Source organism: Sesamum indicum, linkage group LG6 (assembly GCF_026168435.1).
Source record: "Sesamum indicum cultivar Baizhima isolate 11 linkage group LG6, ASM2616843v1, whole genome shotgun sequence".
Lineage (NCBI taxonomy): Eukaryota > Viridiplantae > Streptophyta > Magnoliopsida > Lamiales > Pedaliaceae > Sesamum > Sesamum indicum.
Window position 1 is genome coordinate 18,024,411 of NC_142662.1, and position 72,089 is coordinate 18,096,499.

Consider the following 72,089-nt stretch of genomic DNA (forward strand, 5'->3'; position numbering starts at 1 on the left):
GATGGGGATCTGAATTGTCAACTTTGTCCTTATTATATTATTTTATTTTTTTAATAAAAATTTAAAAAAATTATAAAAAGTTGGAAACTTGAATGAAAAATTTTAAAAATTGTAAAAATTATCCGCTTTGTCCATCATTTTTTTTTTAAAAATAGTTGAATTATAATTTATAGTCCACAATGATATATGGGTTAGTTCACCACAAAAAATTGATGGAGACATAAAGAAAACTAACAATATGGGCTAAATATTAGGCGACTATTAAAATGAAAAAACTATTAATAATTTTTTAAATAACGAGTGTAATTATGTCGAATCATAAAAGAGTTCGTTGTAATTTATCTATTAAAAAGGATTCCTAGCAAACATGATATATAAGCTCAATAATTTATTTGAATTTTGTCGTAATAATGCATGAAAACGTACTATTATAATCTACTTCTCATCTAAAAGAGTATATATATGTTAAGATAAAAAATTAAATGTAGATCAAAGAGAGAATACAATTGTAATATGAATTTTCAATTCAATGACATCATGAAAAACTAACTCACTTCTGAGTTCCCAATAGATATTGGCTTAGTGCAAGAAAAAGCGTGTTTTTGATTGGTGAAAAATATTAGTAAAAGTGGTTACCCAAAACTGGAAAATTGCCTCATGGAGAAAATGAATGTGTTAAATAAATGAATATTATACATACCAAAAATAATTAATTTAAAGACTGACCACATACATATAATACAAGATAGATTATATTGAGACTTTCTAAAATTAAATTTAATTACATAAATTTCTTCTATCAATTATAAAATTACGAGTACACTTCTTGAAATTGTAGTTGTAATTACAAAATATATATATTCAGTGATGAAATTTTATACAAATGCTCCAAGAGATACATTATGTTAACATCCACTGGGGTGTGTGTACCTGTAATTTTACAAAATTTTATGGTAAATTACACAAATACTCTCTCGGGGTCGTACCTATAATTTTAAAAAGATATAGGGTGTTTGTGTAATTAAATTGATCTTATTGAGTGTCAATATAATTTACCCTATAATATATAAATATTTTGGACACTATACATGATTCAGTGCTTAATTTTAGAAAAAGTCGATAAATGCTTAATATGTAGATGTTACGATTTTAAAATAACAGTTATAAGTAAGAAAAAGTGATGTGGAAATGTTTAGTAAAAAAATTGGTGCATTACTAACTTATTGTAACGCTACCCAATTACCTTAGTAGGTGGGTAGATTTTAGCTATTATTAGGATGTGATACTTTCAAATTACACAAAAATCAGTTAGTTTAAAAAGCTATAAAAAATTCAACTTAATTATGAAAATAGGGTAAATTACAACGATTTTGCCTAAGATTCGACATAATTATGAATACACCCTCGTCGTTTGAAAAATTACAAATACCCCTTGATGTTTGATGAAATTATATAATCCTTGGATGGAGGTATAAAATTATTAATTTTGCCATTACTATATTTTTTATTTTTTAAAAAAATTAGAATTTTGGAAAAAAAAATCTGATGTGGTGCATGGAAAAATTTTAAAAATTATCCACTTAGTCCATAAAAAATTTAAAATTTTAAAAAGAATAATAAAATTATAATTCTTAATTCTTATGAATTCACCACAAAAAATGAACGAAAACTTAATAAATTGGGCTAATTTTTATACGGTCATTACAATTAGGGGGTATTGATAGTTTTTCAAATAACGAGAAAAATATTCATAATTATGTCAAACATTAGAAAAGGTTGTTGTAATTTACCTATAAAAATACCGTAAGTTTTAATAAATACATTCTCATAATTTTACAACTTTTAGCTTATTTCAACTTAATTTAAGAAAATCCTAAGCAAATATTGTATTTTCAAACACCTTAATTTAGCTCAATTTAAATTATTTTTCAAATATTTCTTTATATATTGCTATTTCATTAATAATTGTGTAGCATCAAGCCGTCTTAGCTCAGCCGGTAGAGCGCATGGCTTTTAACCATGTGGTCGTGGGTTCGATTCCCACAGACGGCGTTAATTTGTTTTTCCTTTAAATCAGATATGTGAATTTAATTTAGGGGTCAAAGTTGTTTTGGGCTTCAATTCTGTGTTTTTCTTTCAATATCAGTTTTCTAGTGGGCTTTTTCAAGAATTTTGTTCAATTCATTTTATTTTTTTAAAATAAAAATGATGAATTATTATTTTTTAAATAAATTAATTATAATTATCAATATTAAATATTTATATATATCAATTATCAATAATTTAGTATCATCAGATAATTATATTTAATCAACATATATGATCTTTAAGTTATAGGGCCTAAACTTCGCATGTATTAATAAAAAATATTTATATTAGTTACACAATAAAAGCATTTACAAAATTATATATATATATATATAATTTCGTGGTGCATTTGGATTGATAAATAAAATATAATTTATTATATGGCTCAATCCAAAAAATAAATAAATAAAATTTATCAATGATCAACAAAATATAATTCAAAATTAGAATTGAAGGATTTAAATTTTTTTAAATAAATTCAAAAAATTTATTATTCCAAATGCAACCTCCGGAAATTTATATGTCGTTACTTTTAATAATCCTCCGTCATAAAAACTAAAATACATTTTAATATATCGGATTATTTTATTTTGGTATCTTATATAAAATTAAATATCTTTAAAAAAAGGGTTTATATTCGTGAACTTCCATTTTATTAATTTCTTAAAAAGCCTAAAAATGTCAAACATTATTTTTCTTTATTGTTTAGTTATTAAAGTACTAATATCTGCAGTTGTCTTAAAGAACATTAATAACTTGTCAAATACTTTCATTCATTATAGGGATAATTACACTCTCCTCCCCTTATGTTTAATTTAATTATGTGAAAATTTTTTATAGTTCAAAAACTTACATCTAACACCTTTGAAGTCTGTTTTTGCCTAACAAATAAGTCCCTTCATTAGTTAAATTTCAGCGAATTTGCTGATATTAATAAACATATCGAAAAAAAAATTATATTTACCCCTAATTAACTTATTACTGATTTATTGCAGAAGAGGAGTGTAATTATCCCTTCATCATATGAGTCTCTTAACTCCACACTGATTGAAATTATTTTTTTAAATTGTAATCATAGAATTACATTATTATCTTAATAAATAGAATCATATATCAATATCCGATTAATTCATTACTACAAATAAAATTAATTAAATAAATTACAAAAAATTCATACAAAATATAAAAATATTTACATATTTAATGGAACTCAAATCCATAAACTCTGAGTGTTTGAAGTGAATATTTTGGTTGACTATTTACCTCCTCCTAAACAATTCTCAATTGGAACCTGATTGTTCATATAGTCCTAATAGTGGCTGAAGCATGTTACTAAATCCTAATTGATGGTTATTTAATTCATAAAGAAATAAATTCTATAATTTACAATAACAATTTTAATAATAATACTTAGTCTACACATGTAATTATTAATTAGCACAACTTATTTTGATAGGATTGGTAATTTACAGATGTAGAGGGTGTTTGGAAAATTTTATTTTTAAAAAAAATAGATATAAACACATATATTTATGCAACGTTTCATTTTAGAACATGAAAAAAGATATAAAATTTTATTTTAAAAATAAAATTTTAAAATATTTGGTTAAATTAAGTTATACGATAGAACTTATAAATGTTAGTAACGAGAGTTTTGTAATAATTAATTTAAGTGAATTGGTGAAAATATTAGAAGTAAGAGTGTGTTTGGCTAAATACGATAGATGTTTTTAGAACTTAAAATAAAAATAGAAAAAGTCATAATTTTAATTCTGTAATTTGGTGGGTGGTATTTTTGGTCCAATATCAATTGATTTTCGCAATTTAGTCCCATAACATTAAAATTTTGGCAATTATAGTCTTTTTCGGCCAGAAAATTGCAAATGATTTCATACGGCTCCATTAAATTGCAATTTTGGTCCTGCAAATCAATTCATGTAAGATAAAAAATGCCAATCATCCTTAAGTTACAAGACTAAAATTGTAATTTAATTAGGTCATATGCAAATGACGTGCAATTTTTTGATCACATTAATCGAAAAAGGATTAAAATTGCCAAAAATTAAAGTTACAAGACTAATTAATTGTGAAAATAGATTTGTGTAATTAGATAGAAAATGCTACGTCCCTAAATTACTCGACTAAAATTGAATTCTTTTTATAATAATATTAAATTTTATTTTAAAAATAAGCTCTAACAGAGTATTAATTGATATAAAAAATATGCTCGGCTAATTAATTAGTTTATTACAATATCTTATAAGCTCATGATATGTACATCTTATATAAGATGTTATATATTATTTTTGAAAGAAATCATCGAAGTGTTTAAAAAGCTTATAAACTCTCCTAAACATTCTCTAGCAGGATTCTTTACTTTTTTGATGTCATTTTTTAAACTTACCATCTCTTTTTTTTTTTTTTCCCCTTCTCAAATTAGAGAATAGTTTGTAATTAACATGTTATAAATTTTTAAACATCTTATAAAATGTTTTTAAAAAATTATTATTGTGGTAAACTAAGGAAACAAATTAAAAGACAAAAAATACCCCATAGAATCAAAATTTCTATAACATGACAAAGATCCACATACTTTTCTATGACTCAATTTGACCTGAATCACTAACTCAGTATAATAACCATCAATAGCAAGACACCTAGAAATAAATATTTTAAAATGTGGGTCTGTACAATTACAAATCCTTGGCCATTTTGATCAAACAACTTAGGGTCACTACAAGAAAACAGGGTATCAGAGACCAACATTTAGAGACGGAACAAAATCCGTCTTTTTCAGAGACGGATTTAGAGACGGAACTCTTATTTATGATAAACTATTAATAACTTTTATTTTACAGACGGATTTATAATTTTGCGAAATTCCGTTCTATTTCCGTCTCTGATATTGTTAAATTATTGCTTAAAAATCGAGATGGCTGAGAATTGGTTATTTTCGTCTCTGTTTCCGTAGCTAATTTTTTCTTTAATTTAGCCACGGAAATTTCCGTCTCTGATGGTCTAAATAGGAATGTTTTTATTAATTTCAACTATATCTATGTAAAAATTTTATGATTCGATCTCATGATTTAAAATAATAATAATAATTATAACTATTATTATTATTATTATTATTATCATTTTATGCATTTCGCTAAATTGATTTTATTTCTGAGTTTTTCTTGGAACGCTTGAAAGAGGTAAGGTTTTTTGAGAAAAGCGGAAAGAGAGAAAAGTTTTGAATTGTATTAATTTATTTGTTGTGTGGGATTTGTGTAATTGTTGTTCTTTTATTGTTCTTGTGTAATTGTTGTTCTTTTGCTCAGTAGGTAAATGCCTGCATGTCCCTTATACTTTGCAAGTAATTATTCATAAATATGAAAGGCTACAGAGTTCTACATATTGGTGAGAGAAATATTTTTCTAGTTGCTTATCAATTGCTGCTGTGTCATTGCAGTACTTGGTTGCCTGCTATGTGTTACTTCATTTGTTAATTAACATAAAATGTTGGTATTAAATTTGTGAATTTTGATTGGAAGTTCAGTGTACATCTTGCTAATGCTCCGAGAGAGCAAACTTTATCTAGAATATATGGAATATTGTTAGCAAACTTGTCTTCCTCTATGGTATGAGGTCTCTAGTTGAAAATTAGTGAGAACTAGATCACTTGTTTTAATATAACACAGTATATCTAATTTGTACTGAAAAAGCTCTCTGTATATTGTTAACTGTTGTCAAATGATGTACTTGGGCTAAAGTTATTTTTTTTTTTTTTTGTAATTGTTGTTCTTTTTTTGTTTTTTGAGGAATATGATTGAAATTGTGATCAGCGAATATACGGACGTTGTTTATCGAATTCTATTGATTGGATCTGTTAATTAGTGAGATAAGGCATTTTGTGGATCTTTTTCGCCCTCAATTTGTTCTCCGAGTTTGTTAAATTTGATTGTTGATTCCACAAGCTCGTTGAATTTTGTGGAAATGGAAAATCTATTTTAAAGAGAGTAATTTTTGCATGATTAGACTACCGGTAAATTTGACGTCCCATTAGCTGAAGGACAAGATGAGAATATTGAGCAAAGCGTCGATATTGCTTTTCAAGAGGATGAGACATCTGATCCACACAAAATTTTGATTGAAACTGATCGAGATGAGATTAATATTGTTTCGGACGGTGTGGTAGAAGAAGTAGATGCAAATGAATTTGAGGGACTTCAACATGGTGTAGATTTCAATGAAGTCATAATAGAGGATGAAGATCATTGGGAAGGAGAAGAATTCGAACCAGAAAATGATAAGCATGTTAGGAAATGGATCGGGTTAAGATGGATAACAGGTGGAATATGAAGGCGATAAAAGACACACGAATTTGTTAACCCAGTTTGGATATAAATCCTACGTCTGGGGGCGATACCAAGCCAGGAGAAAACACTCAAAGAGGAGAAAAATTGAGGAGTACAACACACACACACTTGTATGCAAGTCTTCACCACACGTGAAAGACAACACTCACCCTCGTCTCAACTCTTTCTTTTCTCTCTACTCTATTCTACTCTACTCTACAAAATAATGCTAATAAGAGTAGTATATATATAGCCATGACTTATCCTTTTTCCAACTCAACTTGGGATTTCTACGTTGAATCGGGTTATCCTTCTCCAACTCAACTTTGAATCGGGTTATCCTTCTCCAACTCAACTTGGGATTTCTAAGTTGAATCAGGTTATCCTTTTCTTCTTCAGATTAATCTTCACAACTTAACAATCTCCCACTTAAAGATTGATTAGCTTTTCTCCACTTCTTTCTTGGTACCGCCGGGTTTGTCCACTCTAGTCATCAAGGCCAGTCGAAGTCGTACACAGCTTCAACTTCTCTATCGCAACCGCCTTGGTCAGCATGTCCGCAGGATTCTTTTCTCCAGCTGCAGTGCCTTCTTCTCCAGAAGTTGTCGGATGAAATGGTACTTGATCTCGATGTGCTTTGTCCGCGAGTGGAACGCGGGATTCTTTGCCAGATGGATCGCACTCTGGCTATCGCTATGAAGAATCACATCTGCCTGAGGTTTCCCTAATTCACCCAAGAAGTGTTGCAGCCAAATGAGCTCCTTAGCCGCCTCAATAACTGCCACGTACTCAGCTTCCGTCGTGGACAGTGTGACAACCTTCTGCAGCTTTGAGACCCAGGATACGGCTGTACCACCATATGTGAACACGTACCCCGTAGTGCTCCTCCTTTTGTCATAGTCACTCCCTGCAAAATTAGCGTCAACAAACCCAAACAAGGTAAGCTTGCCCTTACCAAACACCAATGCTCGGTCCTTAGTACCCCTTAGGTACCTAAGAATCCATTTCACAGCTTCCCAGTGCATCACTCCTGAATTGCTTATAAAACGGCTAACTACTCCCACTGCATGTGCTATATCTGGTCGAGTACAGATCATAGCATACATCAGGCTCCCAATTGCTGAGGCATACGGTGTGACTCTAATCTTTGCACGTTCGGAGTCAGTCTGGGGCGAATCACTGTTCGATAGTTTGAACTGATCTCCCAATGGCGTTCCAACCGGTTTTGCATTTTCCATCTTGAATCTGCATAATACTTTCTCAATATAATCAGATTGAGATAACCATAATTTACCAATACCTTTGTCCCTTGTGATTTTCATGCCCAATATCTGCCTTGCTTCGCCAAGATCTTTCATGTCAAACTTCCTCGATAACTGATCCTTGAGCCTATTGATCTCTTTGACATTTGATCCTGCTATCAACATGTCATCAACATACAGGAGTAGAATGATAAAAAATTCATCGAACCTCTTCACATAGCAGCAATGATCAGCATTGCATCTAGAGAAACCTATCTCTAGCATGAAGTTGTCAAACTTCCTGTACCACTGCCGCGGAGCCTGTTTCAATCCATACAGGCTTTTCTTCAGGCGACACACCTGCTGATCATCTCCATTATACCCCTCTGGTTGTACCATGTATATCTCCTCCTCAAGATCCCCGTGTAGGAAGGCTGTCTTTACATCCATCTGTTGTAACTCCAAGTTCTCTGCCGCTACCATGCTCAACACAAGACGAATAGTAGTTAACTTGACAACAGGTGTAAAAACATCAGTAAAGTCAATACCGTATCTTTGTTGGAATCCCTTTACTACGAGTCTTGCCTTGTACCGCTTCTTCCCGTCTGATTCTTCCTTAACCCGATAAACCCGTCTGTTCTGTAGGGCCTTCTTTCCTTTTGGGAGCTGACACAATTCCCATGTGTTGTTTTTCTTCAACGAGTTCATCTCGTCATTCATCGCAAGCTCCCACTTGCTCTTGTGGACATCATTGACTGCCTCTGCGTAACATTCGGGTTCTCCACAATCAGACAAAAGCAAGTAATAAAGAGAGGGGGAGTACCTATCTGGGGCCCTTCTCAGCCTCGGTTCTCGACCCAGAGCCAAGGGTGTGCTGCTTTCAGTAATCGGTTCCTCCGATACTGGTTCTGGCTCTATCTCCGTCTGTTTGGTTTCGTCCGTCTGAACTCCCACTGAATCCGTATCTGCTGGTCTCATGATCCCGAAATTTGAAATGTCGAGATCAACAAATTCCCTTTCCTTCTTGTCATCGTCCGGGCTTACCTTCCTGTCGTTGTACATTACATCCTCATTGAATATAACATTCCTGCTACGAATTATTTTCCGATTTTGATCATCCCAGAATCTATACCCAAATTCGTCAGTCCCATACCCAATGAATGTACATTTAATCGACTTAGCATCCAGTTTAGTCCGACATCGTTCAAAATATAGGCTGAACAACCAAACGTACGTAAGAAAGAAAGATCCACTTTCTTACCACTCCATACCTCTTCTGGTATCCTGTTGTTCAACGGGACAGAAGGCCCTCGATTGATCAAGAAAGTAGCCGTGTTGACTGCATCTGCCCAAAACATCTTTGGTAGTCCGCTCTTCAATCGCATGCATCTCGCACGCTCATTTAGTGTTCTGTTCATCCTCTCAGCAACGCCATTTTGCTGAGGTGTCCCCGGGATTGTTTTCTGCATTCGGATTCCATGGTCGGCGCAGTAATTCTTGATACCTTCACTACTGTACTCGCCACCGTTATCCGATCTGAGACATTTCACTTGTAGACCTGTCTCATTTTCCACTAGTGCCCTCCATCTCCTGAATGTATCAAAGGCATCAGATTTTCTTTTTAAGAAATACACCCATACCTTTCTAGTGGAGTCATCGACGAATGTCATGTAGTACGTTGATCCACCAAGAGATGACACTGGTGCTGGTCCCCATAAATCGGTGTGAACAAGCTCCAACTTTTCTTTCCTCGGAGTTCTTCCTGTGGTCAAGAAGCTCACTCGCTTCTGCTTTCCGAACACGCAGTGTTCACAATGACCCACCTCCACCGATTTTAACTCAGGCAACCGTCCTTTCGACTTCAGCACGTTCATTCCTTTCTCGCTCATGTGGCCCAAGCGATTGTGCCACAGGTTAGCCTGCGATACAGTTCCTGCAAAGGGGATGTTTGAACTGGATCCTCCCGCCATGTAGAGCGTTCCCGACTTTAGTCTTTGTGCCAAAGTCATTGCTCCTCGACTGATCTTCCACTTCGCGTCTCCAAACGTCGTGTGGAATCCATCACTATCCAGCTGTTCGACTGAGATCAAGTTCCTTTTCAGTCCTGGTATGTGTCTCACATCATGTAGGGTCCAGCATGACCCATTCGTTGATTTGATCCGCACATCTCCCTTTCCTACAATCTTGAGGGGTTTGTTATCTGCAAGATAAACTAAGCCAAAATCACCTGAGGTGTATGGCTCCATGATGTCTTTGTTGCTGCATGAGTGGAATGAGGCCCCTGAATCCACAACCCAATCATCGGAAGAACTGCTCACACTCAACAAGAATGCATCCGTGATCTCTTCCGTCGCGGCATTCGCTGTCCGGCCCTCCTTTTCCTTCTTTGGCGCCGGACATTCGCTTTTCATGTGTCCGGGCTTCTCGCAGTTCCAGCACACCATCTCCTTCTTGCCCTTGTTCTTCCCCCTGGACCTTGACCTTCCACGGTATTTACCCCGTATGTCAGGTCTCCCTCTGGACTCTGTATGTAGTGCAGAGCCAGATGATCCACCCGTTTGCTTTCTACGGGTTTCCTCGTTCAACATCATGTCCCTGATGTTGTCGAACTTCATCTTCTCCTTCCCAGACGAAGTGCTCACCGAAGTAACAACCACATCCCAACTGTCAGGTAAAGATGAAAGCAAAATTAACGCTTTTACCTCATCGTCAAACACGATATCCACAGACGTCAGCTGTGTCGTGAGTTGGTTGAAGTCATTGAGGTGATCGGCCACCGACTTCCTCTCCTCCATCTGCAACCTGAATAGTTTTTTCATCAGCATAACCTTGTTCATTGCTGAGGCTTTCTCGTACATATCGGCAAGAGTCTGTAGGACTTCCTTCGTGCTCTTTGCTCCCTTCACATGATAGGCGACATTCCGAGAGAGCGACAGGATTATTGCGTTCATCGCCTCCAGCACCTTCCATTCTTCATCACTCGTCTTCTCGGACTTCTCTGCAAGTGGTTCGTACAGGTCCTTCCCGTACAGGTAGGCCTCCATCTGCATACGCCAAAACCCAAAGTCGGAACCATTGAACCGTTCGACTGGAAACTTTCCCTCCATCTTAACTCCTTGAACCAGGCTCTTGATACCAATTGTTAGGAAATGGATCGGGTTAAGATGGATAACAGGTGGAATATGAAGGCGATAAAAGACACACGAATTTGTTAACCCAGTTTGGATATAAATCCTACGTCTGGGGGCAATACCAAGCCAGGAGAAAACACTCAAAGAGGAGGAAAATTGAGAAGTACAACACACACACACTTGTATGCAAGTCTTCACCACACGTGAAAGACAACACTCACCCTCGTCTCAACTCTTTCTTTTCTCTCTACTCTATTCTACTCTACTCTACAAAATAATGCTAATAAGAGTAGTATATATATAGCCATGACTTATCCTTTTTCCAACTCAACTTGGAATTTCTAAGTTGAATCGGGTTATCCTTCTCCAACTCAACTTTGAATCGGGTTATCCTTCTCCAACTCAATTTGGGATTTCTAAGTTGAATCAGGTTATCCTTTTCTTCTTCAAATCAATCTTCACAACTTAACAGAGCAAGAAGAAGAATATGATTCAAATGAAAGTGATGAGGATATGAACACTGTTCGTGTAATTTTATTTATTTAATTATTTTATTTTATCGCTTTATATGCATTTTATATCAGCATTGTTCATCATAGTAATCTTAATCTTAGAACTTAATAGTTTTTTGTTTCTCTTTGACACAGGATGGTGACTAGAGGACGAGCCAACGGACGTGGGCGAGGGTGGGGCCGGGACCGAGTAGAAGTTTGCAACTTCGAGATGAGAATGAGGAGTTAGTGGGAGATCACTTATCGCAACCTGAAGATAATCCTAGTGAAGAGGAGCGTGGACAAAGTATCTCATCTCGTATTCTTCCAAGAAGTTCGAACAGTGAAACGCAAGTAAAACAATTTTTCACTTTTGTTTTTTTTTATATTATTTATTATGCATTAGATAATTTCTGTTATTATTATTATGTTTTTTTTTGGTTATAGGTTGGTGAAATAATACTTTCAAGACCTGAAAATGAACAAAATACAGGACAAAGTGAAGGTACTGTGTCACATGGACGTCGACGGGGACCCAATAGTGGAGTTCAGATCCCAGATCATCCAAGTAAAAGGACAAAAGTGACAGTGGTGAACAATCGGTAATTTCAAATCTTCTAAAATTGAGCTTAATATATTCATAAATAATGTTAGCTCTATTTTTTAATTTTATATATTTTTTAAAATTATTCTGTCAAAATAGATTTATTGAAAGTGGTGTTACACGAGACCTCACAAATGATATTAAAGGCATTTTCGCTGAGGCATGACCAAAATCGCACACTGTGCCAAAAGCATCTAAAGATTTATTGTGGGAGAAATTCAAGGTAATAAATACTATTTATATTTAATCCAATTTATTCATTGCTAAATTATATAGACATATTTTTGTAATTATTTAATGTGAGTTACTGTTTTGAAATGTGATAGTTGATGTATTGATGGGATAATCTAATCGACGAGGAAATGAGGAAGGTGTGGAATGAAAATGCGAGTGATCGATTTAAAGAGATGATGTACAAAGCTAAGCAAAAGGCACTGAATGATACTCACAAACAGTTAGATAGAGAACCAGAGATGAGTGATATGATTGATAGAGGTCCTTATTGGTTGAATAATCAATTATGGAATGATCTAGTTCAGAATTATTGGGCCTCAGAAGATTATTTAAGAAAATGTCGAACTGCCCAAAAAAATCGTTTGACTGAAAAATATGGTTCGATAATAAAACACACTGGTGGTTCTATTCTTGTAGGGGCACATAGGCAAAACTTGGTAAGTTTTAAGTATATATAAGTTTTTAGATATCTTTTATGCAATTTATTGACATGTGAATTAATATTGTTTTGTAAACTATAGGAAAAAGAACTTGGTAGAGAAGTGACTGATCTTGAGCTATTTCAAAGATGCCATAGAAAGAACAAAGGAATTGGGGAGTTCATTGACAACAAATCCAAAAGAATTAGTGTAAGTATAATTTGTCATTAGATTAAATATTGGTTAGTATATATATTTATTGAGAAATTTTATTAGACTTTTATTACATAAATGTTCCTTTGTATCTAATGTACTTGTACAGGAAGAATACATTGTAAAAACGGGTTGTACTGATGTTTCTTCATAGTCTTCTTTCGATATCTCAACTTGGTATGATATCACTGGAGGTCCTTCTAAAGGACGCTTATATGGATTTGGATGTAGCTCCTCATCTACAAGTTCAAGTTCAGTTAGTTCTACTGTTAAAGCATCTGACCAAAAGATTAATAAGTTAACAAAAGCTGTGGAGGAATTTTCAAGACGAGAAGAAGAAAATAGAAAGTTTTTTAAAAGTGCTCTTGAAGAAGCTCGAAAGAGGGAGGAAGAGGCTTGGAAGAGGGAGGCAGACCTACAAGAATTAGTTCGAAAACTAATTCAAGATGTGGGATACACAAACCATCAATTTGCTGATGGGTCTGGACAGCAGGAGCAACAACATTCCAGGAAAGATAATTAGTTTATTTTTTTCTCTTCGTTGTTTATGACTTAGTGTATGTTGCTTTTGGTTGTACTTTGACTTATGTTTGTTGACTTGTGAGTGCAGACATTGATATTATTTTATAGTATTTGGATGATGACATTAATTATATTAGTGTTGTTGTATTATAAGTATCTTTTTTGTTAATATTTGTTGTTCTTGTTTGGAAAATTCAAAATTTTGGTATTGATGGAATGTATTTGATGATATAATGACCAGGATATTAATTTGGGTACAGAAACTAAAAAATATATCCAAAAAAAATTAGAGACGGAAAATTTGAAAAATTAGAGGCCGAAATAGAGACGAAAATTTGTCATGTTTTAGAGACGGATTAGAGACGGAACATTTTCTCCGTTTTAGAGATGGAATTAGAGACGGAAAATAGCAAACAAATACTTTACCTTTAGAGACGGATTAAAGACGGAAAGTTCTTAATTTATCGACGGAATCAGAGACAGATTGCCTACAGAAATCAGAGGACGGATTACACTTCAACTTTCTTCTCCTTTGTCGACGGAATTAGCTACGGAATTTTCCGTCTCAGAATTAGAGACGGAATGTTTCCGTTGCTAATAATTTAGCCACGGACTTCGGCGACGGATTTTTCCGTCGCTAATTTGCTTTAGAGACGAAAATTCGACTTTCAGAGATGGAAATTTCCGTCTCTGATATCTGTTTTTCTTGTAGTGGGTTAAGGTACACTATTTTGTGCGACTATATTTGTGTTCTACCTCTTCAAACTTGTACGTGAATTAACTTATACATCGAATCTCAATTTAAGACTTTCCAATACATCTAACGTGTGTGTTTTCTCAAGTTCCCAAGACTTCGACCTGAAATTACACTGCCCTTGGAGATCGTCGGTTTATAAGCTCACCCAAACACCCTTAATATTCAATTAACTTTTCTTTTTTCCATAAATTATTACAATTAATAAGGAATTTAAACCTTTTTGTTCATTTGAAATATAAATAAATTAGCAAGTGAAATTATGATTTTTCCTAAAATGTGGATTAATTTTTGTCAAGCTCATTGTCAAAATCAAATTCCACAGCTACTCCAAATATGGTAATTATTCATTTTTCATTAATTAACTTTCATATATATTACTCAATTGAATTAATCAAACTCTAATAACCCTACTCAGATTATCTAACACCTGTTTTCCAATTCTTATATACACTTGCAGAAATTGTAATGACAAGAATTGCAGTCTCACTGATAATTACTGACAAAATGAAATCCCTCGTCTTCTTCATATGTTTATTTTTCTGCTACTCTTACGTCGCCTGCAGGACTTCAAAATTAGCTGACCAAAGCTTCAAGAATTCAGGCAAAGCCTTCGTAAAAGCTGTAAGCATCGAACGGCAAAAGTTGGGGACGGATAGAGGCTGCATGACGATAATTATCAGCAACGCAAGAATAATGATGCATCTGATCGGGTCAGAACCGCCGGACTGCAGCGCGGAGAGGGAGAGATGCGCACCATGCAAACCGGTTCTTGTGCAAGTGCCTCTAGACACGACGGGTACCATCGGTGATTACTACCCAGAAGTTTGGATGTGTGGATGTAGTTGTAATACGTGATAAATTAAAGTGCTAATTAACGTTCATGTATTAATTGATTCTGGCCTCTATCTAAGATTCTAAATGATTTTCTTAAATTAAATCTCTTCCTATTTGAACACTCGGATCAAACTGAACCTTATTCGTTTCCGATAATTACATTTACGAATCTCATATATTGTTTATTTATATAAATCATCCTTGTTTTTTTTGTATAATTACAAAAATATTCTTGACAGGCAAAAATCAGGAGTACTTTGTGTAATGATATTGACGTTCATTGGAGGATATATGTTTAATTTTTCCAAAAATAGGGTTGTTTATGTAAATGATGTTGGCGTTTCTGCTCGATGTATATGAAAATTTCAAAATGTATGGATGATTTGTATAAATAGACCATAAGTTAGAGAGTGCAGATATAATTATTCCTATTTCTTTTAGCCCATCGCTCTATTTTTAGAATGGGGTTCGCTTTCAATAAACTAGTAGTCCACACACACAATGGGCATAAACAAATAAAAAGAATATGATAAATTTTTTTATATTCATTAATCAAAATGTTTAAATTACCTACTTCAGTCAATTTCTATACATAACATAAAGTGAAAACAAAATAAAATAATAATAAAAAGATCAAAATATATGTACATACATCATCCAAATAAATATGCTATTCGAGATATATAAGTATTAATATTCACAAAAATACAAATATAAACATTGTTAACAAAATTATATACAACCTTTGCCTTTTGACTGCACTAAAGAAAAAAAATAAAAAGTGGTAACAATTAGAATATTACAAATTTGTATACTATAATCTAACTTACGTAATAATAGAATTACCTATCAGTAGACTTGCTTAGATACTTGTATTCACGGACATTCGCACGCTAGTTTTCGTAACGATGATTTTAATACTATAATTGTATTATAATAGACAAGAAACATATCATGTAAATATAAATATATTTTTAAAAGAACAATGTGTTTTTTTTTTAAAATTAATTCTATACCACTTGAATATCAGGATCATGTCCTCTTATGCGCTTCCTAATAATATATCCGAACAAACTTATTAGAGAAAATACGTAGTTTAATTATAAAGAAGTGTAACAAATTTGATAAGATCATACTGAAATAAAGTATTTCATCCAAATTTCTTCTATTCAATAAAAATATGTATAATTAACAAAACAGACTTATTAGTGTATATAAATATTACAATATTAATAAAAATTATTAAAATCTATACCTTTTCCTTTGTGAAAGAAAGGAAAGCAATTGATGTCCAATTTTCACCAAGAAAGCTTTGCCCCAACTTGACGAGTACTGAAAAAAAAGTTGAAAGACGAGGAAGGAATAAAATGTCGGGGAAGTTTGTGAGAAAAAAATTATTTATATTTCAATTAATTAATCCTAGCAATTTGGTTTACATTTAAATGAAAAATGCAAGTAATTCAGCTCCAGTAACATGGGGTATATGCAAAATACTCTTCCTATAGAAATTGAATATCATAAGACGTCCCTATTTTCTTTTTAAAAAAAATTAAAGTAATTTATCCCTTTTTTTTTTTTGGAGGAATATTGACGTGTAATACACATATATCATTTTACACTCCACTGAAGCATTATATAGCAAACCTCTCTCAACACTTTCATTTGCTACCCTCACTTTAACACTCTGTAAAACAGTAATATATTCTTGTTGAAAGCGCATTGCCTTCCTGATCACCTCCAGTGCTGCTGAACAGAGCCTTTTATGTAAACCTGATGGCAAAGGCCCCCACAAACAACCAAAAACTGATCACCCTTCTCTATCCCTAGTGACTCGTACGTTTTCCATATCCATTCCTTGACACTACTTGCAGCCTCAGATATAATCCGCCATGGCAATTGAGATAATGCCACACCTGCCGAGCAAAGGAACATTTCAACAACACATCAAGTGTTGTCTCTGCCGCTGAAGCACATAAAGCACAGGACTCCGTAGTCGACCCCATCCTTCTTGCCAGATTGACTGTTGTAGGTATAGCCTCTCGACAGGCGCTCCAAATGAATGTACATACTGACTACTCCATATCCGCTACTAGTTATGCCCCCACAGTCTGGTGGTCATGCCTATCAGAGGTACCTGACATCGAGGCTGCACTCCTAAACCCCCTCACTATCTCTAATTAATATGCTCATGTTGTTAAATTTTACAATGAACTGAGGTGGGAGAAAAAGAAAAACAGAGACCAAAGTTGGGGATGAAGCTGCGTTCTTCATTAGTGACAAAAAATATTTCTGTTGTACAGATTTGGGGCTTGAACCCCAGACTAAATACACGGTTAATCATAGCTCAACTAATGTAACAGAATAACCGTCGGACTTGACCACGTGGCCCAATAGAAAAACGAATAGATAAATCAGCAAAGTATACAAAGTAAATAAGAGAAAACGTCATATGAAACACGACTTCTGCTATCCTGCGTCAAAGCAAAAATTGCCATCATCTTTCTCATCATCGTCTTCAACCTTGGCTTCTATATTCTGCAAATCAATAGGTAAGGCATTAGTCCGTGTCTGTGCAATTTCAACACATGTAACCGTGAACTAGCCATACAGATCGTAATGCCATAGAAGCGTTAGTAGTACCTCCACCGATAGGAATGTCCATAATTGCTCGTTCCGACTCTACCACGAAAATCTGAGTAATCAGATCCGCCTTCCATTGCATGATAGGATCATTGGACGACTAATAAGCTTGAGCTCAGTTGGTTGTGGTACCCACCAATCAACCCAAATACGTACTATGGAGCCCAATCCAATTCGCCACTAACTACCGCTACTCACCAAGTCTTAGGGTGTGCAGAAGATCGAAAAACCGGCCGAATCGAATCAAATTGAAAATCGAACCGAAATTTTCAATTCGATTTTCAATTTTTTAAAAAAAAAATTCGGTTTTTCACCAATTCGGTGACCGAACCGAACCGAATTACCGATTTTTTTAATAATAAAAAAAATATATATATTTTTACACATATAAAAATTATATAATTATATATTAATATTATATTAGTAATATATATTACTATGGAATAAGATTTGAGAAGAATTGACTTGACTTTGACTGAGAGTGTGCGTGAGACTGAGAGAGAGAACTCAGAACAGAGAAGATTGAGTCACTGAAGAGTCAAGACAGGAGAAAAGAAAAGAAAGAAAGAAAAGAGAGAATCCCTTTGCACGATTGCACCGGCGAGTCGGCGACGACACTTACAGAAGAAAGAAGAAAACAAGAGAAGAGAGAACTGAGAAATTCACTCTGAACTGAAAGTCTGAAACAGAATAGAGAAAGGAAAGAAAGAAAGAAAGAGAGAAGCCTTGGCACCGGCGGCGACGATCGACGGATTGAGACAGAAAATTTGCAAAGACAACCTCACACCGTCACACGAGTCACGACAGGTAGGATTTCTGGTTTGGTTTCTTAGACTCTACAAAAAAATGAAAAAATTTTAACTTACAATATTACTTTGGAGGTGTTTGATGAAATGTCTAAGTTAATTTGTGCTTAGTAATTGTATTGGTTAATTAAATTGGTGCTTCTAATTGGTTAATTTGCATTTTGTGCTTCTAATTGCATTGGTTAATTTTTATTTAAAAAAAAAATGATTTTTTTCGATTTTAAAACCGAAAAATCGAACTTTAATTCGGTTCGATTCGGTTAACGAAATGGACACCCTACCAAGTCTCGTGCCGCTAAAATACTTCGCCAAATTAGAAATGGTGCGAGTACCTATAGCAACCTCTAGGAACGAGGAACGAGGAACAAGGATAATACTTTGCTTTAAACAACTGACCTAACAAGCTATCGGTCGCATAAGTAGTCCCCACCAATCCTTAGCCAAAAGCGCAACATTAAATGCTCTTAAATCCCAAAATCCTAGTCGTCCTGCCTCCCCTGCTTGACATAGTTTCACCCACCCAACCCAATGGGTATTCCACCAGAAATCAGCTATCACTGCCTCAAGCTCATGTACAACATACAGATATTATTATAACATTAAATTTAATTGACGAAATTATAACAAATATAATCAACTGACAAATAAAGAGTTAAAGTTGTTATCTGATCAAAATAAACTTCAAATATCAATGAAAATTCGAGAGAGATTGACGAATAAGAGTATAAAAATATTAGTGGGATAGTGAGAGATAAAAAAAATTCGAGAGAGATTGAGAAAATTGAGATAAAATAAGAAGAATGGAAAAAGATAGTGAAATCAAATGTAAAGAGAGAAACATATATATAGAAAAAATTGGAATGAGCTTTAGAACAGGGTAATGGAACACATATTTAGCCATTAAAAAGTAGCCGTTATTTTACAATTTGCAATGGTCATTAGATCGGACTTATGAAAGGTTTTTTGTACGTTGAATTATATCCATTGTACTTTATTTGGAACAATCTTAGTAATACAATATTAATAAAACAAAAAAACCATTCCAACTTATATCGGATTATGGGATGGTCATTGTTACACATTATGTCTTAAGTAAAACTCATACTTAGGAATGATATAATTGCTTAGGTGCATACTCAAAATCGTTCCAAATTGTACCTCATTTTGGTGTACATTTATTAAATGTCTTCTTTTGGACATCAATTGTCTCACATATAGGAACTGTCAACTCAAGATTGTCCCTAATTGTAATAATGTGTTCCAAACAGAGTTTCAATCATTTATCGTTAATATTTTGGAACAGTTGTGGAGCAGACATTGTAACTATTATTTTTTAATACATGTTGGCACGATTTTGCCATTTAAAAAAAATAACCTATAAAAAATAGGGATCATGACGCCATCTACCAAATTTCGTTCCAAATGGTCGACTGATCCATGCCAAATCTCGTCTTTTTTTATAGTGTAACCTCAACCCGATACCTAACAGCTTCAAAGGCTTGGCCAAGTGAGAAATAAGAAAGGGCTTTGTCTTGGTCGAAGGAAACACTAAGCAGTAGAAAAGGAACGCACTCAGCAGATCAACAGAAAAATAACAGCACTCAGTAGTTTGACGCAGATCCACTAAACAATATCTTTTATGTACTAAACACTGTTTAGAGATTAATATTTACACACAGCGAGAAAAAAAATTACAGAACTCAAGGATATCAGATTTTTCAGAGAAATAGCCAACACTGAGTTATTTTCCGCACTAAGCTATTTTTCACACAAAGCACAAAATATAGATATTTTGCAGTAGGGTTAAAGTTAGGGAAGTAAGGAACAATCTTGCTGGCATCGGAGAAAGAGAACCTGAAGGCTCTGATACCAGCAATAAGAATAAAAACGAAATAGAAACGTGTTTGGCTCAGGGAACCAGATCTAGTAGAAGGAAGCCCACAATCACTAAAGCTGACAACCTCTCACGGTTACTAAAATCCAAGAACACCACCAAGGCACAGTCTATTGAGGAAACTAATTCACGAAGAACCTTTTTAATCGGGTTCAAGAGAAGAGAATGGGGTGAGAAAATTTCTAATTCGATTAACATCATCAGAAAGCCACCTAAATATTTATAGGAAAAAAAACATTGAAAATAGAGAGAGAGAAGAATGGCGGAGGAGGAAACCAAGAAGAGAAAGAGAGAGAGAGGTGAAAGAGATGAGGAGAGGGAGAAATAATTAAGGTTTTTCTTCTACATAAGAAGGTGATATAAATATAAGATAAATCAAGTATGGCGAGTGGGCCGAGTGGTTGAAGTGGGCTTGGCCAAAGAATGGGTTAGAGAGGTGGAGTGGGCTGAGCCATCAAAGTTGAGAGATTTGGGAATTTTTAGACTAGGCCTACCAAAATGGATCATGGGCCATATTCTATAACAAATATATGTCAATTTTTTATTTTTTAAAATTGAATAATGGTTTTCAACTTCCCCCTCATCATGATTTTTATAACTTTCTTTGGTAATTTTTTTCTCATTCATTTTTATCTTATATATATTTTAGATAATTTTAACTAATATTTGATAAAATTGTATAATCCTTGTACTGATTTGGAATATCCAACTTGCCGTTGCAGGTTTTTTTAAAAACAAATTGAAAAGTTATTAAAAAAATAACAAGATGAAATTTTGTTCTTGTCCTTCTGGTGAATAAAAAGCATTTTAGAAAATTTAAAAAAAATTATTTCACAGCCCACTAGAGCATTTTGTCAGTTTACCATAAAAAATGAATGAAAACCTAACAGAATAGGTAGTTGTTGGAAGGATGTTAAAACCATGAAGTTTTGCCAAATTCCCCACAATGAAAGAGTATAAGTAATTATGCGAATTTTCACGAGAGCTCGTTCTAAATTAAACTTTTAAATTGTGGGATTAAATAAACTTGAATAGAAGTTCAAATTTTATTGTTCTGGTAAAAAATAAATAGTTATTAATCATGGTCACACTATAGTTGTTGGCCGTAATTTTAACAAGTGTGGCTTAAATATTTATCATGACAAAACATTTCCATGGGAAAAATATGTTTCTGTGTTGGATAAACTAAATTTTATTATCAATTTTATTTAATTATGATTAATAATAATTATTTATCATAACTTTTAATTCATAACCTTTTAAAAGTGTAGGCAATCGTAATTTGTTTTCCGACAGAAGTAACGTTTAATTTTGGCTAGAAAAAGTCTTAACAAGCAATCTAGAACGTATAAGAAACACCCTTCCTCTTTGGTTTTGAAAATGAACCATCCTAAAATTATATGTATGTAATCTATTTCTTGATTTCTCGTTTCATATTCTTAATTAGTGTGCTTTACTCTCATCCTCAACACACAAGAATTCAACCAAGCACACACACTTTCCACGATCAATGTAGCTATTCTTTCTCATGTTCGAATGAGGCTGTAATGATGCCAACACACCACTATTACACTAGAAATTTACGACCATAAGTTCTCTATTCTTCTCTTTTTACCTATTATAAAAATGACAGCATTTTTTCATTTATGCATCGTATGAGGTAACATTCAAATAAAATAAAAGATCGTTCACCTATATATACAACGGCCCTCATCGAAGGAATCATATCTAAATAAAAACCCTTTCAAATTATTTCTACATCTACCAAGAAAACCTAAATGGATCCTTTTTACACGAAAGCTCTTTTAGTGTCAATCGTACTAGCATCCATTTTTTGGTACATAAAATCCTCATCACGTCTGGCCGGAAAAACGCCTCCCTTGCCGCCAGGACCCCAGGGCTTGCCAATTCTTGGATATTTGCCGTTTCTGCGCAGTGATATACTCCAGCAGTTTACGGACTTGGCACGGCAATACGGCCCAATATATAAGCTCCGGCTAGGCAGCAAACTGACTGTCGTTATCGCCTCGCCATCCCTGATAAAACAGGTCGTTCGTGATCAAGACCCGATTTTCGCTGATCGTGATGCGACCGTTGCAACACTAGTTCTCAGTGGTGGTGCAAACGATATCGCGTTTTCGCCACAAAATTCCAACTGGCGCTTGATGCGGAAGATATTAGCACGCGAGATGCAAAGTAACAGCAGCCTGGAGGCATCGTACGAGCTCAGGAAGGACGAGGTGAGGAACGCCATCAGACATGTGTATTCCAAGATTGGGGAACCCATTGACGTTGGCGAGTTAGCTTTTGCATCTGAGCTCAATCTTGTGATGAACCTTTTGTGGGGTGGGAAGATTGAAGGGGAAGAGGGTAAGAGGCTTGGAGCGGAGTTCAGGGCCGTGATCTCAAAGGTTAATGATCTGATAGGAACGCCCAATGTCTCTGATTATTTCCCAGTTCTTTCCAGGTTTGATTTCCAGGGAATAAAAAAGAAAATGGAAAATCAAATGGAATCTGTCGACAAAATTCTGGACGACGTTATTGCCGAACATGAGAGGCCGGCCGGAGTGAAGAATGAGGGGAAGAAGGACTTTGTCCAAATTCTTTTAGAGCTGAAGAAGAACGAGGATGTGGAAATGTCAAATATCACTGTGAGACAACTCAAGGCCATGTTGCATGTAAGTTTCTGGTATTTTAATTAGGCTAAAAATGCATTTTTAGGTATGGTAACTTAGGTAATTTGGCATTTTCATCCATTAAATTTTTATGATATCATTTTTAGTTTAGTATTTTTTTTATTTTTGCGATTTCAATTCCCTTTTTACCATGGTCCGCCTTTTTCTCAAGAAAAATACATGTAAATCTCACGTGACTTCTTAAACTTGGAGTTATTGTTACTGTTGACTCATTTTTTCTAATATTTTGTTTTTTAACTTTCTAAAGTAGCATTTTGATCCTGTATTTTTTAATTTTTTTATATTTCACTCATTTCTTTTGCCAAAGTTCATCCTTATCGTTGGAAAATATAAAAGATATAGAACCAAAATACTATATTAGAAAATTAAAGAATCAAAATATCAAATGAACTAAGTTATAAGACCAAAAATACCTTCAATCCTTTTAATTATCATATGGGAGAATCCTAAATTATATATACATGGGGAGGGAAGAAATATGATTTTTTATTTGTTACAATTGATTTCTATGACTAAAGTAAAAAATTATGAATTTGTACGAGTGATTACCAATTGTTTTATAAGCAAGAGCAAAATATTATTAATAGCTAAAAATCATGGCAAAAATTTTGATTATAAATAAAATTAAATCATAACAAATATGTTTAATTGTAGTCAATACTTCAATTTTCAAAATCATAACAATTTTGGCTATATTATTGTTTATTTGATATACTTTTTCAAAATCAATGAAATTCATATCAAACCATAGTGAGAATTATGTCGTGTCAGTAATATTAGAGTACTTATATTTTTTAAAATGCATCTGTACATGTTCACTAAAAGAAAAGTTTTGTACACATTCTCTTTGATAGAACCTCATATTTGGAGGCACTGACACTACTGCGACGACGATTGAGTTTGCATTTTCTGAGCTTATGAACAATCCCGAGGTCATGAACAAGGTGCAAAAAGAATTATCTGACGTAGTGGGGACAAACACCTTAGTTGAAGAGTTCCACTTGCCCAAATTACATTATCTGCAAGCAGTTATTAAAGAAACAATGCGCTTACATCCTCCAGTGCCCTTCCTAGTTCCAAGGTCTTCGAATCAGTCTGCGATTGTCGGAGGATACACAGTCCCGAAGAACACCAGGGTCTTTATCAACGTATGGGCAATCCAAAGAGATCCTTCCATTTGGGATAATCCAATGGAATTCAGGCCCGATAGGTTCTTCATCGATCCTCAAAAGTGGGATTTTAGTGGCAACAATTTTCATTATCTCCCATTTGGATCCGGGAGAAGAGTATGCCCTGGCCTACCCCTGGCAGAAAGAATGGTAACCTATCTATTGGCTTCGTTTCTGCATTCATTTGACTGGAAACTACGAGAATGTGAAAAATATGACGTGTCCGAGAGATTTGGGATTGTGTTGAGGAAAAACACCCCGTTGGTTGCTATATCCAGTCCCAGATTGTCTGATAAAAACTTGTATGTTTAGTGTCACAAAACTGACATATAAAGTAAAGTGGTTAATTGTTTGCTTGTTAGGCAGTAAACTAGAACAATAGACCACTTAGTTTTGTTTTTACATATTTAGTTTCATGTTCGACAGTCAATACCATTGTAATAAGTTCACACATGTGGATACTTGATCCTGGATAAATTAACATGAATAAAATTAAGAAGTTCCTTCGTGGAACTTGTCAATTTTTCCTCTTCATCAGTTATTTTGTCATAGGAAAATGCATGTTGTCCCCAAAAAAACAACAATATTTATCTAAGGTATTTTAGTGATGGATCAATGGGTTTTGCCACTCCGGAAGCAAAGAAATTCTCTTTGGAGCAGTGCAACGCCTGCAAAAGTGACACAACTTTAAGGCCTAGAACGGAGGGTTACTGGCAAAAGCTCTCCGATTCTCAAGCTAAATCTTGGTTCTCGAAGAGAGAATGTAATAGTATGGGTAGCAAAAGTTGTACTTGAAAAGAGCCAATATTTATAGTTGTCGATCTAATTATACAATTTCACGTGTATTATTGATTTAAAATCATTTGCGTGCTGCAGTAGTTTCAACATATTAGTAAGTAGTACTAGGTCTTTTCGAGACATTAATACTTAGTTTGAACCAACCAATAGAAAGGTCTATTTGGTGACTTTTAATAAGGAGATTCTGGAAAGGTTTTGGAGAGTCCGATACGATATTCGAACATGGACCGTTATAGCCTTGTGAAGTTCTCTGAAGACTTTAGCATAAATATTCCTGCATCAATGCAATTTTGCTCCTATAATTATAGGAGTGACACTTTTTGGTTCTCTTTTATTTTGAATTTGCAATTCAGGATTATAACTAAAAGGATAAATTACAATAATTTCTCTTGAAATTTGGAATAATTATAAGTGATAATTATATTTACACCTCTTAACCTATGGTTCATTTACACAAATCATCCCAATCTTTTACATAATTACAGAAATTATTCTTGACAGTCAAAAAATAGAGGTCGTTTGTGTAATGATGCAAACATTTTCAGGGAGAGTGTGTAACTTTTCGAAAAGATAAGGGGTGATTTGTGTAAATGATAATGATATTTTCGTGGGCGTATGTGCAATTATTTAAAAGATATGGGTGATTTGTGTGAACAGGCCATAGATCAATGAGTGTAAATAATTATTCCTAATTATAAATGCCTCTTTCTTGTCGAAAAATTATAAATACCCTCCTCATTTTAGAAACCGTCTACAACAAGCCCATTCCATTATCCTTCATTAGGCTTTCATTCAATTCTATGGTGAATTCACCCAAAATGTCCCTTTAGTTATAACTTATAATTTTATATATTTTTTAGAATTTTTAAAAATATTTTTATGGACTAATATTTCCTATAAATTATTTATTTTTCCTACTCTCAATCTTTTTATATTTTTCAAATATTTTTTTTATTATTTAAAAAATTTCAGCAAGTGTGGAAGTGGACTATTAATGTCTACATCACTATTTAGAGGCTATATTATTATTTTTAATTTGAAGATGGTACTTATAATTTTTTAAATAATAAAAAAGTATTTATAATTATGCAAAATTTTAGTGAAGTAGCTGTAATTTATTTCGATTAAAAATATTAGCATATTTAATCCAAAATATTGACCAGGCATGGTCAGCCAAGTTGTGTTTTTTTTTATTTTTCTCTTTTTCCTTTTAAATTTTTGTTTGCCACATAATATTCTGAAAAAAAAATGAATTCAAAGGTGGAAACTACATCAGTGAGAATTTCACCGAAAAGTAGTAAATACCGAATTTTATAGTTAATGTGCAAAATTCTTTAATTACGGGGCATAATTGATAAAGTTGATTCAAACAAAATGAGAGATCCCATCTCATATAACAAGACTAAATTTGGAGTCATAATACCACCTAATTGATCTTGATCCTGGCCTTGGTATTATTTAAAAACATCATTAGGTTATAACTTTTTATTAATTTAATTTTTGTTATTTAGCGTATCGTGACTAATTGGAGTCGAATTCTACGACGTATCAAATTGGTTGTGCATGCAATAATGATGATTAAGAAAAAAAACAGCCTACAGACCTAGTAGGTGAGTAAATAGAAAGATTTTGACGGCAACGACACACTTGTAGGATGTACGAACATTATTAGTATTATAGTTATCCTAATGTTGTAATAGTTGATTGCATTTTTTTATGCAATTATTTTATTAAATAATCAATTATGCATCCAATATATTTTCAATTACTAATATTTAAAATACTTCATACAAATTATATCATAATTATAATTTATACATCAGAATAATAATTGATTATTAAATATTAAATAAATATCAATCAGAATTAATTAAATAAAAGAAAAAAGAGCAAAGTCAAGTCAGATAACGGCCCCAAGTTGTTAAGTTACTTAACGACTCCCGGGATTTTTTTTTATTTTAGGAAATAATGCAATTTACCCATATGATATGAAAAATAAGCAAAAAAATACTATAAAAAAATAATTTGCTATAGCAAATTATCCCCTGTGTATTGAAAAATGAAGCAAATTACCCACATATCTAAACTATTGTTAGGAGATAATTTGCTTCATTTTTTAAAATACAATGGGATGATTCGCTAATTTTTTTTACAGTGGGGTTTTACTTATTTTATATATAACATGAGGTAAATCGCATTTCTTTGAGGGGAAAAAAAAAATTCATGAGTCGTTATCACTCATTGAAAAAAATTAAATAACGTGAGAGACATCTGTAAGTCTACCCATTTTAGGGGTAGGCTTTCAAATTATTTCTTTTATATAATAGGAGGTAAATTGCATTTGTTTAAGGATGAAAAAAAGAGTTTTTACATGAGTGGTTATCACTCGTTAAAAAAATTTAAAAAACGTGAGAGACATCTGTAAGTCTACCAAAAAACGTGGGTAGACTTGTAAATTATTTCTCTTTTATAAACAAAATATAAGTAAGCCACGAAAATGGGCCATCTGTCCAAAAGTTAATCTTTGTGTCGGTTGTCAAAATATGTACTGTAGCTATATACGTTCTGATAAACCTTTATCAATGTCATCCACTTCTTTGGTTCCGTACAAGGCCAACATTTTCTCTTCATTATTTGTTAACGTGTAACAAAAAAGAAGAGGAATATGGATCTGCTTCCTCTTGCAGTTTCCAGCATCATATTTCTTCTAGCGTCAGTGTTTTGGTATTCCTGGATGCTCAATAATTCAAGAACGGAATTGCCTCCAGGCCCCCGAGGCCTCCCAATCCTCGGGTACTTGCCCTTTCTAGATAGAAACTTGCACCTTCAGTTCACCATCTTGGCTCGTAAGTACGGCCAAATCTACAAGCTCTGGCTCGGCAGCAAACTATGTATCGTTATCAGCTCGCCATCCCTGATAAAACAGGTAGTTCGCGATCTGGACACGGTTTTCGCCAACCGTGATCCTACTATTGCAGCATTATTAGGCACTGGCGGAGTCGACATTATCAACTCGCCCTACGGGCCCTATTGGCGTAACCTGAGAAAGGTATTTGCACATGAGATGCTGAGTAACGCAAGCCTGGACGCCTCATACATCCTTCGGAGAAACGAGGTCAGAAGGGCGATCAGAAACGTGCACGAAAAGATTGGGACGGGCGTTGATATTGGTGAGCTGATTTTCGTCACTGAGCTCAATGCTGTAATGAGCTTGCTCTGGGGAGGAACGTTTGAAGGGGAGAAGCGCGACAGGATTGGTGCCGAGTTCAGGGAGAAGGTGTCGAAATTCATTGAGCTATTGGAAAAGCCTAACCTGTCTGATTTTTTCCCTGTCTTGGCCAGGTTTGATTTCCAGGGAATTGTGCAGGAAATGAAGGACCTTCTGCCGAGCTTCGATGAGATTCTCGATTATGTTATAAATGATAGGTTGAAGATCATGGATTCTGAGCAGGTTGCGGGAGAACTTTCGAATGCCAAGAGAGGAAAGGACTTCGTGCAGATTCTGCTGGAACTCAAGGAGCAGAATGTTGCTGAGGAATCAATGACTCTCACTCAAATTAAGGCCCTGTTGATGGTAAGTGTCTCCCATTTCTTCACTTTTTTTTTTTTTTTTTTTCAGGAAAATACAGCGACCTTGGAATTTGACATAATTATGAATAAACCTTTATTGTTTAGAAAATTATAAATGCCCCCTAACGTTTGATGAAATTTTGTAATTCTTGGATGGAGTTATAAAATTATCGACTTTATTCTTACAATATTTTTTTTTATTTTTTAAAAAAATTTAAAAAATTATTAAAAAATAAAACATGGTGGATGGAAAATTTTTTAAAATTATAAAAAATTTATTCACTTAGTCCATAAAAAAATAAAAAAAATTAAAAAATATATAAAATTATAAATTTTAATCCACAAAGGCATTTTGATCGATTCACAACAAAAAATGAATGAAAACCCAACGAATTGGGCTAATTATTATGCAATCATTAAAATCAGGGGTATTTTCATGTAAAAGGTTTTTACCTTAAATCGGGCTCAGGTTTCAGTTTCTATTACAATTTAGTTCCTTGCGACCAAATTTGCATGGAAAAAAATGATATTTTTGTCAATTATTAATTAGTAGATTTGAGTGCTTATTCAATTTTCAGTAAAAAGTTATTAGGTACACTTATACCCCACTACATAAGAGCCCTCTCGAGTCCAAAAAGTATATTTTATGCATGAAAAAAGACATTATTATATTTTGAAGGTAAAGAAAAAACTAAGTATTTATTTAATCATAAGCCGATAATTAATCTAATAAAAAAAATACAAGCAACCCCTATAATATTGTAAATAAAAAATTACTTTTTTGTAAAAAAAAAATAGCAATTTACTTGTTTGTGTTTTTCTAAACAGTAATTTATACTCATATTTTTTTTTTTTAAAATGAAGCAATTTAACTCCCTATCTAGGAAGGTAAATTGCTTCATTTTGATAAGCGTAGCAGGTAAATTACTATTTTTTTTATTATACAAGATAATTTGTTCATTTACAATATCATAACAGATAAATTGTATTAAGCCCATAATCTGATGCAGAAAATGAACTTTAATTATCCCAATTGGAGATTGTATAAAATTTTTAGGTGGTACAGCATCTAAATGGAATGAATTCAAAATGAATTGAGTCTAAAATGAGGTAAATATACGGATCATAAATGGAAGATGAATTGGTTGGGGCTATATATATGTGTGGGCTAGTTGTTAGCTAACTGTGTGTGTAATTATGAAATCGGATATAATTATAAAATATTATACCTCGATAATCACTTTTTTTTTGAAATATATATGTATAAGAAAAACTTGTATAAGTATGGTTATAGTAAAATCTGGTTTCTATCACATAATATTATTAAAAATAACATTTAATTCACCATTAGAAAACTCAGCTACAATGAAATACTTTTTAGGCTTATTAGAACTCGTATAGGACTAATAATCTGCTTGGAGTTAATTAAATTCAACCCATATTATAACCAATTTCAAATATTTCAACCAGTACAACAAATATAATATTTGATTATAGTTAATTGTCATAGTTAATAATAAATAATCATACCATATAGTCATTAACTACGACCACAAAATGGTTGTTGGCCATAGTTTTTACGAAGGTGGCTAAAACATTTACATGGCTCTTAGTTGTGGCAAATAACTTTTTCATGGTGGAAAAATTAAATTTTTTGCATAATTTTATTTAACCGTGATCAATAATAATTATTCATCATGATTTTTAGCCGTAGCCATTAATTTTGTAGCAAATGGTAATTTTTTTTTTTGTAAACCCAACCCAACCCAATCTATTTCAAATGCAACACTGGTCTAGTGTTTCCCCATGTCACTGAGGGAAAATTTTATTTCAAATCGGCCTGGTCACACTAAATTAAATACACTACTTCTGATTTGATAGGGCATTTTTTCTATGTGATTTGAATTTGGCCAAACATCATTTATGCAAAAAGATTCTGTAATTGAGATGAATATCATGAGTCTAATTATAACATATGTCTAAACTTAATTTTTCAAGTATTCCACCAGCATCACCTAAGAAACATGATGAGAAATCTTCAGCTTGTTTCATCTAATACAGCAACAAATCCTCCACACAACAGGACATTATCATAGGCGGGACGGAAACGACAGCAACGATTGTTGAGTGGGCTATGGCGGAGATATTCCATAATTCACAGGTAATGAGAACGGTGCAGCAAGAACTAGACGATGTCGTGGGATTGAACGACATCGTAGAAGAATCCCACATGCCCAAACTGCACTACCTGAATGCAGTCATCAAGGAAACATTTCGACTGCATCCGCCAGCGCCCCTGCTACTCCCTAGGCGACCAAGCCAATCCACCGTTCTTGGTGGATACACAATCCCAAAGGGCTCCAGAGTCATCTTGAATGTTTGGTCTAACTATAAGGACCCACAGGTGTGGGAGAATCCATTGGAATTCAAGCCTGAAAGGTTTTTAAACGATACTTACAAATGGGATTACATGGGAAATAATTTTCACTATCTGCCATTTGGATCAGGGAGACGGCTGTGTCCCGGTCTTCCCCTGGCTGAGAGAATGGTTATGTATTTGCTGGCTTCGTTCTTGCACTCGTTTGACTGGCGGTTGCCTGAGGGGGAAAATCTTGATCTAACTGAGAAGTTTGGCCTTGTCATGAAGAAAAGTAAGCCACTTGTTGCTATACCCTCTTTGAGGTTGCCTGATCTGAATATGTATTGGTGAGTGTAAGGTGGCATATGTTGTGGTTGACAATTTGCATTATGTAATAGTTCATGGAGTATTTTATTGCATCAATAGTTTGGGAATAATTATGATCAATAAGAGATATTTCGACTATCACAGGAATTGCAAGAAACCTTCGTAATATATCATAATACATGAATTGCAAGAAACCTTCGTAATATATCATAATACATAAGATAAGTTACAGTTACTTTTTTTAAGGTTTGACATAATTAAAAATACTCATCATTGTTTCAAAATTACAAATAATTTTCTCAAATGAAAAATAATTATTTAGTCCATACACAGTACAATGGGCATTATTATTTTATCATTGCTGAAATTTATAGAAAATAAAAAATTTGAAAAATTGTAAAAAAAATGAAGGCAGGTAAAATAAATAGTCCATAAGGAATATTAGTCAAAACGGTTTGAGGACAGGTAAACAAAAATTGAAGACGATAAAAAAAATTGTTTTGAGGGTCAAAATTGGTTTAAGTAGTTTTATTTTGAAAATCAAAATACAGAGCTCAATCATACTTTCTGATCATATTTTCTGTTGCAGGGGTGTTGAGAATTCAATTATTAGCAGTAAAACTTCCATAATATTTAGAATTATAAATGTCACACGTTACTAGAAACATTTTATTAACCTGGAGCAGTGTTTGATTTCTGATTATGATAGACAAACTACTATATACAACAATGCAAGTCCTTAATTTCTTCAACATGTGCACAAAAATGTAGTACTTGTCAAGCTGAAGCATCAGCCTTGCAAATTGGCAGATCACTCTCAACATTGGGAGGAATCTTGAGAATGGGATTGCTCTCAAAGAAGTTCACCGGCTTCAGGTCGAAGCTGGCTGACACCGTCGGCATAATGGGGAAGTCTTCCTGACAGGGGACGTGATGGAAGCCCAATGTGTACCAGACGACGATATCCTTATTCTCAATCTCCCTATCCCTGCAAGAAGACTTCATTCAAGCGCCACGAGAACAACAAAAAATTTACGGCCTAAAACAAAGAACGCAACGCTAATCATTACCTGTTAGCCCATACTTCCAACGTATCTTCACCGTGACTCTGGTACACGAACAGGCCACCGGCCCACTGCTCGGTTTCATTGTAAGGAGTGACCCAAATTTGGTTGTTTGTAAACGCTCCACGCTTTTGTGGGGGATCATTGACGTCGAGCAGATTAGCAGCAGTGCCTGCAGGCACCACCTTGTAGCCAACGGGGTTGCCCACCCTCGTTTTCTTCGTCGGGTTAACGACATGGAATTCAGATGGATCATAGAGTTTGAGCTTTATTTGTGCATCTTTTTCGGTCTTGGCCACGTTTCTCACTGCTTTCAAGTAGCTCATTCTAGGAGACTCTTCAGGGGAGGTGTATGCTCGTTGGAGATTGACTTTGACGAACGAGTTGTCGGAGCCGTCAACGTCCATGTCGAGGTAGAATGTGATGAAGTGGTCGTGGATCACACCAATGACATTCTCGGACAAGAGTGTGCCGTAGAGGCTTTCTTGATCGTTAACTTGGTTCATGTTGGCATAAGGAGTGCCTTTCACCATCAGTATTCCACTCAGCCCGACCTGGTGCAGCAACAGGCATCAAGAATACTACTATATCAGCACTATGTACAATACCGGCAGGTTACATCATGAGAAGAATGCTCCATGAAAATGATTGATAGAACCCCAATTAGGCACTTACCTTGATTCTGATTAGCCCATCTGTTTGGAACTCCCAGTCCACAATGTAGTCGTAGTTGGCGACTGAAGCTGCCATCCTAACCACCAGAGTCACTTTCGGTCTCACCTCTCGAATCTGCCGATTATAAAAGTTGTGTAACGGACATCACATTAGAACTTACTGAAGTAACTCCGAACAACACTAATAGGCATAAAACTCCCCTAAAAGAAAAAGTAACATTACCACTGAACTTTTAAAAAAGAAGCTCATGCCTCCCGTCTCGGTGGAGAGAAAATTACATTTTTTATCCCATATGTTAGGGTCTTTTTAAAAAAGTCCCATTTGTTATGGTTTTCTCACATTACATCCTGTAAGTTGAAATTTTTCTCAATTTTAACTCTTATGTGCATTCTCATCCAATAATTGACGGAACTTTTAGTACTTCCACTTGCCTTTTCATTAATTATTGAACGGAAAGTACACGGGATAATTGAAATTTAAAAAAGAAAATCATAACAAATAGGACTACTTGCAAATAGTTCATGCACATAAAACCAAAAACACAAGTTTCCCATCAGTGGCCATGTTGTCCTGTTTTTTATAAGAGGGGTAGCGTTGCGTTTCTCTTTTTGTTAGGGAATATTTTTCGCCGATTAGTATATTTACAGGGAACTTGTTGTATTTAATCCCTATAAAATTACATAAGAAACTATACGTACCTCCATTCCAGTGATCGGGCTCTCCGAGTGTCGCCATCCAATATCACCCGCATAGCTCTCATAAACGCAAACCATATTCGACCTAACGTAAGGCGTGCCATCAGCTGCCGCAAACACACCATCCATGTAATACGCGTTCCTCGGACAATCATTAAGCGGGTCGAGCGGCATTGCCTGCAGCCCGAACCCGTATTCCCCTGCATCCATGTACGTCTTAAAGTACCACGCGTCAGTAGGATCCATGTAGGGCACGAACAACTCGGAAGTCAGCCCTTTGTACATCACATTCCTCATCTCACCGGTTCCCGAATCCCGGACCATGGCCCGGGAAACGATCACCCCGGCTCTCGGGTCGGGTTTGAGGTGAAATTCCCAGTTTGCCCACTTGACCAAATGGTCATCCTGGATGGTGAAACTTGGGCCCTTTGGTTGCTCAATGGAGATGGGATTCACCAGGCTTTGGTAGGAATTCTGGGCCGCAAAACGGTAGTCTGTGTTGGCGGCGTTTGGAATTGGTATGTTTTTGCCTTTGTCAGTTATGTGAACAACTTCTTTGGTGTCCAAATCTACCAGCACTGTCAGGCCTTCGATTGGTCGCATGTAGAAGTTGGCGGTGTCCTTCATGGAGTAACATTGGACTTTGATCAATCTCCTGTTCTCCTCACTCTTACCTGGAAAATAAAATAGCAACGATCTATCCAATTAGAATTTGCATACAATTTTATTTTTCTTATATTTTAAAAGGAACACAGGTCGTGTGATACAAAGTTCTAACCGCATTCTATCTTTTTTCTTTTTTTCTTTCACGAAGTGGTAAATACATGATTAAATCAAGATTTCAATGAACTGACAATACGTACAGTACAATAAATTGTGTCGATTCAATAAATACGTCAATATAATTAAAAAAATTGAACAAATCAGATGAAACTTGAACCACGATTTTAAAATTGTTCACGGGACATCAAATTTACCATCGGAGCAAAACATTATTGGTCCATGCCACATTCATCGGCTCATAATTGGACTACAAAATCAAATGTAAGAATTTGTTACCTCACTTGTTATGAATATTAATTATTTGACAATTTTATGACCACATCTTATTAAATAAATTTAAGTAATAATTTTCACTGATTAATACTCTATGCCATAGAGTAATCTTATTAACTTGTTAATAATTAATTTCCAACACATCTCGAACTCGGTTAGTGATTAAAAGGTGAAAAGGGAAAATAAATATTGTAAAGCGATTAACATATAATTAATAATTTTCATTTTGAGGGATTATTTTCTCATTAGTATAATTAATAATGCAACGCACCTCAAAATAGGTTATTAATTCAAACTACTGAATTTTAACTAATTTTGAACTCTATTTAAAATCTTATATCGAATTATATTGAAAATATGATATTTGAAAATTATTTTTCTATTACTAAAAAAAATATAAAAATATAATTAATTTAAATCATATAATATTTTTGTGTCAAATTATGGACAATATGCACGACTTGATGAAAAAAATCATTTTTGAAAAAAAAAATTGAACCGTAGATGTTGTCCACGACTCGAACTCATGGACAACATCTATTATAAGATATATTTTATAAAAAAAATAAAAAATAAAATGAATTCTCAAAAGCTGACCTGCAGCCCCAAGCCAGCCTCAATTGATGCTGAAGGTCAGCATTTGAGCTGACACGCGTCAGTGTCCAGCTTTTGCTTGGTTCTTGTTAACGAATTAACACAAAAATATTATATGATTAAATAAATTATATTTTTAGAATTTTCTTTTTTTAGTAATAAAAAATAATTAAGCCAGAAAATATGACTTTTATCATGACTAATTATCAAAATTATAAAAAAAAAAAAAGACATAGCAAATAGTTACACAATGACTATTAGTGATAAACGAGATCAAAATATTAAGCACATCTAAAAATTATAATAAATATTTTGATCATATTATGAAAATATTAATTAATCATGATCACGACTTAATATTTTTTATTTATTTAATTTATGATAGTTAGTATTAATTTATCATTATTTTTAGATTGTGATCGTTGGCCAAATTTTTATTGTGCTGTCTTGGAACGGTGTTTTAAATGTATTACACTAGATAAATGGATGATCAATATACATCTTATTTTTTAAAATAAGATAACATGAATTTAAATCCAACATTTTATATGAATAAATCCAGACTCTTTACATTAATTTTTTTCCATGATTAAAATTCTTTAAACCACGATTATTTTGTAATTTTTAATTAATATTCCTTGAAATCGTCCTTTCCATTCTCAATATAATCAGCATTTTCCATATGAGTATCATTAACCTTTTTAATACACGATTACAGTGCAATTCAAGATCTAATTTCAGTAACTAATTTTCCATTTCTTTTGACGCTTTTACCGTTTCCGACAAACTAATTAACCCCAATAACAAAGTTTATAATTTCGTATGATCAAGCAGCTTTTCACGAATTACTATATTAATAGTTGATAACATTAACTTCCATTTCTCTTTGAAAAATGTTAGTCAATAGAAAATATATATACATATGTATGTATAAGAGAAAATATTTGCATTATTTAAAAAAAAGTATTAAATTTTCTAAATAAAGTGAATTATATTGACGGACTGATGTGAGTGTTTGCGGGAGTTTTAAAAAAGCATTTTTCAGCTTTTAATACCAAAAAAATACTTTTGAGGTGTTTAGGATGTCATTTTCTGTTTTTAAAACTACTAAAAAAAATGTTTTTAGGCCAAACATTAGGAGCACCTTACCGGGTGCTTCAAGCTTGTTTGACTTCTTGTGTAAATAAATCCAACATTATTTTTTTCTACTTTACCTCATTATTTTTAAAATTGGAAAAACAAGCCTCTTGTGATATTGTAAATGAGCAAATTATCCCCTTATGATAAAATAAATAGCGATTTATCTCCCTATATTTTTTAAAATACAACAATTTACCTCCCTATGATTTTTAACATGAAGCAACTTACCTCCCTGTATTTGGTAAATTGCTTCATTTTAAAAAGTATAGGGGGTTAAATTACTAAATTTTTTTCATAGGGGGGGTAATATGCTCATTTTCAATATCACATGGAAATAAATTGCTATTGACCCTTTTTAAAATTGTATATTTAAAGTTGATATTGGAGTTTTTAAATAATTTAAATAATTAACAATAATTAAGTTTACACTTTCACATACTTATTATTTCAGAATTTTATATTTTATTTGCCATGTTATCTAATTATATTATTCTTATATTATTTAAAAACATAAATTAAATGGCAATTTTTAATTAATAAAATGATACTTTTTTTTATAATCATTCAAGTTTAATTATTGGATATGTAATCCACAATTATAGTACTTAGTGGGAGCATTATTAAATTAAACATTCATCTTTTTTATTAATATATTTTTCAAAAATTAAATATAAAATATATTAATCAAATTAAAATTTATTAATCTTTTTGAAAATATAATTATTACTAACAAACAATAAGTGCAAATTTTTCCAAACACGATCTAAATTAGTTTTTGTTTGGTCTACATTTAACTACAACCTCTAATTTCTTCTACCAAAATCACTTCTGTAAAAATTTTCGAAAAACACTTCCTATACATTAATTATTATCATACAATTTAAAAATTATGGTAAATCAATATTTTCAATAACGATCAATAATGTACACATGAAAACTTAAATGGCCAAATCTATCCATTTGTCCTCATCTTCACTTTATATCCCATTTTAGTTTTAATATCTCAAATGTATCATAACAACTGCTAATTTTTTAAATAGATCTCACTATAATCTTTAATTGTTAAATTTAACGGACTATAACTAAAATGAACAAAATATTCCACTACGGGGACTAAAAAACTCATATACTTCTATAATTTGCCAATTATTAGAAAACTATCATGTTATAATTAAATAAAAAAATAAAAATATTAATAAAACAACTTATAATTATTCCAAAACAAAATCAAATGAAATAAAATATATATTCTACGTCAAGGTATTAAAATGCAAAATATATAACAAAAAGAATTTGCAATCTGAATCAACATACTTTATTCATTATTATAAATAATTGATTTTGCCTTTTGACATCATCTAACTTGATTGTAACACATATATCATTTTGTTATGTTCTACAATCTTTATTTGGTAATGTTTTTGAAAATCTCATTGTTTAGTAACTTCTATTGAGAAGGCCAAATTCAAAATGCAGTGAGAAATTTAAACAAAATATTCAAAATAATTATTATAATACATGAGTTTTTTAAATTTTACCTTTCATCCAATTTAATTAAATTCCATTAAAACTTAACAGCCAAAGACTGGGATCTTTTTAATATATAAGGAACTATTATGATACATTTAAGAGATGAAGGACTAAAATGAGGGACGAAAAGGAAAAATGACGGACCAATAAAGAAATTTGATCGAATTAAATTTTTATCATAATTAATAAAATATTTAAAATAGTATTTTGCCGTGATTCTTAATTAATTATGATTTTTAATTAACATTAATATTTTGCATCCTCCACCTCAAAAAACTTGATTGATTATTCTTCATCGTATTTTTTACCAATGATATTAATTAGCGATGATAAAAATTCAGACAAATAACTGTAAAACGAAATCCAAACATCAGTCAAAAAAATTAAGACGCTTACCAAACCATCCAAGCGAAATGGGCAGGCAAGCAAGGTCCGCCAAATCCACTCCGCGCTCCACCACCGTCCGGTTGAAATCAGCGCTCGCCAGTGGGGCCCACGTCACCGATGTCATGTCCTCCACCGTCATAGTCGGGTAACCCGACATATGACCCGTCTCGTGGCGGGTCACCTCACCGGAACCCAAGTCCACTGTCAGCACGTGCGACGCCCCGCCCACACGTGCCACTACGGCGGCCTTCCTCGGTGGAAGGGGATCCCCCTTCTTCCACCGGAGCACCACCTTCTTGTCCGGCTCCTCGAGAACTACGGAGTGAAGCGCATAGGCTTTGTTCTTGAAGAAGTCGAGTGTTTGAATGATTTTCCGAACTGTGTTCAGCTCTGTCACGGTGAGAGGATCGAGAGGATGGTGTGGAACGTCGACGGAGTGGCGGCGGCGCGTGGGGTTGGTGGGTTTCTGGAGAAAGTCGGGTTTCTTGGATTGGATACGGTTCTTGGAGGTGCACCAGGGGGAGTAGGCGGCGCAGTCCAGCATCTCCGCCTTGTTGGACGGCGGGGATGGGAGGTTGGAGAGAGTGAAGAGTACGAGTAATAGTGCGAAGAAGAGAAAGAAGGTGTAGCGGAGGAGATTTCTTGCTTCCATCTCTCTCAGTCTGTGTTGTGTGTGTGTGTGTGTTATGGCTACTGATATAGAGGAGGAACTTGTGGAAAGAAAGATAAATATCGCGGTTTGTGATTTTGAAGAAATATTTTAGTCACATATTTATTAGTCCCTTCCTCCCAATCTTGCGCAAGTTTGTCTCTATACTATAGCTCAAGTTTGATCCGATATGAGATAATTATATAATAAGTACAATATATTTATTATATAATTAATTTATAATTTAAAAAAAGTAATCAATTACATAACGTGTATATCATACTTGATTTGAAATTAATTTGATTCGATCAAATATGATTTAAATAAGAATTTTTCCTATATACGATCAAATTGCAAGCGTTCTTCCAATGTTCCTCTTATTGGGCAAAAAAATACTCTATAAAATAAAGTGTAAGTTACAATATCTCCTGGGATAGTCCATACGCTTGGGCTAAAAAAACTTTACAAAAAGGTATTGGGTTTAAATTTGGATGGATTCATTAGGGAAGACTTAAATTTCCTACGCAAGGTCTTGAGTTCAATATTTGGGTGGACGTGTGAGTGTATTGAGTGTGTGTATTAAAAAAAAACGTAAGTTCTAATTACAACAAGCTATTTGAGATTGGTCTGTAATAATTATGAATGTTTGTTGTTGTTTGAGAAATTTTTAATGACTTGATATGTAATGAAATTCTATAATTTTTGAATGAAAATCTAAAATTATCAACTTTCTTTAATTTTTTGTAAAAAAATAAATATTGTAAAATAAAAAAGTGATGAAGTGGACAGAAAAAGTTTAAACATAGTAAGAAAATTGTCCACTTATCCACTAAAAATAATTTTAAAAAATTTAAAAAAAATAAGTGAAATTATAATTTATAGTTCACAAGAGCATTTTGGTTAATTTACCACAAAATTAATAGAAACCTAATAGGAATTAACATATTGGACTAACAGTTGGACTACCCTTAAAATCAAAAGAGTATTGATAATTTCTCAAATAATAATAGAATATTTATAATTCTGTTAAATCATACGAGAGATCGTTGTTATTTACCCTAAAATAAAAGTTCAATTTTACCTCTTATTTAGTTTGATTCTGATATCATATTAAATAATTACCACATAAATTATTGAATAGGAGAAATACTAAATATTAATATAAAATAAAATAAAAATATCTCCTATTTGTGATCCGAGGAAAAAGTGAAAGGAAGTGAGTGGGTTTCGTTTTCAAAACATCAGTAATTTGACGAGGAAACAAAGACAAAATGTGCTTTTCAATGAGTAAAGACTTCCATAATTCAATTGGTAAAGCACAAATAACATAATTCTCTATATGGTTATAGGGTTTGATATTTTGTATTTGCTCCACATAGGAATTTGGCACTTTCTCATGTGTTGAAGAGTTTGGGAACAATTGCACCTATATTATTTTTTTTATTTTTGATATATTTATATAAAGTATTTGTATTCTTTTAAAAAAAATTATAAATACACTTATTAGAAGCGCCAACATCATTTACACAAATCACTATTATTTTTTTGAAAAATTACAAATAAATCCTTTAGAAATTTTTGCAAAAACTATACCTATTTTTTGGACTGCCATTTACACAAATGACAGTTTCTGTAAGTACGTTTCTACAAGGGAAAAGCTTTGTAATTCATGGTAACGAGCGAAAAGTTTGTAACTTTGTTAAGTCATTTTCTGAACTAAAACAAGCACCTCAAACAACGGCATAAAAAGTTTGATAAACTATTTTGTATTTTGGCTTCAATGTTAATGAGAATGACAAATGTATATATTATAAAGTTAAAAAAAACAATGTTATTATTCTGTACCTGTATGTATAGATTATATTCTTTTAATAGGATTTAACTTAGAAATAATTACTAAAACAAGTCATTTTTCAAAATTAAGTTTGAAATGAAGTGACACAAATGTAATTATTGGATCTTCTCAAGAATGAAAGTCGAGTGTCGACTTAACGATCCTTCATGGCTGCAACACTTCGTCGTTACTGAGAACTTTCGATTTGATTTGTTATGTGTTTGTTTTTATCGGAAATAAGCTTTAAAATTTTCTACATGATCAAATTATTTCCAACACTTTATTTGATCTTAATATGCCAGTTTAATTTGATATTTATTTGAGGTTTATGGCCCCATAATTATAATGATTTAATTGTGATTTTATAAGGTTTAATAAATATTTGACCATTATATTTTATATATTTATATGGCCTATTTATACTTGAATTTATTAAAATATTATGATTTTAATTAGACCACTTAATTTTATAACGGTCAAATTTTAGAACTATTTAAAGGGTCATTAGCTTTCTTCATTTGGCACATTGATAGATATAAAATTTATATAGCTTATGAGTTGAGAAATATTTATACTCCCACAAGTATTTGTATTGTTGCAACGTGACAGTGGACTGGTTCATAATCTTCTCATGGTTGTGCACATGGGATGAGACACTACTGAGAGCTAATGAAGTTTTATCCTGAAAATCATGGTCAACTATTAAAATCTGTACGTAGGGAGACAATCATGACTTTAGGTCTGCCACAAGTGTCGTGACTCTCCTTTGGTGCAGTGTTTCTAATTTCTAAGTTTATTTCGTTCATTTCCTTACTATATGTAATTGTGATAATTTAGATAATTATATTTTATATATAAAGTTATTTTAAAATATGATTGTAAACACAGATCACACAATTTTCACAACAGTTTTGGCTTATTGTCTGTGCCTTGACTTGACTTGTGTGTCGTATTGACTGTCTAACCTGCTTAATTGTTTAACTTGTCTTGTCGTATTGAATTACCAACAAAATCTTTTTATTTATAGTTGTAGGGTGAAAGCTTTTGTTACGATTGTTTGATGGAGTTGCACCATTTAACTTGTCATTATTTAGTTCAAATTGTCTGATTAACTCATTCCATATATTATTCGGTTCCATAAAATATAGATACTTCAATTTCCCTACAACAAATTCACTTATCTTTAATATTCTCCTTCTATTTAAAAAAAAAAAAAATAGATACAACCTTACGTTAGAAGAAATATAACAATTAATTATGACTAACTGCTATAGTTAAAACTAAATAATTATTGACCAGGGTCACGCAGCGATTGTTATATAAGTTTTGCGAATATGGCTAAAATATTTATCATTACAAAAAATATTTTAGTTAAGTTTTTGTATAAATTTTATCTAATCATGATAATATTTATTTATCACAACTTTTAACCCATATTTGTTTGGCCTGCGATTGAGTATGCCAAACTTATATTTCGAATAGAAATATTTTTTTTTTATCAAAATTACATTTATATATCTTCACGCGTTAATATTTTTTATGTGGTATATTTTCACTGTTATAAAAGTAGTTCAATTACACAAGATTTATTTGACCTGCAAAAGGTCAGCAGTAAGTCAATCGATGGTAAATATCGATTTTCATTCAAGTTTTTTAATTATATCAATAAATTCAGTCAAATTTAATTAACAAAATGACTTATTCGAATTACAAAAAATCAACCCATAATTATATTAAATCTCGCAAAAAAAAAAGAATAATTATCCCAAATAAATAATTCCTAAGTGACATGTATAGACAAAATGGTGAGGCAGCCATGTCACGTGGGGGCACTACAAAATTTGGGGCCAATAAACACCCGGCAAAGTGTTTAAATGACTCGTCCTTCAACATATTCCTCCTCTCAAAACCTCAACTAAGCTTGCCCAATTCTAACATTAACCATAAATATCAGGAATCGCAAGCTATGGGTGCAGGGCAGGTTTTGTCGGGATCGAGTTTCCTCTCATTTCAAATTAGGAAATTTGTATATTACTTTCATGTGTTTTAGAAAAATTGCTAAATATTTATATGTGTTAATTAAATAATTAAAAAAAATCTCTTAAATTTATATATCTCGTCAAAAAAACTCTCTTCACGAAAAAAAGTGAAAAATTGTTTACACGCGTTGAACATGAGAATGGAATAACTTTTTGATGCATTTTCAGGCCTTATCCTCTTTTAATAGATAAAATTGCCCCCTATTTATATTGTTTTTAGTTAAATCTTTATATTTTTCATACTTTATTGAGAAAATGTGTGATAAATACTTAAAAAATATTATTCATCAATATCCATATGTATAAAATATTATTACATCAAATTAAATTAATATACATATTTTACATATGAAAGTATCAAAATTTTAAGATTATTAAATAGTATTTATAAGCTTTTAAAATTAAAATACATGATTTTATTTTAAAAACAGTATTACTTAATTTAATTTTTGTGTTGAAGATATTTTTCAATTATATTATATATATGAATTACAATAACTAAAATTTATTTTTGTAATATACTATATTTAGGCATAAAAGATATTTAATTAAATTAGTTATTATATTATAATTTACAAAACAAAAACCTCCACCACCATCTCTTGCCGCGCTGGCGTCGCCCAACTAGAGCTACGGCGATGTCATCGTCGCCACCATGTACGTTGGGCGTGGCGATCTTGTCCTCTTCGCCCACCCCCGTTATATACATAATGTATTTATATATATATATATATATATATATATATATTATCTTTTATTTTATTATGACTATGTATATATGTACAATTGTGTGTATATATATATATATAATTAAGTGTACAATATAAATGCAAAAATATATTTTACAAATTACTTAAAATTTAAACCATTTATTTTTTTAATTAGAAAAGATCAATGGCTACTAAAACAAGCAAAACGGGCAAATCACTAAAAAAATTGACATCATTAAGGACAATCGACAAAAGATCAGCGTGTGCAACATTTAAAAAATATAGAAAATTTTTTGCATATATTTTTAACACCAAAAGTTTTAGCCGAATTTCTAAAACACAGGGGAGTGGTTTTGCAATTCTCCCTTTAAAATCAGGAAAAGGAATAATTACCCTCTGCTCTTTTGAGATTTGATAAAAATATATATAGATGTTTTGTAATCTAAAAATTTACATCTAACACCTTTTATATTTGTTTCTGTCTAATAAAGAAGTCCTTTCGTTAGTCAAAATTTACCGCATTACTGTATAATAAAAAAATTAAACAAAAATATATATTTACTCCCGGTTAACTTATTACTATCGAGTTATTGGAGGCAAAATTATACAAGTAAGCGGTTAATAATTAATCCCAAATGTTTTTATCATTCATTTAATTGAAATTAATCTTTCACCCATTTAATCGAATATTCAATTTGTAAATACAGCCTAGATATAGGGCCAAGTGGATATCCCACCAGCCCATGATAGTGTGTAATAGGGCTACATAGGCTTTTCCGACCTCTGGAGTAAGCTTGTCCAATCGTTCCACCAGTTTTTTCCTTTTTTAAAGATAGCTCTACCGTAAACAATCTGCACAATGCCGCAAATGCCATCACTCTTTCTCTCACCACACACATCTCAATGTGTGGCTGTTTCATCGCATTTCACTTTGTCAAATTTAAATTAATTATATTATTAATATAATACATTTATCTTGTAATTAATATACAATTCAGATGATCAATTACATCGTAATTACATTATACTTTTGCGATTAATTTAATTAAATCAGATTTGAATCGGGTAAAAAAATTCTCGCGCTGGTGGGGTATTCTTTGTTTAAACAAGAAAACCAACAATACTCAAGTGCACTGATCCATTTTCCCGTGGAAGAACTATAAGGTAACCTGTTCGAAATTTCACGCAAATAAACACAACTGTGCTTCATGTATTATTTATTTTCATCATTAAATCCGTTATATTATTCTACAAATAATTCATTGGAGCCTTATCAATATGTTCCTATTTTATCGAAAAACCAAACTATTTAACTACACAGTTGATATAGACAACAAAGTTAAGTATTCAAATTAATATGAAACTAACTGAATTATGTTATTTGGCAAACCCGTATCATTGTTTTATATTTATAAAATTTTAAAAAATATATATTTCTTAATATTTTAAAAATATTAAACTGGATTCACCAGCCCAAGAGTTTCCTGCCAGGTTGAGTTTCAAGTTTTGACAAACCCGTCCCAAACTCGATCACGTTGCCATCACCAGTGAAAGTACTCTTGCTCCTTTGTAAATTTAGAAAATCAGATGTATTGTTCTTGAGAGTATTGATTAGAGTTAGATTATATCAGTTGCAAATTCAGTATAGAACTCACAGTCAGTGCAAGATTCCACAGAGTGGTAAGTGATTCAAAGACAACTTTGTCGTGGAAATTAGTGAACCACTTCCTTTCCCCAGTCAAAAAATTACGACATTGTAAATGTTGGAACTTCTCAAAAATTACAAATGCCATGCTCAGACATCCACACATGAAGATAGAAAATCAACTACACTCCTCATCCTCACCCCCAAATGTCAAGTATTAGGCCTTGTCCGAGCCAAACCACCACCGGTACATATAGCGACTCGCTTAATCGTGTAAACCAAGTATATTTCTTCATCTTCCCCATGCCCCAGGCCTGAGGACCGGAACAATATTTACTTAAGCTGAAGCAGCAGCTTTGCAAACAGGTAGTTCGTTTTCGACATAAGGTGCAATTCTCAGCACAGGGTTTCTCTCAAAGAAATTAACCGGCTTGAGGTCGAAGCCCGATGACACGGTGGGCATGATTGGGAAGTCCTCCTGGCATGGAACGTGATGGAACCCCAATGTGTACCATAAAACAATGTCCTTGTTCTCAATCGGCCGATCCCTGCATAAACATCGCAATGAGTTCAACAAAAACGCTTCTTTATTCTTGATCGTAATAAATAAGTTTTTATATAACCATGATTAATAATATTGATTTACCATAATTTTTAAGTCGTATTCATTACAATGTATAAAATAACCCATTTTCTTGTAATAGATGCAGTTGGTTGAGACCATTTACCTGTCAGACCATACTTGAATAGTGTCCTCGCCATGGCTCTGGTAGGCAAACAACCCTCCGGACCACTTCTCCGACTTGTTGTAACGTGTTACCCAAATTTGGTTGTTGGTGAATGCACTCCTCTTCTGCGGAGGATCCTCAGGGTCAAGCAAGCTAGCAGCCGTGCCAGCAGGAACCACCTTGTACCCGACTGGGTTGCCCACTTTGGTCTTCTTGTTCGGATTGATCACGTGGAATTCAGATGGGTCATACAACTTCAACTTGATTTGGGCCTCTTTCTCCGTCTTTGCAACGGTCTTGTTGACTTTCATATAGCTCTTTCTAGGCGACGTTCCATGGGTGTATTCCCTTTGGAGATGAACATTTACAAAGGAATTGTCCAAGCCATCGATGTCCATGTCGAGGTAGAAGTTGATGTAGTGATCATGGACGACTCCAATGATGTTGTCCGCCAAGAGGGTTCCATAGATATCTTCGTTTTCTTTCACCTGGTTCATGTTGACATAAGACGTGCCCTTGACGATCACTATGCCCGTAAGTGAGACCTGGGGAACGATTATTACATTAGTACGTTAAACGATCGTCAACTAAAGTATTCAAATACCTGTACATGTTGATGCTGCATGCTAGTTTAAGGTAGTTAAAGTAAGATATCATTCATCGGATATGGGCAGACGAAATACTGTCCTAAGGTAAATATAACTCACCTATTCTTACAGAAAGACTAGTTGCTACAAGCTAGACAAACAACAATTATTGATGAGTGTGACAACATTGTCTGCACCCTTATTCTAACAATGGAAAGTTATGATACTTATCCCATGAAAATTATGTGTGGGCCTTGGCGAAATGTCCAAGGATCATGACTCATGACTGAAGAACCTATTCATGGCTTTTTCTATTATTAACAAACAAAGACAACAGCAATGCAAAGATTAGAATGTCCTAACCTTAACATGGATCAATCCATCAGCATGAAACTCCCAATCCACAATATAGTCATAGTTCGCGAGCGATGCGACCATTCTCACGACCAACGAAACCTTCGGCCTCGCCTCTAGAATCTGTTGAGAACAAATGAACTTTCTAGTTAGTACATATAGGTAACAAACAGGTATAAACTTAAACGCAATAGTTATAGAAGTTGGTGTTTACCAATTTCCCCGTAATCGGGCTCTCGGTGTGTCTCCAAGCAGCATCACCCGCATACCGCTCAAAAATGCAGACCATGTTTGATCTAACATACGGTGTGCCATCGGAAGCTGCAAAAATTGCATCCATAAACTTGGCATTTCTCGGGCAATCATTGAGCGGGTCAAGGGAGAGGGCCTGGAGTCCAAACCCGTACTCGCCAGCATCCATGTAAGTCTTGAAGTACCAAGCTTCCTCAGGGTCCATGTAGGGGACAAACAGCTCCGACGAGAACCCCTGATACATCACATTCCTCAAATCTCCGGTCTCCGGGTCACGAACCCTAGCACGAGAGATCATGACTCCGGCTCTCGGGTCAGGCTTCAAGTGGAACTCCCAGTTAGCCCACTTCACCAAATGCTCGTCTTCTACGACAAAGTTGGGGCCGTTGGGCTGCTCCATGGAGATAGGGTTGGGGAGCTTGATGACCCCGCCGTTCTCGGCCGACAACCGGTAGTCAGTGCCAGCGGCCTTGGGTATCGGAATGTGTTTCCCTTTGTCTATGATTTCAATAACTTCACTAGTGTCCAAGTCTGTGATCACAATGATGCCCTCAATAGGCCTCATGTAGAAGTTTGCAGTGTCCTTCATGGTGAAGCATTCTAGTTTAACCAGTCTTCTTCCATCCTCAGCCTTGCCTGAGATCAAATCAAAGTAGAAGAAGAGACATGAGTGCAAGATAAATAAAAATTCATGCACTTTTCAAACATATCTTGCATCCAAAGACAACTGATTAATCAACCCAATAAATTATAATCAATAGCCTACTTCTTGCGCTACAAAAAATATAACATTTAATCAAAATTTAATAGCCGTAATAAAAAGTCATTGACTATAACCACATAAAGATGATCGTGATTTAGTGAAATTAATACATTTATAATGGTTAAAAGCCATGATTCATAATAATGACAAAAATAATTTTATAGTGAATAAATTAAAAGTTTGCATCACTTTTTATTCAAACATAATTAATAATAATTATTTACCACAACTTCAATCCATTGCCAATAATCGTAGTCAACAGTAATTTTTTTCTACCGTTAGACTATACTATATTTGCTATCATAAACAAGGTCTTGATGTCTATAGTTGCTAAATAAGACACTAATTTAAACTCAATGTACTATGATCTCCAACTACCAACATTAGCCCTTAAAAATAAACTGAAAAAAGTCCAAATATGATTAGCCCTTAAAATTAAAATTAAAAAATTCTTACTCAAATTAAACATAATTAATTTTTAAAATTAAATTAAAAAATAATCTTATCTATATCAAATACCATCAACCCTTTAAATCAAAATCTTAAAAAATATTTTAACAGAACCAAGTACGATTAGCCCTTAAAACTTAAATTAAAAAATAATCTTAATAAAAGCAAGTACAGTATTCCAGATTGACTTTTTGTTGAATTTAATAGCAAATTGGTGAAATCCACTTGCTATTGACAGTGACTTAATGAGGGCTCCAGTCTCCAGAGCAACACATCCACACAATCCCAATCCCAAGAAAACACCAACAATCATGTTAAGCTGTACAAAAGTCAAGGGTAAATTAGATTAACAACCCCAGAGTTAAGTTAAATTACAAAAACGATCCCTATATCTCTTGAGGGGGTTTTAATGCAATGTTTTACAAAATTACAGCTACACCTTTAAGGGGTGTTAGTGTAATATTTTCAATGGATGTTTGTGTAAATTTTGTATTTATGGGGTATAATTATTGGGAAAAATTACATTTTTCGCCATTTAAACTATGCTCGTTTTTACACTTCATCATCCGATTATTTTTTTGTGTCAACTTACCGTCTCAACTTTGCAATATATGACCGTGTTTTTATTGATTTTTCTAGTATAAAAAATATCACATACTATGTATATAAAAAATATCACATCACATCGCCCTTTAAGTGTAATATTTTTTTTACAAAAGACTTTGTTAAAAAAAGTTATAAGTAACAATGTTCAAAATTCCGTAAAATTTATATAGCAAGTTGGCAAAAAAAAAAATTCAAATACCATCGTGTAAAAACGATCGTAATTGAAATGACAAAATAGAATTAGCCCTGATTATTATTACAACTATAACTTTATATGGAATATTTATAATTTAAGAAGAATTTATGTCTTTTGACATATCAATGCAATTTCACAAAAATAAAATATTATCTCCACTCCACTCCATCCCATTCATCATTCATTCATTCATTCTAAGACAAAAAGGGGCAACCTTTTATGTGGCCGAAAAGTCATATTTGACTACATAAATAAAGGCAACCTCATCATTTCAATATTCATTCACCAAAATTAAATTTATCAATATTATTTTTTCTTAAAAATATTAATATAAATCTATATTAGGTCATATCAATCCACCCTTATTCATGAATTATTATAAAAATGACAGTCTGTTAATAATCGAAAGCTGAATAAACATGATGATTTATGCAGCATTCAAGACGCGACAGTATAATTAGATCATATTCTATATTTTATTTAATAAAATAAACATCAATAAATTATGTATAATTAGATCATATTCTATATTTTATTTAATAAAATAAACATCAATAAATTATTAATTTATACTGTCGCGGCCATTTTATTTAATCGAGCACTATCAACTATTTTAAAAAAAAAAAAATTAAACGATCATTTACTAAACTATAAATATATAATTTAGAATTAATTTCTCATTTTAATTATATTGTATTTTCTATTTTATTAAATTTGTATTTTTTAAATACAATAATTTAATTATCAGTCCAAGTAAAATTTAAAATTACATAAGGGAGGTAAGTTCTTACCGAACCATCCGGGGGAGAAAGGCAAGCAGGCGACATCGTTCAGATCAACTCCTCTCTCCAAGATCGTGCGGTTGAAATGGGCGTTGGACAGCGGCGCGAATATCACGTTCTGCATATCTTCCAGGGTCACCAGAGGGAACCCGGAAATGTGGCTGGTGTCGTGCTCCACCACCTCCCCGCTCTCCACGTCCACCGTCAGCAAGTAGTTCTTCGCGGAGGCGCGTGCGATGACGGACGCCTTCCGTGGCGGGAGGGGATCCCCCTTCTGCCACTTGAGCACCACTTGCTTCTCGGGGTCCTCCAGGACAAGTGAATGGACGGAGTAGACCGATTTCCCGAAGAAGGATTTGATGACCTTTTGCACTTTGTTCATCTCCTGGATGGTGAGCGGGTCGAGGGGGTGGTGGGGGACGTCCGCCGTGTGGTCGTGGCGGAGCGGGGCGGGGTTGGGGTGGCGGAGGATGCGGTTCTTGGCTGTGCACCAGGCGGAGTTGGTGGCGCACTCGAGCAGCTCCGACTTGTCGGAGAGTGGGGTGGGGAAGTTGAAGGCTGTGAAGAGCAGGAGTAAGACTACGCTGCAGATGAAGAAGAGACAGCGAAGGAAGTTCTTCCCTTCCATTTTCGCCCACTGCGTGTGTTTACTATGTGTGTTCTTGGTGGGACAGTGAGTGTGTGTGTGTATATATAGAGAGATATAGATAGAAGATGGAGTGGTGATTGAGTAGGTGAAAAGGGTGTGGGTGGTGTTTGGTTGCAATATTTTATAGAACTGTCTAAGGAAGAAAAGTAGAGCAGACATGGGAGGTAGGTGGGGTGGAGAGTAGGGGGTGGGGTGGTGTGGTGGAGCTCATGATTCACCATTACATGGTCAAAACAAGAGTTTGTGTTTTTTATTTTGGATAAATTATAAGGGTTGTCTTAAAATTTATTTTTAATTATAATTTTTTGTTTACTATTTAAAAAAATAAAAGTAGCCAATTAATTCATAGCCAATTTATTTTATTTTTTATCTTTAAAAATAAAAGTAGAATTGATTTGGGAACTGATATCTCATACATGAATTAAACATAATTCTTAATAGAGTTTAATGCAATTTAGCCCGTATTAATATTGCAAATAAATAAATTATTTTTCTACAAAAAAAAAAAAAAACACAGGAGGATAAGTTGTTATATTTTAAAAGATATAGGGAGTTAAAAAAATAATTTACTCATTTACAATATCACAATAGTTACATTTTTCTTGTTCTTAATGTATATGATTTTGGATCATCATCAGTTATTTGTCGGCATGTTACTTCTACTTCCTCAATAGGTTTTTCTCTCGGTTAATTGCATCTTATTCCTTATAAAAGTATTATTAAATAAAAATATCGGTAAAATTATATTTTTATTCCCATAATTAGGAAGTTCAATATATTTATTTCTTTATTTTATAAAAATTTTAAGATGGTCTTAAAATTGAAAAAACTCGGCACGTTTTATCCTTTATTTTACAGGATTTTAAAAAATAATCTAAAAATTGAGAAAACTCGACATATGTAGCCCTCTGTTTTATGGGATTTATGGGACTGAATGTATCAATTTTTTGCAATTTTGATATCATTTTGAAAATCTCGTAAAGCATAAGACTAAATGTGTCTAATTTTTCTATATTTAAAACCATTTAAAAATTTGCGTTAAACAAAGAACTAAAAGTGTTAATCCTCTATCTTATGGAACTGAAGATATAATTTTACCTAAACAAAATCCCTCTAAATAAAGAGAAAAGTAACAGGATCCTTAAAATTTTCAAGAAAAAAGTTTATTGTTTCCCACGTCAGGAATCAGGATTCACCTGACTCTTCTTTTTTTTAAAAAAAAAAAAAGTTCCCCGATCGCATCGTGTATTGTTTTTCTCTTCAATAGGATGATTTTACATATTGTTATTTTTAAAGAAAGCCTATTGCAATCAATCCATTTTTTGCTAGTATTGTGTTTTAGAGGTTCTTCATATGATCAAACATTCTCCTATAAGCATTTACTTCACAATTAAGATTAGAATCACACTCAACCTTCACTTGTACTATTCGTTTAATCTCACGTGCTTTGTTGAAATAGCTTAAAATTTTTAATATTTTGAAAGTAAATGTAAGACCTTTTTGTATTTTATAAAATTTAGTAAAAAAATATTCATTTCGTTAGTAATTAACAGAATGTGTATTAAACGCACGACATCTACGTTCTGAAGTGTTTTTAGTTGCTTTTAACCTCAATTTTGGACGTCTTGGACTAAAATGCCGTCATAGTGTTTATATATTTGACTTAGGCATCTTTGACTTATTTTCAATGATATTTTTTTGTACATTTTTATCTATACAAAATAAATAATTCTTTAAAATATGAAAAAAAAAGAGCATATAGATTTTTGAAGTTTTATAATTTAAATTGAAATATTAAATTAAAATCCAACTACAAAAACTAATATAATAAATTCATTTTTCAAATTTAAGTATCTTAAGAATATAAATGTTAATTAATCATAAAAATTATATATATTAACTAAATTTAAACTATTATTTAGTTAAATATATTTAAAAAAAATTATTTTTATTTGCAATAAATAATATTTAAATTACTATTATAAGTATTTAAATTTAGTCATTTTTAAATTTAAAAATTTTAAATTATATAAAAAAAACATGGGCGACGGCAGCCGCCGCCACCCAGATTGTGTTGTTCTGAGCGATCGGCGTCGCCCAAAACAATGCAGATATAGGCGACAGCAAGTCAAGTATTTAAAACATCAAAAAGTTTTTAGTTGAGTTTTCAAAACACATACATTAAATTTATGCATTTAAGCTTTTATTTTGCAATTATATTAAGATATGATATCATGACCATAATTAAACCCAAATGAAATAAAGTACATTTGTGATGCAAATACAGTAAAAATTACTACTGAAATAAAAATTTTGTTGATGTACCATAATACATACAATTTGATATTTTCACACACAATTTATTACCTGAATTAAAAAAATAAAATTACAACAAACTTTAAAACCATCATTTTTGCTTCTCTCTTCGACTTTATCATTTAAATTTTCTATGGAGCGGAAGCAATGAAAATTCAGAGAACAATGGAAGAACCCATCTCCAATATTTTAACAACTACAAAAAAAAATAGTTAGAAGAATAATTAAAGTCAAGTAAAAAATAAAATTAAAATTAAAAATAAGTCCACTGGAAGAAATATAATTTTCACTATGGTTAAAAAGTAAAAAATCGTGACGAATAATAATTAACAATCCTTGTGCGATGATTATGAGCCGTTGTTTCTGCAAGTAAGGTCAAAATTTGCTACACCTAAAAAACTATGATAAAAGAATAATCTGAATATTGGTTAACTATGGTAAAAATTTTATATTTAGTATCGTTTTTGTCTGATCCTGATGATAGTATTAATTTATTGTGTAGGGAATAATTTGTTGTTTTTTAATAGTGATCCAACCAATCATTGAAAGGTACTTTCTTTCTCATATAATTAATAATAATATAAAATATTTTCTATCTTATATAAAAATATTTAAGTACATAATGGATTACCACTAATTAAGACACTGCTCGTGATTGATTCATTTTTATTATTTTAATTTCAAGGAAAAAGAGTACTTAATCTCAACTACCTCTTAGCGACAAGAAACCACGTGCGTTTCGCCCTTTCCGGAGTTGGAACTTGGAAGTAGTCACAACAGTATTAATCAAACTGTGGGCGTCCCGAAGAATAATAATAATAAATTAATAATTATTTTAAAGCACTTGTTCATCTTTTCCATCATTGGAGTATTATATTAAATAAGCCGTCGTTCTGACACGTGGTTTTTGTATGTATATAATAAATAATATTTTAAAATATTTTTTATTGTTTGTATATAATAGTCTTAAACAAGTAGTTATTTTATTATTTGAAGGTATTTTTTATTTCACAAAAAATTAATATAATAATGTTATTAATCATCGTTTGTGAGTATAGATGGTCTTTTCTTTTTATAATAGTATAAATATACATCACAAAATCGTACACTAATATTCGTAAGATTTCATCTCAACCCTTGGTGGAACATTGATTTTTTCTTTTTTTTTTTATCATAAAAATAGAAAAACAGGGGTAATTTCACACTTACTCGTCAGAAAGAAATGTGTTTGCGTTGGTTAGGGTTTTTATAACAAAAATTTAAAGTTTAAACATGTGGTAATCAACACATACTAGAAAAAATTTACTATGGGCTACAATATTAACGGTTATGAAAAAACATACGATACTATTATTAACTATGGTTAAATAAAATCCACGCAAAAAGTTTTTCCACTATAAAAAAATTATTCTCTACAGCTCAAGCTATGCTAAAAATATTTGGCATAACTTATAGCCATAACAAATATTTTAGTCACTTTCGTAAAAATCACGATTAATAATCGTTGCATATTTTTTATCAATTATAATTATTTATTATTAATCATGATATTTAATTATATTTAAATATTATATTTTTTATAGTGACACAAGCCAGAAAGCACGTTTAGTCACATCAATAATCGACTACTATTACAATTTTTTTATGTAATTCTTACTGTTCTATGATAATTAGATCAAAATTGTTGGCATCTAATACATTCTTTAATGGTAAAAATAAATCTAATATTCAATTTTTTTACACTAATATTATTTTTAGGGCTTAATGCAAGTTATCCTCTTATAATATTATAAATGAACAAATTATCTCCTATGACAAAAAAATATATCAATTTACCCATCTGTTTAAAATAAAACGATTTATCTCATTGTCTAAGGATGTAAATTGCTGCATTTCAAAAAACACATAGGCATAAATTGTTGTATTTTAAAAAAAAATAGGGAGATAAATTATAATTTCTTTTTATAAAATGGTAATTGACTCATTTTTAATATCACAAGAGGGTTGCTCGTATTTTTCAATATTATTTTTATTGTAGTGCATCGCAATTTAAATCTGATCGAGTAATATCCATATTATTTATTAAGTGTGCAGGTATAAAATACTTACCTCCGATTGACAAAATATACATCGCCTAAAATACATTAAAAACATATTCTTGTACAACGCGACTATCCCTTTAAATTTTTTTTATCAATAAAATTATATTTATAGATATTTAAAATTAACAAAATTTAAATTACACACACAGATAGCTCCTACAAATCATGTGTATTTGTGGAGTGAAAAATGAGTAATTTTGTGTGGCGGCCAAGTTGACAAATAGAGCTCAAAATTTAGATGGACCAAACCCCTTCCGACAAGGAGCATACCACGTGATTCCCCACCTGAATCAATGAAGTGAATATGGGTAGATATGAAAATTCTTAATAAAATTAAAATAAATATATATATATATATATATATTTGACACTTAAGAAATTTTTTAATTAGTAATTATATTAATAAATGAAGTATGGAATTCGAAAGAATAAAAGAGGGAGTGTATTCTTGAAAAAAATATTATATATTATTATATTTATTAATATATGTTTCATTATTATAAAAATATTATAATATTATATGTGTATTCTTGAACATTTTTTTTCATATATCCAACGTTATATAAGAGATACAAAAAATAAAAAATTATTTGACGAGAAAATTAATAATGTAGATGGATGTATGTTGTATCGTATACAATTAATTTATATTGAGTTATGTTGAGATATTTAAATCTAAACTAATATTATTTACTAAAAAGATAAAATTTTAGTTGAATGTATTCTTTGTATTATATAATTCATTGCAGATCGTAAAATAATATTACTTGATGAGAAAATTAATGACTCAGATGAACATATTCTTTGTCTTATACAATTCATTTTAGATTAAAAACTATATTAAGGTATTTAAATCTAAATTGATATTATTTATTAAACAAATAAAATATCAGTTGAATCATAAATATATTTATGTCTAATTAAATAATAAATTTAAATTATTAAACTCTAATTAATAATTGTTTATTAAAATAACAATTCAATTATTTGGCTTTCATCTTTTGGATTCAAATGTGAAAGCGAGAATGCAGTACGTGGCGGGGGGGAATTAGGCAAGGCGGGTTCGGGTCGGATCTTATCCGTTCCATTGCCATCACTATCTGAGGTTCTTTCAAGTGGGATGGGTGCATGGATCTACCCAACTCATATAAGCTCTGGTGAAATGAACTCTAAGTGTCCGTTTTGGTTGCGTTTTTATTTTTATTTCAGTTTCCAATAATTGGATTTGTGTATAAATGCTTTATTAGTTTTTGTGCGAAAATTGGGAATATGTCTGGATTAGTTGTTTCCAAATATAGGTATATTGGTGTGAGAATGTTGAATATAGGTATATGTATTTTTGATGTGATAGAAATTAGTTATAAGGGTTGACCAAATTGATTGAATATGTGAATTATAAAATAATCAAAGTGATTCTTGCCATTTTCTTTTCTTTTTTCAGTACAATTTTGTTGTTTGTAAATATATACATACTAACGTGCACCTCGTGCTGTGCATAAATTTAATTTAATTATAATTAAATTATATCTTACAAAATTTATAAATTATGTGACAGTTAGTTAAATTTTTTTTCTTTTTTTAGTTAGATGAATAGCATAATTTGCTTTTCAACTTATACTGTATAAATATCAATAAAATATACCGCATAAACACCAAAATAAGAATATAGATATATATGTACTGTAAAATTAATTTGATTAATTAAATATTAAGTGTTATTGACTTTTTTTAAATTATTGTACGTGACATAAATTATTTTTAATTTATTAAATTTTAATTATACTATAACTATTTTTAATTTAAGTGTTATACTATTGTACGTGACATAAGTTTTATCATGTTGGCAAAAATGAATCAATCAAAACAAAAGCTCCAATTTAAATGAATCACGTGAGACACACATCCTTTTGACTTCATATATATTACATTTATTCTCTTATAAGTATAAAAAGTATTACATGAGAATATTAAATAAGGGGTAAAATTAAAAATTTATATAATTTTTTTACTGACGTCAATATTTTTTTCTCAAAATTCTAATGAAATAGGGTCAAGTGTAAACGAAAATCTTTTAAATGAAGTGTAAGTATAATTTTAAAGTCTTTTTAGATAAAAGTATAATTTCACATTTTAGAGGGATCTAAATATAATCAATATAATATGTTGCAAAATACTTAAATATACAAAATCTTTTAAATAAATTTAGCCACACACCCACTAAGGCTAAAAGTTCAGTGATGTGGCATACAGGTCGTGGCCACAAACCGAACACGACCATAAAGTCATGATATCCGTAGGCGTGAGTAAAATAGTAATCATAAATTTTAGCTATGATTAATGCTTTAGTAAGGGTTCAAAAATTGAGGTCATTATATGTATGGTACATTAATGATCGTGACTTTTTAGACTTAGTAGATACTAATATAAATGTTTCTTATTAAAGTCGATGCAAATTGTTGACCAATAAAATAATTAATTTTGATTGTTATAACATTGATCGATTGAAATACCTTTTCATTTTTTTTATTCTTTTACCAATATAACATAATTATTAGAGCATGCTTCTAAAATCATACAGATATATAAATTACTTAGGAAGATATTAATATGATGAATTGGTACCATATGTTAAATTAAAACTGGGTGGGCATACGTCAACAGGCCACCCAGTTGGGTAGGCACCCAATTAAGTGGCGTCGATCATACGTCAACAGGCCACCCAGTTGGGTAGGCATCCAATTAAGTGGCATCATTTACAAGTATTTTTTAATTACGAGGCTTCAACTTTATCAATTAAATGCGCTCAATGTATATATTATTGACGTTATGGAAATTCCTAAGACAAGACAAATGATATGCATGAAATAAACATAAATATTTAGTTATTAATTATTACTGTCATTTATGGTGCATGGGGTTCTGTTATCTTGCCCCAAGTAAAGACGATGCACTTGAACAGTATAAAAATTTTGGATTTTTTTTTGCAAAATAAAATTATAAAATTTAACGAAAATGTACGGTGTTTTATATACGATAAATGGAGGGAATCAAGAAACTTGAGCAACATATAAATCTTAACTTTATTTTTTTTTTTGAATGGTTTTTTTAGCATGTATTTGGACGGATGGATTTAGATTTGAGTAAAAGATTTTAAATGACTCTATTTGAAAAATAAAATTAAAATACACCAGCATTTATCAAAACATAATTCAATAATGAGAATGGGAGGATTTGAAATTTTTTAAATTTAAAATTATCTAAATAAATTCAAGAAAAATATTATTAAAAATTTAAAATTCACGATTTCAAAATAAACACACGCTATATCCTTCACATTAATTCGAAAAAAGAAATTTTCAGTCTCTAATTATTTTATTATGTTTACATTTCATAAAGTTAAATATTTAAATAAAAAACCATATGTCATCAGACTCAACAATCCATATCTCACATACGTACACCAAAGTCTGAATGTCTAAATATAGAAAATATTATAATTTCTTGGTGTCAGTTCCTATGTTTCTTGTCATAGATTTTTATTTGTTAATCCATACAATTTACCAACTTGCAATCTTTACATTTATAAAAGGAATCATTACACTTTTCTTTAAAAAAGGTTCCGTGTAGTTATATATAAATTTTTTATAATTTAAAAAATTTTATCGAGTACTTTAATTAGTTTTATTTTTGTCTAGTTAAGATTTGCTGAATTTTTTGGTATTAATAAAAAAAGCTGATGAAAATTGATATTTGTATTTGATTGGCTTATTACTGATTTATTGTAGATCAAATATTTTTTTTTATTAAATTACCCTTATAACAATGAAGATATACCTTCTCAAATACATTAATGTGTGAAGATGTATAAGGATAATTTGATTACAAAAATATTTATTTGACCTACAATAAATAAATAATAAATCAGTTGGGGGTAAATATGAATTTTATACAATTTCTTTTGCTAAAATCTACATTCAATGAATTTTTACTGATGAATGAACTTATTTGTTAGACTCTTCTCAATTTTATTATTATTAAAATTGAGAAGAGTGAAATGTAATGATCCATTTATAAAATACACTGCATATGTACACTGTGAATTTGACAAAAATAAAATAAAATGCAAATGGGTATTACCAAAAATATCAATTTCTTTCCCAGGATACCGCCTCGAATTTAGCATCTGGCAGCCAATCTGTGGGTTTCGGTTCTTTCTACTACTAAGATTGAAGTTTTATAATTACGAAATTATGGATTTTAAGGTTAATTATATTTAGACTCTTTCCAAAAATATAAAATTATATTTTTTTAAAAGAAAATTAAATTATATTTACATCCCCTTAAAAAATTCATTGTTTATATATGACCTCATTTTGTTAAAATTTAGACGAAAAATACTGATCTTAACAAAAAAAATATTTTTATAAATTTTTATTTTATCCCATGTACATTTTTTGTACTTATAAAGAGATCAATATAATATACATATAGAGTGAGATTACCATCGTTATATTTTTTTTATAATTAAGTACAAAATTATTACACGAGAATGTTAAATAAACAATAAAATTGAAATTTATGTATATATTTTTTTTTGCTAATGCCTGCATTTTTCATTCAAATCTTAATAAAAGTGGGTCAGATGTAAACAATGAATTTTAAAATGAGGTGTAACTATAATTTTAAAATTTTAAAAAAAGTGAAATTTTATATTTTTAAAGGGGTTAAAGTGCAAGTAACCCTTAAAATTATATTAATGTAGATATTAGCTACTTTTGCGATAGTTTGTGTTCTGTATTTGTTTGTTTTAAGTAGTATTTTTTATTTGAAACTTTTTATATATTTATTAATTTTAATATATTAATATATCAAATAGTATAATAAATTGATTTGATAAAAAAAATCAGCATATATAGTTGAACAAACACAAAGGCCGTGAAAATGTTTTCAATTGGAATGGATTTTCTTTTTTTTTTTTTTTTCTAAAATAACACATACATGCTACGTACGTTCTAATTATAGGGCCGTCTATCTTATTTTTATTTTATACATATAATATATATTTATTAAATAATATATATGTTTGGTAAAATATGCATTAAAATCTATTTATATCATATCAATGCATTATTTAACAAGTATGTACTTCAATATACGGAATATTCAATTGAAATAATTGTGATCAATATATAAATAAGTGTAGTATATTCGACTAGGTTTTCGCTTTTCCTTCGAGTCAAAATTAGGTCGGATAAAATCTATTTTGACGACTAATTATGGATAAATTGTAAAATCTTCCTATATTATTTAAAATATTCATATAAGTACATACAAAAAATAAAATATCATTTTATCTTTTTGTATTTTTAAAAAAAGAGCACATGAAGTCGCTTAGAATTAGAAATTTTGAGAATAAATGGTCCGTGCGGAATACTTACTATATAGATAAACGAAAGGGTAAAATTGATCCAAAATGTTCGAGGGGGTTGATATTTGGCATAGCTTAGGAATGTAAAATATATTTAATCCTTAATTCAATCTCCATAAAATTGATGTACAAAACTAGTTTTTCCACCACGAAAAAAATATTTGCTACGGAGTCGTAGTAAATGTTTTAGCGCCATCCTTGTAAAAATCACGGCCAACAACGGTTGTATAGCGATGGCCAATAACTATTTATTACGGCTATTTGTTATTAACCATGGTAATTAGCCACAGTTAAATGTTATAATTCTTCGAGTGACACAATAGTAGATGTTATTTAGGATTTTATTTATTGATCAGGGAATTATTATTATAATTATCTTTGTTATGTTTTGATATTTAATAAAAATAATTATAATTAAATTATTTCAATTAATAATAGTTGGTCGAATCAAATAAAAGAAAGAAAAAAAGAACTGAGTTGCAAGAAAATATGACTAGCTCGGTTACTTGTTTGGTTCATGTTCATGTTCATATTCATGCATAATAGATGAACTCGAAAATTCTGACCCGTTGCCTTACAATGTCTGAACATGACATTCAACGATCCAATTTAATATTTTAAATTTTATTAGGTTATATTTCAATCGATAATTTCAGATAAAATTTATTAAATATTTTTATATTAATAGAATTTGAAAATTCATTAATATTTAATAAAATATAATATAACCACAACTCATATATGCTTTTTCATTTTTTATTTGACAAATATATATATATGCTTAACCAAAAATTAAATATTTCTTGAAAAACTAAATAAATATATTTTATCATATTTTTTCGATTTAAAAGAATAAATAGTTCGTAACTTAATATTATTATTAAATTAATAAAATCTTTTTCATAAAAATTATTTGTGTATTTATCGTACTAATTCATTAGGTAACTTTGAGCTTGTAAAATATAATAAAGTTCGAACTATTTAGCTCACTAATTATAACTTTATTATAATTAAACGATATTTTTTTCAGTTAAGAAAATTAAATTTAAAATACAAAATTGTTACAAAAAGAAATTCTTTGAACTAAATAAATATATATATATAATATTAGGGCAATATGTCCAAAATTTTAATTGTAGGGGGTAAGTGTTATATTTATTAGTTTAGAATGGTAAATATTACATCAACAATAGTTCACAGGTAAAGTGCATTTTACCCTTTTCTTTATTATACAAAATATGTGATCTCATAATCTTTACATACACGATGTGCATATGTTAATAGAATTTCAAATAAAAATTCAAAGAGGGTGTTGGGTGAGCTTTATAAGTTGTTTAACATATCTTTGAAGATATATTTTTTTCAAAAAAAATAAATTTATAAGATCCAAAAATAAATTTTAGAAACTTATTAGCTCCTGGAGGGGGTTAACAGGAGTTCAAAAATATTTTTATTTCAAAAATCCCATTTTTTTTTCCTTAGAATTTCTTGAATCCCATTGATAATAGGGATAATTATACACTTTTCCTTTGAGATTTGGTGCAATTACACGTAAATTTTATGTAGTTTGAGAAATTATACATCTGATGTGTAATTACATCAAATTAGAGGTTGTGTAACTAAATCAAATCAGAAGTGGTCTACATGTGATTACATCAAATTTCAAAAGAGGACTATGTAATTATACCTGATATTTGTTTCGCTCTAATAAATAGATTCATCTGTTAATAAAATTCAGAATTTATTGTCATCAGCAAAAAAATTTGAATGAAAATTCATATTTATATCCAATTAACTTACAGAATTGTTTTAGATTAAACAAATATTTTTTGACTAAACTATTCTTATATATCTTTACGCACTAATACATGTGATGTGGTTATGCCAACTCTTATCTTTTATGCATTGATACATATAAGAAGCTACATCCTCCCTCTTATAAAGAGAGTTTAGTTAAAAAAAAGATTTTTTTGACCTGCGATAAGTCAGTAATAAATCAATTAAGAGTAAATATTGATTTTTATTCGATTTCTTTTTACTGATTTCAACAAATTCATGAATTTTAACTTACAAATAAATATATTTTTTAAATTATCAAAAGGCACTATATAATTACATCAAATCTAAAAAAAAAAGATAGTGTAATTATTCCCTAATAATACTACTTGATCATTACTCAAATAAAAAAAAAAAAAAGTACTACTTGATCCCTCATGGGCTTTATTGAGAAGGCCCATCAACCTAACAGACTTGAAGAAAGAAAAAGAGGTCAGCCATATGAACCCTAAATACAAGAAACTTTGGATTACATTTGTATTGGTGGACTTGAATTTGAGTACAAGTTCTAAGAATATTAAACGAAGGGATTTGTAAGTCATTATTGTTTAACAAAATATAATTTAAATCACTATAAGAAAATGTGATATTAATTAAAAAATATTAAATAACAATTTTAAAATCGTCACTAAGAAAATATATTAAGTAATAATAATTTTTATCTTATTACTATATATTATTAATGACAATAACTGCGTATAAAGTTATCTTTTTTATATGTAATAAATAATATATGTATAGTAACAACACAATATAGCAGTAACAATTATTTGTTGTTAGCAGATCGTCACTATAGACATGTTGTTAATCGTATTTACGGACAATTTTATACACGTATTTTATCACTTAATTTTGCGAATAACAATTTATACAAAATAGTAGTAACTACTAAAATCAAGAACTTTATTATTGTGGCAAAATTCTTGTCACCAAAACCCTATTTACTTTGTGTGATGGGATGCAGTGATAAAATTATATAAAAATATTATATTTACTTTGTTGAATTAATTATTAGATTAATATGTTGTGATTTTATCTTATGCTTACTAACATCCCACTAATTTATGATAATATTATAAAAATACCAAAATTACCCAACAAGAAGACAAAATGGTCATTGTTTATATTTTTATTTTTCTCTTAGCAATTATGGGCTTCTAATTATTAATTTCTTTTCCTTTTTCTTACTTCTCAAAACAACAAATAATAATAATAATAAATAAATAAATAAATAATTAAAGAAAACTTATAAGAATCAGTATGATATTTGAAAAAGATATGGGTTGTTTGTCTGACTATATTTTGAAGTTTGGAGTTGGAGACTTTGATAAAAAGAGAGAGAGAGTTTGCTGAATGAGAGTGAGGGTTAGGGTTAGGGATTTTAAGGGACCGGGTTGAGTTGGATAGTGGATCCGTGGGCTAGATTTGTCTTAGTGGACCTAGCAGTCTTGGGAATAAAAAGGATAATTATGCTATTCTCTCTTAAAATTTGATATTTATTATACATATATTTTTTGTAGTTTAAAAAATTAGATTTAGTACTTTTAAAGCTTGCTTCCGTCTATCAGATAGGTCCCTATATTAATTAAAATTAACTGAATTTACTAATATTAACAAAAAAAAACCGGATAAAAATTCAAATTTACGCCCGATTAACTTTTACTGATTTATTGTAGGCTAAATAAATTATTTTATAACCGAATTACGCTTATACTTCTTCATATGTTAATGCACGTAAGGGGGTATATCTTCATCATTATAATAGTAGTTTAGTCGGAAAAAAAAATATTTAACATGCCGATCGAGGATAAATATCAATTTTCATTCAGTTTGTTTGTTAACATTAATAAATTTAATAAATTTTGATTCTTGGGGGACATATTTGTTGGGTGAATAGCAATATAAATAAATAGCAAATTACCCTCTATAAAAAATAAATAGCAATATATCCCTCTGTAAACACAGGGGGTAAATTATTATTTTTTAAAAAATACAGTGGGATAAATTATTATTTTATTTTTTTCATAAGGAGGTTGTTTGCCTATTTTCCATAATATAGATAAGTAGATTGCAATTTATCCCATATTTACTAGACGAAAGCCAATTATAAAGGTACTAATATACTTTTTAAAATCACATAAATTTACGTATAATTGCACCAAACCTCATAAGAGAATAATATAATTATCCCTGTTAAGAAATTTTAGGGAAAAAATCTACAATAAAGTTAATTTGACTTGAGTCTCTCTTGTACACTTCTCATTGATGACATTTGTTAAAATTTAATTCTAGTAGTTGTACCAAACAATTTTGTGTAATCGATATCTACTCATTTACTTACTCTACATTTATGATAATACGTTAAAAATCGGTATTAATGTAGTCCAATAAATTAAATGTGGCCGACGAGGCCTTGTTCGAGTTGTAAAATTAAGATTTCACAGTTAAAAATATGTGAATGAGTCCGATAAGTATGGATATATAATTTATTTTTATAATAAATATCGATATACTGTGAGTTTGAATGTACTATTAATTTTTCATTTCTGCAAGTGGGACCGAAAACATTATTTGTGGCCAAATTCATGGCAGATGTTTTGATCATAGCTAAAAGACATCCAAAAATCAAACCGCAAATTGTGTACTCTTGAGATTCAATTTATTTATTTTTTCAACAAAACTTGGTACATTATATCATTTAGTACATTATATCAGCAATTTAGTATCAGTTTATTAAAAATTTAATCTTTTTAATCCAATTTTATCAGTAATTTCTTGAAAAAGAAAATTAGATAATTTTAAAAATGAATTATAATAATGCCAGTGATTCCATATTAATTATTTTAACAGCACTACATTAATTATTTTGTTGTAATGATAATACCTTAAGTTGGTTTTCTTTTATTTATTTTATTTCTTATTTTTTGAAATATGATTTGTTGTTTATATATTTTATTCTTATTTAAAATATATTTTAAATTGTGAATTTATCGTATCGATAAAGAATGACATATTAAGACGGCTAATTTCAAATAATTTTAAGTAATTGAAGTTTCTCGTACCAAACAAGTGAAGCAACTGATAAGCGGACTTGTAATTGAGCTAAAAATATAAATATGTTGAAATTTTTATCAGCAATTTCTTAAAAGAGAAATTTAGATGAAACTATTTCAACTAATCTTCTAAGGAATTTATCAAATTGAGAAAACGAAATTCCTAAAGAAAAAAATTAAATATGCCAAATGAACTACATGGTTGATTTTTTTTACTTTTAATGTATCCTTATCTAATACAACAAAAGAAAATTAGTAAATTAAATGCGACTTTTGTCATTATCTATAAAGTATTAAATACTTGATATCGCGTGTGATGTAAAGACGTTTAACCGAGAAGAGGAATTTACCATTTGAAATAGATGTAGGACACGTGCCAGTATTATTAGCCTCCAAAGGAGGGGCTCGGGATAGACATTTGACCTCGTTCAAATAGATAACGCCAAATAATGCAACATGCAACATGGTCAGTGTATTTTATTATTTGCTGTAGCTTCATATGAGTTTCGTGATTTAATTTTTTAAAAGATGCCTAGTTAGGGAGAAAAACTAGGGGCTTAAGAACTGAAGCTCCATATCTACAACGAAGGTGGGGCCACGTGGCGGCATCATCATCTGCCTCTCATATGAGGGGTTTGAAATGGACACATGACCTTGATTTTACGAACAAAGCCAAATGATCCGGTACAAGAATATTGTAACAAGGCTGTTTGATTATTGTAATATTATTACTATTGATTGTGACCTCGATGACTTATAGTAAGACTTTCCTTGTTATTACGTGTGTATTATTAATTATTATTAATAATAAATTTTATATTTAATAAGATATGAAAATTAATATTATATTCAAATAAAAATAATTATTACTTAACGAATTTAATTGGTGACCACTTTATTAATATCATTTAAATAAAAAAATTAATATCATATTTAAATTACTTATAAAACAGTTAATATCATATTCAAATAAAAAAATTTACTATATGATTACCATTATTCTTTCCCTATTAATCATTACTGTCATTAAAGTCTATAGGTACAAAAATTGGTAATGTGCCACTTAGACCTACCCAATAAATACTAGGTTAGGTCCTGATAGACTTGGTCATATAGTATGGTTTCTAAGTCAAGTTGAATCGAGTCAAATTTTGATTGAATTATTTTAAAAATTATCGTAAATTAATATTATATATCATGATTATATAAAATTAAGATGAAAATTTAAATTTTGACTATAGTTAATCAATTTTATCTTAATTTTATCTACGGTCAAAATATTTGACACAATTTTTAACTGTGATTAGTGACTTTCGATCTTGTTTGCAAAAACAACAATTAATAGCCACTGTGTAATCGTGATTAATTAATATTTATCATAATTTTTATTTTTAATTATGATAATTAACCATAACGAAAAGAATATTTTTTCTAGTGTGTGGTATCACATTCAAAATCCAAATGGTATGCATAATAATTATTACGAATTTCTAATAATATTTTTAGAAAATAAAAATAATTGAAAAGTGAGATATATAAATATTTCTTATTTTAGAAAAATAAAACAAAATGCAGTCAACAGTTATGAAGGCAAAAGAATTTATTCCATAAATATTGACTATGATATTCCAAAAATAGAATCTATTTTCTGTAATTATTATTAATAATAATCTTAAAAGCAATTAAATGTCTATTTGAATCTAATTAATTAATGCATTACAATTTTAAATTTAAACCAAAACATGATTTACTGGAGAGATGAATCATTTAGTCAGTAATTGCACCAGCAAATTTCCCTTTCTTGTACCAATTATTTTAGGAGAAGATTATAAAGAATTAATTCCATAATAATTAATTTGATTGCTAATGTCGTCTGTCATTAGAACTGCCACAATTAAGCGCCAACAAGGGAAAAACTTCAAATTCAAAATAAAATAAAATTTTATATATATTTTAAAACAAATTTGAATTCAGCTATGAACCGCTAAACTAACAAATATTTTTTTGCTACGAATTTAATCTGTAGCAAAGTATTGTTTGTGAAGGAACTCAATAGCTACATAAAGAAAGAACTCAGAAGTCCCAGGTCGGATCTAGCTCCTAACACATAGCTCCTAGTCCAAGGAGGATACATAGTAGACCAACTTACTCTATTCTTCCTTACAGTCAGAATAGTGCTAGTCGGGAATAGAGTAGTAGCGCCCTTACTCCATTCCCTCCTTGCAATATGGATTGGTCGGACGCGGACATTCCTAAGATTGCTTCCCCTCTCCAGAATCCTAAAACTAAATAATTGCCTAGATCCTTGTGTTGTGCTCTCTTTTTGCTTTTGAACTCTTTAGCTGTTGTTTCATGAATTTTACAAAGAAAAAGTCCCATCGGTCATCTCGTATGGGGCCATCTTCGTCATCCGACGTACCGATTTTGTGCCCCACTCTGCTCGTATTTTTTATCATCAAAGTCCACAGTAAAAAAGTTTCGTAATGAGAAAGTTTTTTCTACGACTCATTATGAATTTTGCCTTGTAACATAAAGTCATTTTTCTTGTAGTGACACATCGTCATAAAAAATGTTATGGATTGACCAAGCTATCTGTGTGAACTATAAATTATAATTTTACTTAATATTTTAAAATTTTTAAATTTTTTATAGACTAAGTGGATAATTTTTTTCTATCCACTCTTACGCTTTTTTTATAATTTTTTTTATTTTTTAGAAAAGAATTACAATAGGGCAAAATTGACAATTTCAAATCTCTATCCAAGAATTATATAATTTTATTTAATATTAAAATATTTATATTTTTTAAAATAACAAATGAATATTTATAATTATAACAAGTATGATAAATACTAGTTGTAGTTTATTTTTCAAATTATATCGCTAGTGTGACGCGATATACATATCATTTGATATTTTCACAGTCGATTTAATAAACAAAAATTCTCCCTCATATAGTAGGTTTAGAAATTCATACTTGATAGCTTGTTTTCAGAATCAAATATTAATTCTTTCTTGAAATTAGTAAAAGAAAAAAGAGTATTAATTAACGAATATAAACAAGCAATAAATATCACAACAAATCATTACAATTGCATGCGTGCATATCTATCCAATCACATTAATTTTGCTTAGACCTAAGGCTTTGGTTGTTTTCAAATTTTCTCTATTCCTAAGTTAATAAAAAATAATTTAAATATTCATTATGTTTTTATAAAATTCATTCTTCAGCTTGTTTTAATTTATATTTATTTATTTTACTCTAATACCAAATATAAAATTAAATATATTAAAAATTTAAAACGAGCCGACACCTATCGCTATCTTCTCGTCTATACTTAAAAGATAACAAAAAAATTCCTTAAAATAAAACCAAACAAAGCTCGATCTCTTTAGACTTCTTATCAACATGACGAAATAATGTTGGGAATTAAATTTCTTTACACTGCAAATTGTGTGCAAAAAAATATGAAAAGAAAATAATTATAAAGTACAAAAATTACGTGATTTGAAGAATATTTTATGCTAATGATTGCTTCATATTGAATTTTTATTAGTATAAATTATAATAAAAAAATTATGAATCAACTATTTAGATTAGAACGCGGTAACAAAAAAGAAAAAGAAAAGGCAATTTTACCAAATGTTAACAATGTTTTGAAACAATTGAGAGGACTTTTGGTAATAAAGTATTGTCACTTTTTGGGTTCCGACCAGGCGCCAGCACACCCCCACCGTTGTTCTATAAATCCAAAGCCCGCTTTTGCTTTCTCTTTCCCCCGGAATTCCCACAAATTCAATCCTCCCCGTAAAGGTAAGAAGAAAGCAAACACTGCAAATTTTGCTTTTCTCTGCGACAAAAAGTGGGAATTTCGCAGAATCGTTTCAGGCTTTGAGTTCTTGCGATTTCCGCTTCAATTTCTTTAAACTTGAGTTCTCTGATCGGAGTTCCGATGACCCAACTGAAGCCCATACTCTCACACTTAGACCCCATCATCCCCTCCTCCACCGGAAAGTTCAAGTCGTCGCCGTATGCCGTCCACCGCCTGCGTTTTCACCCGAGACTCACTTTTTGGTCTTTTCTCTTCCTCTTTTTCCTGCTTCTTTTCTTCTTTTGCTCCCCTCCGGCCGCCTCCAACGCCGGGAAACGCCGCAGCCTGCAGAATACCGCATATTCGGCGCGGGCCCGTCCAGGCCCGAATTGGGAGGTCAAGGCCAGGAACTCCGCACGGCCCCAGTCGAAGTCAGGGGTCACGGTTCTGGTAACGGGGGCTGCAGGGTTCGTCGGAACCCATGTCGCCATGGCCCTGAAAAACAGAGGAGACGGCGTAGTGGGCCTCGATAATTTCAACAATTACTACGAGACCGGGCTGAAAAAAGCCCGAAAAAGCCTCCTTGAGCGGCGAGGCGTGTATATCATCGAAGGCGATATAAATGATGCTGCTTTGTTGGGTAAGCTGTTTGAGATTGTGCATTTTACACATGTGATGCACTTAGCAGCCCAGGCTGGAGTTCGCTACGCAATGCAGAATCCAAATTCTTACATCCATAGTAATGTAAATGGCTTTGTTAGCTTACTTGAAGCATGCAAGAACGCCAACCCTCAGCCAAGTATAGTGTGGGCCTCATCGAGCTCTGTTTACGGGCTCAATTCGAAGGTGCCATTCTCAGAAAAGGATAGAACTGATCAGCCTGCTAGCTTGTATGCAGCCACTAAAAAGGCTGGTGAAGAAATAGCACACACTTACAATCATATCTACGGGCTTTCCATCACCGGGCTGCGATTTTTCACTGTGTATGGCCCGTGGGGAAGACCTGACATGGCCTATTACTTCTTCACTAAGGATATATTGAGAGGTAAAGAGATCAAGATTTTTGAAGGGGCTGATCATGCTACTGTTGCTAGAGACTTTACATACATTGATGATGTGGTTAAGGGTTGTTTAGCGGCTTTAGATACTGCTAAAAAGAGTACGGGGAGCGGGGGAAAGAAGAAAGGAGCAGCGCAATTGAGGATATATAATCTGGGGAATACAAGCCCTGTGCCTGTTGGGAAGCTTGTGAGCATACTAGAGAAGTTGTTGAAAATTAAGGCGAAGAAGAAGTTCTTGCCAATGCCAAGAAATGGGGACGTCTTGTTCACACACGCTAACATAAGCTTAGCGAGGAAGGAGCTCGGTTACAAGCCCACCACTGATTTGGAGATGGGTTTGAAGAAGTTTGTGAAGTGGTATCTTAGTTACTATGGTGCGAAGAAGAAGAGCGCATGGTGAATTCCTCAATGATCATTACGATTTTGTTTCGATTTTGGGGGTGGTTTACATATCTTGGCTTTCATTATCAATTGCCCATTTCAGTTTATGTCCGTATGCCGTATTGCCTTGTCTAATTGCGATAATGAGTTCTGTCCTGCATTTGCTTGATGCTCGATATGTTTATGGACCAAGTAAATAAGTTCTCTTAATTGATTTACCACATTGTTTGCTTTAGCTATTCTCTTTGTAGGCAAAGATTGTACATTAGCTGATAGTGCAGATATGTGCTCCTTTGTGAACATTTCCTCACTCTCTGAGAAGTTAATAAAAGAGCGCTAGCGGTGAACGGTTCTCTTCCATTAGCATGATGTTGAATTTTACCTTAACTGCTTGAAGTTAGACTGGCCTTTCGCCATTTTGCACATATCAACAGTAAAGTTTCTAGATCGACAGACACTGCTGCATTTTGCTAGGATTTCATAGTGCATTCTTAGCATTAGTTCGATCTAACTCTTGTGTCCCTCTTTGATACCAATTGTTTAGAGTTCTAGCCATACTCTCCACATTGTTCTTTTGTCATCTCGAAGAGAAACCAACTGGCCCTTTTGCTTGTTTCCTGCCCAGCCTTCGTTTTACATACGTAGTAGAAGGATTGTAGTTGTTTGTCATGCAGACAACGTATCTGGTAACCTTCTTGTCATCTTTGAGTCGTGGACGCATCGTTAACAAAGCTGTTAGATATTATCAATCCTGTATTAGGATGAAAAGCTCTTTCCAGAGAAATCTTAGCATGTTAACAGGGAAGTTACGACAACTGATTATTTTGATCAAGCGATGTTTCTGATTGCATGTCATATCGGAAGAGAATGTGTCCGCACACTGGTTTTTGAATTGCTCTGGAGTCGTTTGCTTTTGTGTATGGTATGAGCCGAGGCTTGTTTACTTTTGTGTATGGGATGAACTGTAGACGGATAAGTGTGCAAATGAATGTGGGATGTGATTGATTAGGTTTATTACGTTGTTTACATTTGGGTTTTCAGATGTGAATATAATTGTGATTGTGAATAAAATGAAAAAAATATAATATATAATTTTTCAAACAGCACGTGGACCCCATTAAGCCGCTCTGCAATTCAGCGGTTCAAATTTGTATTTTTATATAATATAATTATTTATATTGTTTGGTTCCTCTATCAGCCATTACTTTTGAAATTATATTCGATCCGAACAATGTTTCGATAAAAATTAAAATTATATTATGTCCATCAAATGATTCAGTTTTGAAATTTAGTTACAATCTATATTTGTATAGTTAATTATGAAATCATAAATCCAAACATTAAAATCATTTCTTCAAAAATTAATTATTTTATAATAAAGTAAAATAAGTTAAACCAATTGATAATTTATTTTTATTTAAGTGCTTATAACTACTAAATTCGAACAAAGAAGTATATATGGTCGAAGTAGGACCCATAATGTAAATATTTGATATGGTGTTTCACTAATTTAGATATAATTAAAATTCATTCATAAATTAAATAATAATGCAGCATAATTTTAAACTTGAAGACCGGTTAA

At 31.6% G+C, this 72,089-nt stretch overlaps 5 protein-coding genes and 1 non-coding gene across 6 annotated transcripts; 4 read left to right on the top strand and 2 right to left on the bottom strand.

Annotated features, from left to right (window-relative positions):
* The first annotated feature begins 1,979 nt into the window (after positions 1 to 1,979).
* Positions 1,980 to 2,052, top strand: TRNAK-UUU (transfer RNA lysine (anticodon UUU)). The gene has a single exon. It is a non-coding gene; the product is annotated as a tRNA-Lys (tRNA).
* Positions 2,053 to 20,879: 18,827 nt separating this feature from the next.
* LOC105164267 (flavonoid 3',5'-hydroxylase CYP75B138) lies at positions 20,880 to 24,613 on the top strand. Its single transcript, XM_011082880.3, has 2 exons — positions 20,880 to 22,892; positions 23,765 to 24,613. The coding sequence occupies exons 1-2, from the start codon at positions 21,993 to 21,995 to the stop codon at positions 24,389 to 24,391; spliced, it is 1,527 nt and encodes a 508-aa protein (XP_011081182.1). The 5' UTR covers positions 20,880 to 21,992; the 3' UTR covers positions 24,392 to 24,613.
* Positions 24,614 to 27,463: 2,850 nt separating this feature from the next.
* LOC105164215 (labd-13Z-ene-9,15,16-triol synthase, chloroplastic) lies at positions 27,464 to 31,274 on the top strand. The gene is made up of 2 exons (XM_011082827.3): positions 27,464 to 28,451; positions 30,531 to 31,274. The coding sequence occupies exons 1-2, from the start codon at positions 27,543 to 27,545 to the stop codon at positions 31,155 to 31,157; spliced, it is 1,536 nt and encodes a 511-aa protein (XP_011081129.1). The 5' UTR covers positions 27,464 to 27,542; the 3' UTR covers positions 31,158 to 31,274.
* A 491-nt stretch (positions 31,275 to 31,765) lies between these two features.
* On the bottom strand, positions 31,766 to 39,024 carry LOC105164214 (amine oxidase [copper-containing] gamma 2). Its single transcript, XM_011082825.3, has 5 exons — positions 38,284 to 39,024; positions 33,571 to 34,241; positions 32,873 to 32,986; positions 32,204 to 32,751; positions 31,766 to 32,121 (listed from the first exon to the last, which is right to left on the bottom strand). The coding sequence occupies exons 1-5, from the start codon at positions 38,924 to 38,926 to the stop codon at positions 31,911 to 31,913; spliced, it is 2,187 nt and encodes a 728-aa protein (XP_011081127.1). The 5' UTR covers positions 38,927 to 39,024; the 3' UTR covers positions 31,766 to 31,910.
* A 6,182-nt stretch (positions 39,025 to 45,206) lies between these two features.
* Positions 45,207 to 50,616, bottom strand: LOC105164213 (amine oxidase [copper-containing] gamma 2). The gene is made up of 5 exons (XM_011082824.3): positions 49,879 to 50,616; positions 47,035 to 47,708; positions 46,830 to 46,943; positions 45,880 to 46,424; positions 45,207 to 45,699 (listed from the first exon to the last, which is right to left on the bottom strand). Exons 1-5 carry the CDS (start codon positions 50,495 to 50,497, stop codon positions 45,489 to 45,491), a joined length of 2,163 nt encoding a protein of 720 aa, XP_011081126.2. The 5' UTR covers positions 50,498 to 50,616; the 3' UTR covers positions 45,207 to 45,488.
* Positions 50,617 to 68,935: 18,319 nt separating this feature from the next.
* Positions 68,936 to 70,742, top strand: LOC105164212 (UDP-glucuronate 4-epimerase 3). The gene has a single exon (XM_011082823.3). The coding sequence runs from the start codon at positions 69,207 to 69,209 to the stop codon at positions 70,524 to 70,526; it is 1,320 nt and encodes a 439-aa protein (XP_011081125.1). The 5' UTR covers positions 68,936 to 69,206; the 3' UTR covers positions 70,527 to 70,742.
* Positions 70,743 to 72,089: the final 1,347 nt, after the last annotated feature.

What these genes read in the sequence shown, in the direction of transcription:
- LOC105164267 (XM_011082880.3), top strand. Translation starts at nt 21,993, where the DNA reads ATGGATCCTTTTTACACGAAAGCTCTTTTAGTGTCAATCGTACTAGCA. An exon ending in AACTCAAGGCCATGTTGCAT is followed by an intron (nt 22,893 to 23,764) that starts GTAAGTTTCTGG and finishes TCTCTTTGATAG; the next exon opens with AACCTCATATTTGGAGGCAC.
- LOC105164215 (XM_011082827.3), top strand. Translation starts at nt 27,543, where the DNA reads ATGGATCTGCTTCCTCTTGCAGTTTCCAGCATCATATTTCTTCTAGCG. An exon ending in AAATTAAGGCCCTGTTGATG is followed by an intron (nt 28,452 to 30,530) that starts GTAAGTGTCTCC and finishes TCCACACAACAG; the next exon opens with GACATTATCATAGGCGGGAC.
- LOC105164214 (XM_011082825.3), bottom strand. Translation starts at nt 38,926, where the DNA reads ATGGAAGCAAGAAATCTCCTCCGCTACACCTTCTTTCTCTTCTTCGCA. An exon ending in GCCCGATCACTGGAATGGAG is followed by an intron (nt 32,987 to 33,570) that starts GTACGTATAGTT and finishes TATAATCGGCAG; the next exon opens with ATTCGAGAGGTGAGACCGAA. An exon ending in ATGGGCTAATCAGAATCAAG is followed by an intron (nt 32,752 to 32,872) that starts GTAAGTGCCTAA and finishes TTGCTGCACCAG; the next exon opens with GTCGGGCTGAGTGGAATACT.
- LOC105164213 (XM_011082824.3), bottom strand. Translation starts at nt 50,497, where the DNA reads ATGGAAGGGAAGAACTTCCTTCGCTGTCTCTTCTTCATCTGCAGCGTA. An exon ending in ATGGATTGATCCATGTTAAG is followed by an intron (nt 46,425 to 46,829) that starts GTTAGGACATTC and finishes ATCGTTCCCCAG; the next exon opens with GTCTCACTTACGGGCATAGT. An exon ending in ATTCAAGTATGGTCTGACAG is followed by an intron (nt 45,700 to 45,879) that starts GTAAATGGTCTC and finishes ATGTTTATGCAG; the next exon opens with GGATCGGCCGATTGAGAACA.
- LOC105164212 (XM_011082823.3), top strand. Translation starts at nt 69,207, where the DNA reads ATGACCCAACTGAAGCCCATACTCTCACACTTAGACCCCATCATCCCC.